Source organism: Protomyctophum bolini, assembly GCF_963924005.1.
Source record: "Protomyctophum bolini genome assembly, chromosome: 12".
In the NCBI taxonomy this organism is placed as follows: domain Eukaryota; kingdom Metazoa; phylum Chordata; class Actinopteri; order Myctophiformes; family Myctophidae; genus Protomyctophum; species Protomyctophum bolini.
In genome coordinates, this window is record NC_137873.1 from 4,655,323 (window position 1) to 4,727,411 (window position 72,089).

General features: G+C 41.4%; 4 protein-coding genes across 4 annotated transcripts; 1 reads left to right on the forward strand and 3 right to left on the reverse strand.

Moving 5' to 3' along the window:
* Nucleotides 1–17,364: 17,364 nt before the first annotated feature.
* Nucleotides 17,365–23,487, reverse strand: and2 (actinodin2). Its single transcript, XM_080778102.1, has 6 exons — nt 23,355–23,487; nt 22,296–22,389; nt 21,193–21,237; nt 20,662–20,834; nt 19,175–20,074; nt 17,365–18,892 (listed from the first exon to the last, which is right to left on the reverse strand). The coding sequence occupies exons 2-6, from the start codon at nt 22,366–22,368 to the stop codon at nt 18,461–18,463; spliced, it is 1,623 nt and encodes a 540-aa protein (XP_080634228.1). The 5' UTR covers nt 22,369–22,389; nt 23,355–23,487; the 3' UTR covers nt 17,365–18,460.
* A 4,247-nt stretch (nt 23,488–27,734) lies between these two features.
* Nucleotides 27,735–32,067, reverse strand: LOC308325216 (COP9 signalosome complex subunit 9-like). The gene is made up of 3 exons (XM_080777662.1): nt 31,876–32,067; nt 30,677–30,749; nt 27,735–28,928 (listed from the first exon to the last, which is right to left on the reverse strand). The coding sequence occupies exons 1-3, from the start codon at nt 31,972–31,974 to the stop codon at nt 28,891–28,893; spliced, it is 210 nt and encodes a 69-aa protein (XP_080633788.1). The 5' UTR covers nt 31,975–32,067; the 3' UTR covers nt 27,735–28,890.
* A 1,586-nt stretch (nt 32,068–33,653) lies between these two features.
* LOC308325418 (uncharacterized protein) lies at nt 33,654–44,673 on the reverse strand (the record flags this gene model as incomplete). The annotated part of the gene is made up of 10 exons (XM_080777907.1): nt 33,654–34,055; nt 34,273–34,358; nt 34,440–34,561; nt 34,878–35,014; nt 35,650–35,731; nt 36,748–36,830; nt 43,366–43,587; nt 43,839–43,924; nt 44,067–44,188; nt 44,554–44,673. The coding sequence occupies 10 exons, from the start codon at nt 44,671–44,673 to the stop codon at nt 33,796–33,798; spliced, it is 1,320 nt and encodes a 439-aa protein (XP_080634033.1). The 3' UTR covers nt 33,654–33,795.
* Nucleotides 44,674–65,629: 20,956 nt separating this feature from the next.
* Nucleotides 65,630–70,116, forward strand: samd7 (sterile alpha motif domain containing 7; the record flags this gene model as incomplete). The annotated part of the gene is made up of 8 exons (XM_080777532.1): nt 65,630–65,732; nt 66,540–66,669; nt 66,985–67,094; nt 67,422–67,503; nt 68,516–69,198; nt 69,302–69,417; nt 69,607–69,717; nt 69,877–70,116. 8 exons carry the CDS (start codon nt 65,630–65,632, stop codon nt 70,114–70,116), a joined length of 1,575 nt encoding a protein of 524 aa, XP_080633658.1.
* Nucleotides 70,117–72,089: the final 1,973 nt, after the last annotated feature.

A 72,089-nucleotide genomic window follows, 5' to 3' on the forward strand; every position in this document is an offset into this window, starting at 1 on the left:
AAAATAGCAGACCTACAAGCTCGTAGCGCGCCACTCGGTGGCGCGCTACGAGCTTGTAGATCTGCTATTTTTCAATAGCTAAAGCATAACATGATGCTAACACCAAAACGGGTTCCCGGTCAGAATGGGTTAATGACACTAATGTTTCAGAGTGTGCTATCGGTTCATATTAAATTTGTACATGTGACCTGGTCAAGGTCACATGTTTGAATCGGCAGTCAAATAAAACGATCAACTGTCAACTGTTCAGTCAACAAAATTGACACCATAAACGAATGAGATTGTATGTGTGCGATCACTGGCATATTTATGAAGTTTTAATGAAGCTTGCGTAACGGTGGTACACATGACATGTCCCACAGCTTTTTCATAAGCTTTACTTGCAAATAAGACCTGTGCAATCGACTGTAGTTCACTTAAAATAGAGGGAACATCTATCCTAATTCGAGTTCCTAATATTATTTACTGAATCTTATCTAGTGGAATCCTTGTGCAAACTTTTTTTTTTAACAATATATTTATTGCATTTTTTTTTTGTACAAACAGACAATACAACAAACAAAACAATACACAATACAGACAATACAATTACCCAAAATGAAAAACAAACTAAACAAAACAACAACATACAGTACGTACATAATAATAATAATAATGGCACTCGAATGGCAACAATAACAGAGTCAAACAACAAATAAGACCAAAAACAAATAGCTGCAGAGAACAAGATCAAACAATTTCCCCCATTAAATAAGACAAGTCATTAACCGTGATATACTGAATAAACTTTCCCCATATCCTATCAAACAACTCCTGTTTATTCTTTAAAGTATACGTGATTCTTTCCAGAGGCAGACATAGTGATAACTCCCTAAACCACTGAGCAATACTGGGTTTGCCTATCTTTTTCCACGATAAGGCTATAGCCCTTTTGGCTTGTAGTAAACATAAATCCAGAAATCTTTGTTCGCTACTCTGAATCTTATGGCCAGGTGGGCAAAGACCCAATAGAAACAGTTTTGGGTCAAGCTCAATATCTATCGACAATATCTTCTGAATCTCCCTCCTCACTTCTTCCCAGAATTCTTTCACTCTTGGACATGCCCACAGACAATGGAAAAGTGTACCTTTGTCCCCACCACATCTGATACAAGTATCTGGAATATCTGCAATCCTTGTGCAAACTAGTGTATAAGATATACAGACTAGTGGGGGAAATCTTCAAAATACAAACATTGCAAGAGCAGTAGTCACAATCGAGGCCAATTTTGTTTTTTCTTTAAATTGTGACGAGCGAACAGTGTGCAACCTAACATGCCGAATGCAAAGTGAACAACAGTACACTGCATTTCCCAGACATCTTACATGCAACGTGGCAGTGAGGCGAGTGTATGGAATGTGTTAGGAGGGTGCTAATTTCCGTAAACCTATTCACAGACTGTTTATACTCATTGCCATTCATGGGGTCCCATGTTTGATTGGAGGTAATGATATTCCTCTGGTCTTCCAGAGGTACATGAGGGGAGCGGAGGCCTTGCTCAGCCACAGTCAGCATAAACTATGCCTGTGCTGACTCAAGCACCCTAGTACAAATCCCCTCCCAGGCCTCGCCCGCAGCCTCCCCATGGCCAAGACTTAGGGGTGAGTTGCGTTTGTAACAAAGTCAGCTAAAATCTCCTTCCACGGGACCTGTAGGAATAAATGCCCCCTGAATAACAATAACAGAGTTCAGTTGGTGATCCACTGCTGACTCTCCGTCTTTATCTCTGACTCTACCATCTGTTTTTTTATGTATTATTATTATTATTTTCAGGGGCATTTGCTATGGTGGCAACTGTCATAGCTTGGCTCCCCAGTCAAAATTCACTTTCTCTGTATTGATTATTGTCTCTGCCAGGCCGAAGGCGTGCCAAAGATTATGTATTGGAAACCCTGTCCCTGCATTTTTGTCTCCACCAGCCGAAGGCATATCGGGAGAGTATGGTTTGCACTCCGGCCGTGTGTCCGTCCGTGTGTCCATCCGTCTGTTACCAGCTAATCTCTGGCACCGTTGGCCCGGTCGATACCAAACTGTGCACACAGAAGGGCAAATTTTCCACAAGGGCCTGTTATAGCGCCACCATGAGGCCGATTTTATACTCAATGCACACATTTTATCCTTACATCATGCAAATCAGTGTATACACTATTTTTATAGTCATGTGATCAACACGGACCTGTCCGCTTCCCTATATTCCATCCCCATTGGCTAAGATTGCCTTTGAAAGTTTGCAGGATTGGGCCGTTTTGAACAAAACGTCAAATCATGAACGCAGAGTGCAGTTTGAAGGACATTTTGCATGCACATTCCTACTAAGCAGAGGAAGAAATGCCACTTGAAACTTTTCACATCAGCCTCATAACCAGGCAGCCCATTCATGTTTTTAGTTTTTACCTATAACTGCACCAACCTGTGTAAAACATTCTATGCACACTCCCTAGAGGCCAAGGAAAAACCTTTGACCTGCATTTTTTTACTGCTTTTTATAGCGCTACCAGGTGACATTCTTTTATATTATTTTATCCAAATCTCACACTAATCGGTACACATATTCCATCCCTGATTGGTTAAGATTGGCTTCCAAGTTTTCAGGAGTGGCCCGTTTTGTACAAAATGCCGCAAATCATTAACACAGCGCTCGACTGCGATGAAACTGTGCATGCATATTCCCACTAAGCTAAGGAAGAAATGCCACTTGACATTTTACCAAAATGTTCCTATCCTGGTGGAGAACTGTGCCCTGTCTAGTTCATATCTGCTTTTTATAGCGCCACCAGGAGGCCGATTTTTGCAAAACACATTGTTATATAGGATATTACTCCTACAGATAGTCGCATGATCTACACGGATCTGTCAGATTTGTCATATTCCATCCTGATTGGCGAATTCGGAACATTTCTTGCCCACAATAACCTGAGCACTTTTTTTTGTTATGTAATAGACTAGAATTTCATGCCCGCTTCGCGGGAATTAGCAAAATCCAATTCCTCCCCTTCCTTGTTTGTGTCTTCTCCTGCGAGAGCGGAGAGACGGAGAGAACGCTGCAGATTCTGAATTTCTGAGAGCTAGTGACGTGTGAGCCGGGGGCGGGCCTGGTGTGGGCTGAGAGCTGGTGACTCTGATTGGCTTGCCACATCTTTTCCGCACATCTTTTTCCGAACATGTTTTAATTGGCTGGGCCGCACATCTTTTGGCCACGTGACCAACTTTACAATTGTTAAAATAGATAAAAATATAAAATGCAATCACAACAAAATGACTGATTTCAGAATAAAGGTAAAGGTATTGTTTCCCCCACTTGTATTGTCCCTATCTTGATCAAATGGTATTTTCCACCATACATTACCTATAGCTTGTGCTGAATTGATGCCACTGTTTTCATTGTCTCTCTTTATCTATAATTCCTGACCCCCCCATTCTTTCACTCTATTTAGCCTCCTTATTGCCTGCCTCTTCTCTCCCTGTGCTGTAAGGGTGACCAAATACCAGGCTCATCTCCCGATTTACCAGTGGATTATATCTCCGCCAGCAGGGCCGCTGGGCTGCATCAGATCAATGGCAAAGCCTGTCAGTGCAGCTCAGTGTTATTCAAGGTCTGATTGTATCTGAAAGCCCATATGTGCCCATGTGGTTAATGAATTAAAAAAAGGGGGGACAGCCAGTTTGATCCGGTCAGTGGACGTCTATTAATACTTCCCCCCTTTTATGATAAAGGTGAGAAGAGATACCACATAGCTCACCCAATCTGACTATAACGATTTCAGATTTTATGACATGAGGTTTCAGAGCCGAGTCGAGAAGGAAGGAAATAAATCCCAGCTGTGTAACAGCCGCGCACGTTCAGAAAAAGTTTTTTTTCTTTTTCAATAAATAAACCTAAACTGAAAGTAGCTGCGCAACACCTGAGTCTGGGGGTTCGACTTCGAATGCGACCGCGGTGCATCCGGCTTTGTCGAGTGTCTACGAACACAATAGTTCCGTGGGAGGGAAGCCAGGCGGGTGATATTTGTCAATGCACATACTGTACTCCTACAGGCTGGGGCGGTACCTGTCAGGGGGGAGTGCTGGGCGGGAGGAGTAGGACGAAGGCTCTATCTATGGCCTCCCGGTGGGGCCTCCTCACGCAGGTGAGCCAGTAGGATACAACAGCTGTGACAATAAACAGACGTGTGTGGGGAGGAAGCAATTGGCATAACGACTAAATTGCAAAATCGTTTTCTTTTACTGAAATTAGGATGGCTCACAAATTAAGTACAGCCTTCCAGATGTACAAATTGTACATGTTACTATAGTTACATCAGTTACATGAACCGAGCTCTGTTCAATGTTAGATCTCTAGCATTCAAATCATATTTAATTAACGATCTTATGGTTAATTTTAAGCTTGATTTTATACACTTAACAGAAACCTGTTTCGGTATATGAATGGCTTTGCGACATTGAAGCATCTCTGCCAGTATAGAGTTTCTATCAGTCGGTGAGACGGGGAAAAAGAATGGTGGAATTTCCACTATCTAGGCTACTCAGAAAATGTTAGCTGTAGAAAGGTCAGCCTGGGCAAGTTCTCATCCTTTGAATATCAAGCTTATAGCTGAACCAACTGTACTTATTATTACAATATACTAGCCTCCGAGGCACATATCACTATTTCTCCCTGAATTCTCCGAGCCTGCTCTCATTATCACTGAATATGACAGAATATTTTTTTATGGAAAATTCAACATTCACATAACAGTGCTGACTCTAAGCCTATGCTATTCATGAATCCACTTGCCTTTAACGCCTAGAGAACATATTCAACATAATACTGTAAGTCAGGGGTTCTCAACGTTTTTGGCTGGGGACCCCCGGAAATGTTTTGGCCATGTCTCGCAACCCCCGCCCCCCTCCCCGCACCCCAATACAAATCGACCGCTACAATAACCTTAAAGGTAGAGTAAGTGATTTCACTTAATTCAAATATCACTTATTTTTTTGTTTTGTTGTGATAATCCTCTCTACTATAGAGTGTGCTGACCATATAAGGAGTTCCTCCCTGTCCCCAGTTAACCCCTGGGGGTCAAAAAACCTTAGGTTTCGTTTTTGACTCTCTATCCTGATTGGACGAAGGCTTAGGTCCCACAGCCAAAAACGAAACCTAAGGTTATTTGAGTGAAATCACTTACTCTACCTTTAATAATAGAGAAAATAAATCATGAATAAATACTGAAACCAGATATAATCATTAACCCATTTTGGGGCGGAAAACCCTTTTGTTGTTGGCATTATGCTGTGCTTTAGCTATTGAAAAATAGCAGATCTACAAGCTCATAGCGCGCCACCGAGTGGCGCACTACGAGCTTGTAGGTCTGAACGACTGACATATAGAAACATAGATTTTTCAGACCCCCAGGTTGAGAACCGCTGCTGTAAATGAAGCCACGATCGTCTAGCCTGATCGTCCTCCCCGTGGAGGAAACGTCAGTGAATCCTCGCTATGAGTCTGGCCGCGCCAGGCTAACGATCGTCAGCATGACAATATCCTGCATACTGTAGAGTGGTACAGACGGCTCAAAGTATCAGTGGATGTGAGCTTATACCTCCATCCAGGATAATATACTGGTCGTCGTGTCCCTGGCAGCCACCCACTGTTTCAGCTGCTGCTGTCTGGGAAGCGGTCAAACTCAGAACCTTGCAGGATTATAGTTATGAGCCAATCTTCCGTTTCCTGCCTTGATGCTGTTCCTTCTACGCCCTTTAACTGAGTCTTCTATAATATTTCATGTCTATAAATAGTGTTATTGCTGTATTATCCCTTGAAACAGGAACTTTGCCTATAGTGCCTTCATATCTTCTGTTGTGAAACCTCTTAATTCATAAGCAAGATACTTAAATTTGTTGTTTTCAACCAAATAAAACATATTTGAAATTAGAACAATCTTCTGGACAAATGTAAGGTTTCAGAGCTAATCTTGTGTGGGTCTTCGTCAGGTATGACGAAGACCCACACGGGTCGAAACGTTGTAGGCCTACCAATAAAGAATTGTCCTGGGAGCAGTGAAACAGTGTGCGGACAATGCCGGACATCCCTTCCTTTTCATTGTACGTATATTTTTTGACCAGCACCTGTAGAATTTCTGAGCCAATCTGGAGATGTGCGTGCTTCCTGTTGGATCCTACTTCAGAGCTAATCCTAGTACAGAAACTGCTCTCACTATTTAGTGATATATGGGCTGGGTTGGCCTCTCAGAGACCCCTTTTCCACCGGTTGGGAACCGGTTCAGTTCAGAACTAGTTGTTAGTCCATGAGCGAGAGCCAGACTTCCAAAATTGGAACGTTAATTATTGATTATGAATGAGTGTGCAAAACCATACCTATATTAAATTGTTTACAGGAGCAATATAAGAAAGGTGTTCTAAATTGGTACCGAACATACAGTAAACAAAATTATTTCATTAGACAACATGTGCCCGAGAAATATATAGCTGCTTTGGGACTTTGCTGTTTTCGCTGTTCCTGCCAGGTTTTGGATGTCATTAGAGCCAGAGGACATAATATTAGATTCCATAACTATGCTGACAATACACAACATAGTGTACCTGTAAAACCAGAACAAAGCAGGTGTTAGGCTCCCTGAATGACCTGTCCGTCTACTCTGCACTCAATAAATGGATGAGTAATAACTTTCTAAAACTGAATGAGGATAAGACAGAAATCATTATTAGTTGGCCCCAAAGTAAAAAAGGATGAGCTCTTTAATTTAAAGAAAAACTTGGCAACCTGTCTCTGGCACTGGCTGTTCTTTTGGATAGAAACTCTGGCTTTAACTCTGACTGGCACAATAGAACCTTCACATATATTTGTTACAGATAACTGATGAAAGACTTACAATTCACACTCAAATTTTCATCGATGGTACACTCACTGTTGATAGACTACACCCAGATCTGTTGAAGCCTGTTATGATCAGTACTTTATTTTGGATTTTTTACAAACACATAAAACAGAGAACTTAAAATACAAACACAAACAACAACAGCAGAGAACGTATTCATGGACAGGTAAGATAGATAAGATAAACAAATAGAAAGAAAAAAAAAAGGAAAAATCAAAATCAAATTAAAATGTGAAAATAGTTTACATTGTTTACACGACCAAACGCAGCATCATCAACCGTATCATAATGTGTAGTAATACAATAAAAATAATAATCAAGAGGGCTGTTGAAGCCTGTTGACATTGTACATACAGTATATTCATTCTTATATTCACTGTTTATAGTCCGTATTGATTTTTTGAGTGGCGCAACCACTCCAAGGAACAGCAATGTCCGTGTTCACCTATGTCCGCCTATGTGATGTTAACCCACCCATGCACCTATGTGACTGTGAGCAGAGCACCAGTATGACTATTAGTACCAGTAGGGGCACTGTTGTGCCAGAAACAGAGAGAGAGATAGTGCTGCACTGTTGCCTGCTAATGAGAGAGAGAGAGAGAGAGAGGAGTTTGTTTCTGAGTTTGTTTGAGTTTCTGAGTTTGTTTGCTGGAAAACAAATTCATGTTTTTATTTCATTAAGTAGGTCGACTACTGCAATGCACATTTTATGGGTGTTCATATCATAACCCATTAGACCTGAGTCCGATTCTAAAAACGCCTTCTAAAACCTTTTTTTTCCTGAAAACCTTCAAATTCTTATTTAAAAAAGGGGAGATCCGGGCACTCAGTGTTAAAATACCATGTTTCGACCTGTAATGGTCTTCATCAGGGCTTCAAATTATTATTCAAAAATTAAAGAAATAAAAATAATAATTATGTTGCTACAATTATAACAACAACTAATGAGACACAGAGGTAGCTCCCGGATTGAAAGGTATCTATTTTAACATTTGTTAAGTTGGTCACGTGCCAAAAGCGGTGGACAGAAACTGGTCTACAGAAACTGCTGTTGCCCCACAGGGGCAGAAACAAGGCCTTTTACCCAGGCTACTTACACACACTACAACTCGCTTACAATTCGCAAACCTGGCAACACTGCTCTGTGTTCTCATAGGCCCACCAGGCCCGCCCCCACACTACCTTTCACACTCTCACAATCAGCCATCTTGCTTTTTAGGGCTCTCGCAGGATAACAGACAGAAGGAAGGGGAGAAATTATTGGCTCACTATTTTGCTTATCACTTCTAAATCCCTGTATTTACAAAATAAAACACTCAGCGAATCCCTTAGTTAAATCAACATTGTTCATTGTCACTACTTGGATTGTGCCGAAATATTTACATTACACGTATAGCTTTTGCTATTTTCGCCTGCCAGCCAATGCCGACTACACACGCCTGCACACACACACACACACACACACACACACACAGGAATGGCTATACGGCGGCGAGACAGCAGTGCAGAGTTATAATTTTCAGTTTCATTAAATAACTGTCTTTCTCAGCGTGCGCACGTGCGCACACAACATTATTCAAGTGAAATGCGTAACGCCAATATTGGGCTCAACTACGTTCACTTAATGGGGCCAGTCCTTCACAGTGACACACGCGTTAGATGAACCACGCGACCGGGATGGTTTCTACCCCTCAATGTCGTGCATTTGCTGCGCCCTTCTAATGCTGCGCCACGCCTACTCTATACTGGTCCATGCGACTCGAACAGCGTCAGCAGCAGGCTAGCAGCAGCTCCGAGCCTCCGTCAGAAAGGCTGCCCACACCACTGCACAGCCCCACACCCAAATGAATCGAATGAATGAATAAGGCGCTTATATCGCTTTTGCTCAGTGGATGGGACATTTACATTAAAAGCAATCGGATGGACGCGTGGATAACGGCATGGTTGTGTGCAATCGGGAAAGCTTCCATAATCCATATAGCTTCCATGCTAGCTGCTTCAGACACAGGGGAGGGGAGGGAGAAATAGTGCGAAATAGCGCTTATGCAACAATTACCCTTAAAACAAACACCTCAACTCGATGTCATTGTGAATAAGAATTTCGAGCGAAAAAAAGTGTGCGTGTGTGTGTGTGTGTGTGTGTGTGGGGGGGGGGGGTGTGTGTGTCGCGTCGCCCTCCAGCTGCAATTGCGAGTGTGCGCTGTGTGCAGGGCACACTACTGAGTTTAAAAACACAGCTGAAACATGAAGTGGAGTCTGTCCAACGACGTCGAGTCTGTGGGGGCTATATGAAGAATTAAATAGCCCCTTTTAGCCCCCATGAGGATTTTCGTGGACATTTTATATTAACATTACAGATTTTCTGGGAATTATTGACACTCTGTGACTCTGTCACAGACTGCATACTAGCGTATTTACACATGCTCTGGAATTCCGCCGGCTGTTCAGAGGTGTTAAAAGTACTCAAATGCTAATCGGGTTTCTTTTGTTTTCACCTAGCCAGGTATTATATGCCTACAGTACAGTGCCCATAGGCGGCGGGTGTGTAAGGCAGCAACACTGACACTTTCAGCGGAGTGACTCGAGAAAAGACCCATATCGTCCAAAATAGGCTAATCAGTCGTTGTCTGTGTATAGGCTAATTCATTGGTAAAAGTATGCTAAATAACTCAATTTTAGACCATTTGGGAAATAAATAAATCCGCGGCGGAAAGTACAATGTGCATGCACACAATATGTAAATAAATAAATGTATTTTCTTGCATAAACACAAAGAGCTGTTTCCATAACTGCACAAATTATTGCACATAACATGAGTAGCTGTTATAATAACATAATAACATAACATGAGTAGCTCTTTGCCTGCCTGCCTGTCTGTCTGTCCATGAGTAGTTATTTGTCTGTCTGTCAATGAGTAGCTGTCTTACTGTCTGCCTGTCTATGAGTAGCTGTCTGCCTGCCTGTCTATGAGTAGCTGTCTGCCTGCCTGCCTGTCTGTCCAATTGTCCATGAGTAGCTGTCTGTCTGCCTGTCTGAGTAGCTGTCTGCCTGCCTGCCTAATTGTCCATGAGTAGCTGTCTGTCTGCCTGTCTATGAGTAGCTGTCTGCCTGCCTGCCTGCCTAATTGTCCATGAGTAGCTGTCTGTCTGCCTGTCTATGAGTAGCTGTCTGCCTTCCTGCCTGTCCAATTGTCCATGAGTAGCTGTCTGTCTGTCTATGAGTAGCTGTCTGCCTGCCTGCCTGTCCAATTGTCCATGAGTAGCTGTCTGTCTGTCTATGAGTAGCTGTCTGCCTTCCTGCCTGTCCAATTGTCCATGAGTAGCTGTCTGTCTGTCTATGAGTAGCTGTCTGCCTTCATGCCTGCCTGTCCAATTGTCCATGAGTAGCTGTCTGTCTGCCTGTCTATGAGTAGCTGTCTGCCTGCCTGCCTGTCCAATTCTCCATGAGTAGCTGTCTGTCTGCCTGTCTATGAGTAGCTGTCTGCCTGCCTGCCTGTCCAATTCTCCATGAGTAGCTGTCTGTCTGCCTGTCTATGAGTAGCTGTCTGCCTGCCTGTCCAATTCTCCATGAGTAGCTGTCTGTCTGCCTGTCTATGAGTAGCTGTCTGACTGCCTGCCTGTCCAATTATCCATGAGTAGCTGTCTGTCTGCCTGTCTATGAGTAGCTGTCTGCCTGCCTGCCAGCCAGCAAGTTGGTTAACAGAAAATAAATTGTTATGGCTGAGTAAAATAAAATACAATAAACACAATTTGCCTGAAAATAGATTACCCAGCTATGACCTTTTTCATGAAAAAAATGTAGTAGTGATATGGCTGACTGAGTAAAATAAAACAATCTACCTGAAAATAGATAGCTATAAGTGAAGAACTATTAATGGCAGCTGGGTTTCATCATTCAAATAAAATAGAATTCTGTCCGTTTAGCAATAAAATTATGTCAGGGAATAGGGATACACAGTATATGTCTTTCATTTGCATTGCATCTCCCCCCCCCCCCCCCCCCCCCCCCCGCCCCAAACTTTTATTTTCGTTCGAGTAATAGTACAACTCTAATAGTATTACTTATAATAATGTAATTAAAGATAACTTCATTCAGATTTATTTATTTTTATTTCATTTTCCAGATTTTTTTTCTTCTTTTTTTTAGATTTTCATTGGTGGGCCAGTCATAATGGTCCCGCGGGCCTGATGTGGCCCGCGGGCCTGAGGTTGAGTATCACTGCTGTAGCCTACCCAAAGTACCAGTGAAAACATCAACTTATTTTTTTCCACCGCTGTGGGGGGGGGGCCTGCGGGGAGGCGGGGCTGCGGGTAGCCCCCATGAGGATCATCAGAACTATTCGGTTCTGAGTCTGTCAACTCCCGCAATTTCCTTCTTCCCATATTGCGCTGCAACGACACTAGGATTGAGCCCCCCGAAGGGGGGCGAAATTCTAGTAACAACATATAAGTTGCAACAGGTCTAGGAAGTCCACTGAAATGTTTCAGTGGAAATTATTCAGAACTCTGCTGCTAGACTGCTGACAAAAACAAAAAAAGAAAGAACACATCACTCCAGTCTTTAGGCTAAACTGGCTCCCTGTGTCTTCCAGAGTCCATTTTAAAGTCCTTCTACTTGTTTATAAAGCTCTCAACGGGTAAGGGCTGGCCTACATCACAGACTCCCTGTTGTTTTAAGTGCCTTCAGGAGCCCTTAGATCCTCTACTGCAGGCTGGCTGTATGCATCATACATAACACTATAATACCGCCCAGAGAAATTGGAGATGCAGCTTTCTTCCATTATGCTCCCACCTTACCTAAAGAGATTAGAGGCAGGCTCTGTTGAAATATTAAACGACAACATACGTTTCTTTTTTTTACCTAGACTTTCTATAGCATAATTCTTGCCAATTTTCATTTCATTCAATTTTATTTAATTAGGCCACTTTCTTTATGTGACTTCTCTTAAGGTTAACCGTGGAAACACTCACTGGTTCAATACTAGGCTGGAAAATAGAACTGAACTGGTTCAACCTCGGTGGAAAAGGGGGTACCGGTATACAGAATTATTCGGTTCTCAGAAACCATTGGTCAGATTTTTTGTGACACATGACGCCAAGTTTGAGGGCATTTGGTTGGGCGGTGCTTGAGTTATGCCCCAGGACACACAAACTATAGGAGCAGGTGATGGCAGCGGAGACAAAAACAAAACCGAGTAACCGACCCAAAGCAGCAGTGATACAAACCATTTAATCACATGGACCTTCCCTAGCTCTGGTCCATAGCTCTAATGCAGCACATTTAGAGCTATGTTACCAATGACTTCCTGGGCTCGCATAAATGCAGACCAGCCTCTCGTCTTTAGCGTAAATAGAAATATAGTTTTTGCTACTCACCAATACAAAGGCGGGTTGTGTCATTAGAAAGCCTACTTTCCTTAGTGGAAGCACTCTGACCCCCCCCCCACCACACGTATAAATGCACTTTTTGGCCAGAAAGGGTTTTTTTTCCCACTGGAATAAAAATATATTCTATGTAGGTTTTCTCTTGACAATATCGGTAGAGGGCGCAGTGGAGTAACTAAAATTATATATTTTTTTCCCCGGTGGAAAACAAATCCCTTTTTGGCCAAAAAAATCCTTTTATACGTGTGGTGGGGGGCTCAGAGTGCTTCCACTAAGGCTTTCTAATGACACAACCCGCCTAGAGGCCTTAACAGACGTATATAAGCACCAGAGAACACCACCTCTAATAAGATGCAATAGAAAAGTTCTAGCTACTGTACACTTAAAAGGAAGTTGAACGCATTAAATGCTCGTTTGATGCCGAGACTTGGCCATTCTTAAATTAGATTTTAGTTTAGCTCCTTCAGACCTTTCACTTTTTGGATAGAATCTTAAGAAAAGGGCAAGCAGACTAAGTTGTGGAAACCATGTGCCGTTTCTGAAAATGCAATGGGATGGCTTGGATTCGTGACCTCATCTCGTTGCTACAGAATGAGCGTATACGGTGCACCCACCTCACTAGCCAACACACAAGAGGAGGTTGAATGGGCTGAAACCAGCGCTCCCAAAAACAACAGGTTTGGAAATCTGTTGGGAATTGATTACATGAAACAGTCACCCGTGCACCCAGTCCTAATGTTTGTAAACAAATAATTGGTCTATTGGCGAGTAGCAAAAAACGTTATTTTTATTTACGCTAAAGACGAGAAGCTGTTCTGCATTTATATGCGAGCCCCGGAAGTCATCGGTAACATAGCTCTAAATGCAACGGCATTAGAGCTATGGACCAGAGCTAACCCATCCCTAACATTCCTATTCTAGGGGTGAACATTAGCTGAAGATAGAAGATCTACAGGCTCATGATACAATGCTTTTTGACATGTGAGCTTTTAGATGGGCTAGCCAAAAACAGCCCTGGGGGACCCGAGTCAACTCAGTTTTAGTATACCAAGTATATATAGGGAGGGAGTTCATTTAACTCTCCTCTCGGTTAGATTTAAATTAACACTAATTTTGCTGTGAATCACTGCACATCACATCATTTTCAGATATTGTTCCACATTGCCAGGGACATGCATTTCACGCATCTCCATGCATCTGCCTAACGACGACAGCTCTCAAGACATATAGTGTTTTCAAAATATAATGACCCCTAAAGACTCTTGGATAGAACAACCCCCTACACCGCTGTGTTATAGTGGGCCTTTATTGTCTCTCATATAAGAAGCAATAGGGCCAATCGTGGCAGTGAAAATGAAAGCCCATTCCTCATGTTGCTACTTTAGACTCTATCAGTGCACTGGCAGAGAGCAGTGGCGAGTATTTAGTTGACTAAAGGACATCTTCAGGCTGACAGGCCAGCAAACACCACTCTGACCCAGGCAGCACAGATTTCATTTTCTGGCCCACTTCAATTTTGGTGTGGTGCCGCTGAAAAATGTGTTTCACTGGGAGTTATTAATCAGTGATATCGCTTAGTCTTGTAAGCCTGGCTGTGCGGAGGATACAACCAGGATAATTCAGTGGTGACCAAGGTTGTAAATCAGGGTGACGTCAAAGTTGATTTTATTGAAACAAAACACTGATAGCCTAATGCTTTTTAAACCATTAAACCCGGGAAGGCATCTGTGTAATTTTAGATTTTAACTCCTTTAGCCATATTTTATACTTTGGTTATTAAAGAATAGCAGATATACAAGCTCATAGCACGTCACTTTGTGCCACTACAAGCTTGTAGATCTGCGGACATTTTTGAGAGTGTGTGTGTGTGTGTGTGTGTGTGTGTGTGTGTGTGTGTGTGTGTGTGTGTGTGCAACCATTTTTTATTCAAATCATTGCTTCTGTTAGTCCCTGGAACAAAATATTTTGAGATGTCCTCGGCCAAATACATTGGGGGTCCTGACTTCTTGTCATGACAAAACACTGTCTGTGTCTGTCCATCAAAGCATCTCTGTCCGTCAATCAGACATGAGATCAGTTTGTAGGAGCATTTGAGGCAGCAGACTGATAATCATTAGTAATTAACATGGAACAGGCGACTGTGGTAAATCAGATGACTAAATGCGTTCCGCCAGGAGACACTGAAAGGCGCTTATCAGTACATCATAATGTTAAAAATCCACAGCAATTATTCTTCACAGAGGCGTGAAATTGATTCCAAACATTCTCTCTTCTCCTCTTCACAGTATTTGATCTCTGTTCTTCCGAGACGACCTTTGATAAAATTCTATTTCAAACATTTCATTCTTGCTTTTCACCTATCTCTGTCCTGAATGCTTGGATCTTTTGTCTTTTCAATTTGTTCGGATAGTTTTTCAAATAAAAATAAACAGCCTTGAAGAGTTTGGCTTTGTTACTTTCAATTAGTCATTCTTGGCTTGCTAAAACAGCATGTGACTCGACCGTAAATGAATCAACTTGCTTTGAAAATAATTTGATGTTATTCATGCTGTTGTTAGTGTTGTACTCCACGTACCACCTCTCCAAACCTCCCAGCAGTGCTGAGCAGCCACGTGAAACTTCCAATGACATTAAAGGGTCTTTGACATTCGGGTAGTTGGGGAGACACACTTTTATTTACGTATACAGTGCTGACAGCACAGCTATCCACACAACAGACATATCTAGAAGAGTTCTGTTTAGAGCTCTGAGAGACTGGTGCCACCCTGTGGAAACAGCCCGTTACAACATGATTATGCAGTGAGAACTGTGAGTCCTAGTTACTCATACAACACACCTACCTGTCAAGAGGGATGCCATGCAGTTACGGTTGTCTCGCAGTTTTTCAGCTTCCACAATGCGTTGCGTCATGCTGTAGTTACAGTACATCACCCGATGAACCCCCTTGAAGCTGATACCCAGTCACATAATGACTGGGTTCGAAATGAATGTAAACTTTGTCTAAAATAGTTGCAGCAGCAGACAGTTTGTGACTCCTATATAAAGCCGGAGAACTCAGCCGAAGCCAATGCTTTACAAAACACCTACAATTAGGAGCATACTTCCATGGGGCTTCCACAAGTAGCACGTTGTGTTCAGGTAGTCATTACTGGGCTGGACTGTGAATTACCTGCCTTTATAACTGTCAGTAGCAGCTGCAGTCAGGGCAGTTGTTCTCTCCTGCTGGAGGCGACTAGTGTGCTAGAGTTGGTGACAGTTTGAAATGCAGGACAGGGGACTCGTAGCCCGCAGCAGTTGCAGGTGGAGAGTTATTTTCCTAAAATGGCCTTCAACCATTTTAGGAGGGGGGGGGGGGGGGCATTATATTTATGATTATCCCAGAGTTTATTATCTAATGTCTCTGGGAAAATAGATGATGAAGAATATAAAATGTTATCAGTTCGTGTTGAATTGCCCTGTTGGAGACCCTTTTCAATTGTATTCAACTGGTGGACACATGAGCCCATATCATCGGTATAGAGTAGACCACCAAAACTTTGCTCAATAACAACTTTGACAGTCTCTATCGTGGGTTTTTGGAATCTTTTCAGATTTTCGTCACCCATGGGTAGAGATACAATGTTCCACACTCAAGTCTGTCAGTAGTTTTCAAACACATAGCATGAAAACTACTGGCTAGATTGACATGGAATATGCTGTGCACCTTCATGTCTCCCCCCAAAGGATCCCATGGCCTTTCCATAGCACCAAAGATATCTATTGCACGGATTTCCATGATTTTGGTGACCCAGTGACCTTTGCTAGTATACTAGAGTCTAGTATAATGCTTAGGCCAAACAGATAAGGGACAACTTCTGATATGTAAATACTAGTCCATATCTTAACAACATATTATGTATAATAATTATATGGAAATTACTTAAAATTATAAGTTTTGAACAGACGACATTACGAGTCGAGGAAGCTGCTAGATGTATTGCCAGTACTTTTGAGTACAATATTGGCCTCTAATTTTTTTTTTAATACACATTGTAAATATCTAGCATTCAAAACCACATATACGTGCAATGCTCTCTAGAGAAGGAGAGAGCACTTTTCCTATTGTAAAAGGTTACATTAAATATATATCGACGATATAAGTTACCTTGTATTTGTTAATAGGGAGTTTAGGTGAGTTTACTATGAGGATGGACGTCCCTCAGCATCGCATCACAGGGGCAGATTTCACAGTTCAAACACGCTTTTCCAACATTTATAAAACATATTTAATGTTTATCAGAAATTAAGTAGGCCTACTGTTTTTTCCCCAACATTATTATCTATCCAGCATTTAAAAATTATCTGTTGCCCTGCTTTTAATGTTCTCAGCCATGGATGGACCCTACTGATTTTGGTGACCTTTCCTTTAGCACCACCTGTAGGCCACATTTTCCATGTTCCATGTTCCATGGTCCAAGTTAACTCAAAGCCGAATGGGGGTCAAATGCAATGAAACCGGCAGAGTGTGTTCCTGCTCTCTGGAACATGAACCTAACTTTTTGAGTGGTTGATTCCATGGTGCCGTGTCATTAGTCAGAAGGTTCATTGTTCCGGAATTACTATCCCTATCTCTAACCCTAAACCTAAACCTAACCGCAAGCACGGGAGCAAACCTAAACCTAACCGCAAGCACGGGAGCAGTGCATGTTCGGACTAACGGGACTTCGAATCTATGGGTAGTTCCCACTCCATGACCTTTCCTCTAGTGCCGTCCTTCATGTATTATGAAGCACCTATGACCTTAACCCATTAGACCTGAGTTAAAAACATTCACTTTGAAAGAATATATATTCAAAGATTTGTGCCACATTTTTACGATTTTTCTAAAATAGCAGACCTACAAGCTCGTAGCGCGGCACTCAGTGCCACGCTATGAGCTTGTAGATCTGCTATTTTTCAATAGCTAAATTATAACATAATGTATGTAACACCAAAAGGGGTTCCCGCTCAAAATGGGTTAATGTGTGGCGTTATTACTGGTTCATTGTTTTGAAATGAAAATGGAGGACATTTTCAAGTATTTTTTATTTTGTATTTTATAAAAATTTAAACAGTGAGTAGGCTACGTGTTTTGAGCTTCAAAGTTACAGAAACGTTTGGAGAACGACATTAAATAGACAAGAGAGAGGAAAGAGAGAGAGAGAGAATAACTTCATAACCCAAAAGGAAATAGACAATGTACAACAGCATGGAATACTTGCATATTGACACAAACTCACACTAACCCTACATATCTACCACACGTCTATACAGAGACTCTTTTCTACAAACATACATGTAGTATTTAACCACTTGAACCCCAGCATCCATATTCTGGGGGGAACATTAGCCAAAGAATAGCAGTTCTACAAGCTTTTTGCGATGTCGCGTTGCGATGCATTTGTGGGCTTGTAGATCAACAATTTTTGGGGAAGACTGAAGAGTATACCAGCATAACAAGTACAGTTGTAACCCAGGTCCATTTCACTAACACTAGAGGCTTTAAGCGGTTAATGCACATACCGGTATTTCACATAGAGTTTAAAGACCTTAAAGGGAACTGCTGTTCAATTGTCTCCTTATACAGCAGACCATAATGGCACACGCTCCGGGCCAATCGGACTCGCTGTTTCAGAAATGTTATTTATTTTCCATCCCTATGGTGGGTCCAGAGGTGGGTTTCTGGAGTCCATGGAGAAAGGAGGCCTCCCACCCGGTGTGTGGGTGGGGCGCAGATTACACAGTACAGATTCTGGTGTCATGTGATTGGTGGATTTGCGGGAGTCCGTGATGGAAGCGAGGACATGGGGGAGCGAGCTCCTTGTCCTCCAGTCATGTTATGATCTATGTCTACTGGTTCTCAACGTACGGTCCGGGGACCACCAGGGGTCCAAATGGACCCTTTTACAGGTCTGTAACTCAGAGAGGGTGTACGAATGGAACAAGGGTCCATCGGGTTCCATTTGTGAACTCTCAGAGTTAAATTAAAAATGAGAATTTAACAGTATAGATCATTTGTATAGGCCACACTCTCAGAGTTACAGACCCGTATAAGGTTCCATTCAGACCCCTGTCAGGCCCCGGACCAGTCCATTAAAAACCAATGATCTGTTAACAGGAAGCTGTTCTGACATTGCGCATACTTAATGCCTGCTCTGGTGCATGTAGCCCCTGAGGAAGTCGTCGAAGCGCGGACGGACGTACTGGACAGGCTCATCAGCGGCGGCCGGTTCATCGGCGGCTGGCTCGTCGGCGGCTGCCGGCGCGGACTCTGCGCGACGCAGGCGGCAGTTGTAGTCGAACTCAGGGTCACAGTGAGGGTCATCGGGAAAAATGATCCCGTCTGTGCCGGCGGGCTTCGCTGGGGCCTCGACGGCGGATGGCTTACCTCCACAGCTGAAGTCAAACGGATGGCAGGCGGGCACGGCCGGCGCAGCTGGAGCTGGAGCTTTGACGGCGGCCTTGGGGGGGGCTTTGGGGCCCTCGGCCTTGACGGGGGTGCAGTCCTTATCATAGTGCACAAAGCAGTCGTGGCCGTCCTTGGTCTTGCCGGCGACACCGAGGTTGTAGCGTACCTGGTTGGTTGATTGATTGATTTGAATTGGGGTGAGGGGGGGGTTTGGCATTAAAACAAAGAAAGATACTTTGATGCAAAAAAGAAGGTTGCACCCAGGAGATAATAATACATGCAAAATATTATGCAACACCCATTTCATTTCACTATGTTATTTAATACACTGGATGAAGATGCAATAGACAATTTAATACACACCAATTCAAAGAATCAATTATGCTATAGGCTATTTAAAACTATTGACTATTTTGTCTTTTAGAGTAGCCAGACTTCAGATTCAGACCTGGTGCTCAGGCAGCTGTGGTGGAGGAGGGGGCTTGCGCAGGGCAGCCGCGGCATATAGTATGCAGAAGGGGTTGACGCGAGGATCGCAGAACAGAGGAGCGGGTGCCGCCGGTTCCGCTGGAGGCGCTGGAGGCGCTGGTGCGACCTTTATTGGGTACTCCAGCACAGGCTTGGTGAGGCTAGACAGCTTGGTGGCAGTCAGGGGGTTGCAGCCCTCATCAAAAAGTGGGTTGCAATGCTGCTCTTTCGGGGCATCTTCAGCGGCCAGGGGGGCAGGGGCCGCCACGTGGTAGAAGCCGCTTTGACCCTTCTGGACTAGGATGGGCTTACAGTAGGGGTCCTTGGGGTCGCAGGTTAAGGCGGAGTAGGACGGGGCCGGTCCGGGGGCAGGGCGGTAGCCATAGGCGGCCCTCAGGTGGTACTGCAGACACTCGACGTCTTTGGGCTGGCAAATCCTCAGCAGCTCAGTCTTCTGCTCGGCGCTCAGGAAGGACTCCAGAACGGGGGCGTAGTAGTAGTAGCCAGTGGCGGTCTTCATGGGCATGGGCAGAAACGGGGTGAAGATGGGTACCGGTCGGTCTTCTGGCTCGGGCTCGGGCTCAGGGGCTGGGGGTGGGGGTGGAGGTGGAGGCGGAGGTACCGCCTTGGGAGCGAGGGGGTAGAGGCAGTAGGGGTCAATGTAAGGGTTGCAGTATCTTACGGTGGCAGCCTTGATGGGGGCGGGCATCACCACCGCCGCCTTGACCTTGCTAGTGGACTCTGAGATGCACTCGGGGTCGTCGGAGTTGGCACAGGTCTTGTAGACCTCGCTGAGGTGGGCGAGGTAAGGAGAGGAGAGCCCCTCGGCCTTGTGATTGTTCTGCATCCAGGACATGTACAGACGATCCAGGTCCTCAATCTGAGAGAAAGAGAGAAACTACAAGATCAGAGATCCTACAGAGATCCTACAGTATTATTAATATAAGTAAGACAAGCTTAGTTTAGCATTGTCTTAGAATATGTAAAAATTTCGGATCTGCTCTAGTGTTTTGCATCTGCTCTAGTGGAATATGTTACATTGAATGAAGCATTGTGATTACAATGCTAAAAGAAAGGACTTAACAGTTAACAGTATGCCCTATAACAGTAATACAATTTGTGCCCTGGCTGTATTATTGAGTGGAACCCAAACATTCTTTTATATCTCTGTTGGGGAGAAACCACCTAATGTTCATTTTTCAGGAAATGAAAATGAAAAATTTAAAACAATGCAATACTGCCTCATTAAAGTTGGTATTGTGACTTATACAGTATTTTCAATTACTTCCATATGAGGGGAGAGCTGGTGGAGTTGGTTGCTTTAGCAGACAGTTTGAGGATCCATTGGAGTTAAGAGGTTTTGTCCAAAGCACTCTTTAATACTTTAAAAAAAATGAGTTAGGTGGTTTAATCCCGACAGTGACGATGTATTAAAGTAATCGTATAGCTATAATATATGCCACTCACTCCTTCCTGGTTGTGGGTATCCATGAAGTATTTGTACCAGCCCCAGAAGTCGGGAAGACGTTTGAGGTGGGGGATGGAGAGCATAGGGAAGGGCATAGGGAGGTTGAGGTTCCTTCTGTTACGAACCAGTGTCTGCAGGTCACCAATGGCCTCGGCTTTCACATCACTAGATACTGCAGAGAACGACCACAAAACGTCACATGAAATTATCTCTGTACATTTGTACAGTACAACTGTTATACAGTACAGTACATATGCGTGCACATACTGTACAGTACACAGTAAAATCACGAGTGTTATGTTTTTAACCATATTTATGAACCCCTATAGACCCCTGAGGTTTAAGTTGTTAAATGGCATGTGTATCCACATCTATGTAGCATCTATGTCTTTGTAGATCGGAAAGGTTGAATGTATGTTTAGAATGAGCAAACGCAACAGTCTTTGACCTTTCCCCTAAACCACATTTGACTTTCTGTAATATAAGTATTAAGTGCCAACGTGCCAAGTCCCCCACGGGACACCCCTCACCTTCTGCCTCCTCCTGCCGTCCCACCGGAATGGCCCCCAGAAAGTCTGTAAAACAGAAAACGCCAACGGCATAGACATGAGCTGACAAGGACCAGATGTCTGTTTGCAGCTTTCTCCCTTTTCTTGGAGGAAAATGCTGACCTGCTAATAAGCCCCTGCAAGAGCATGGCAGGCAGGCGCTGGGGTCTGTCCCCCCCCCCCCCCCCCCCCCCCTCCCAGCATCCTGCAGATTGACACCCGCCTCCAGCCCGACGCCCCCCCCCCACCCTCAACAACCCCTGGTTGGGTGTAGGCTTTGAACCAGGTTGTTGGGAGCCTGCATGCCTGTTTTTATATGGCTGTCAGAGGGAAACTAATAGAAGTTAACCTGTAAAACTACAAAGAGCATGGGCAATACACACAAGAGTATGGCAAGAATGCTTAATGTACACACATGCACGCACGCACACACACACACACACACACACACACACACACACACACACACACACACACACACACACACACACACAACACGCAGACATGAACCAATTATTGTTGCATGTTAAAATGTTTAGGGGGGGGACATGTTCTGTGAACATCCCCTTTTCCATATGTTGAGTTAAATGCGATACCAACAGGGGTTTCCTTCTGAAGTTTATGACCACCGAGGAAACGGCCATGTCAGCTGATTGTACACCGTAAAATCCTTCTGTGTTCGTTTTATCCATTTGTGACTCTGAGAGTGTACAAATGCCCTTACGGGGGTGTACATGTGGTTACATTTGCACACTCTCAGTGAATGAACACAAGGATTTTACTGGTGCAGTGGAGACTAGTGGTCCCTCACAGTTATTAATGAGGAAAAGGCAGGCTCCCCGAGGACGAGGAAAGATTCTGATCTACTTGAGCACTGTCTTCACCTCGAGCTAACATGTCACCTAGCTGTTTTAAACAAGATAAGAGGTAATCATGGCTCTTTTGTCATTCTGTGCCATAGATTAGGTCCCAGTGCCACTTATTAAAACATTAAGGGGAACAGCATAATGTTGCCTGCAGTGGGGCTTGGTAATGATAACGGCATCAAAGCTTCAAATCAGGTAAATTCCATTAAAGTCTCTCACCTGGTAATAAAACAATAGCTAGCAGAATTCCAGTGTGGACCAGGGAAAACGACAGTCTTCCAGCGCATGCCATATCTTCTGTTTTGTGTGCTTCCTGGGGCCAAAAGCAAAAGAGTAATATGCGGTATTAGGGGAAATGTTTTCTTGTTGATATAGGTTCCCAAGCTGTGTTCACTTGGCTTTTGCTGGATATTTTAAAAAACGAATTGGTTAACGTTAATGAATATGCAAAAACTGTGACAACAGCCTAGGTACAATTAGAACAAAGTTTACTTGTTGGGCTGATGCTGAGATGGCAGAGAATTGAGGACATACAGACCCGCTTTTCACCGGTTGGTTCCAAATGGGAACCGGTTCAGTTATTTTTGGAGCCAGAGCTCCAAAATTGATGGGAAAAACTAGACCTATATTAAATTGTTTATAGGATCAATACAAGTAAATTAATACATGATAGCCCTTACACAGTAGTAGCTTTTTCATATTTTCTATTATTTTGCATATTTTCCTACTTAATGCCTCATTTGCATAGTTAATGTAATACAGTAAATCATTGTCTTTGTGTAAGTAATCAATTGGGGAAGTGTCATGGTGATAACAATCTAATATAGGTATGGTTTTGCCCACTCAATTCATAATTAACATTCCAAATTTGGAGTTCTGGCTCATGGGACTAAAAAGAACCAAAGAACCAAAAAGAACATTTGGAACCAACCGGTGGAAAAGGGGCCACAGTAATCAAAACAATTAACAGCTTTTTTATATAACTATAAAAACCAGTGGATTTCTCCAAATATAATCCAGTTGCAGCCTTGCAGGTAGTTGCTGTTTACAGCTAAACGTCAGCAACAACAGCAGCTTTCAACTCCTTCTCAGCTTGGGCTGTAAATTAATCACCGCTAGCACAGTGATTTAGCACATAGTCCTAAACAAATCCTCTGTGATTTTAAAATCACTCGACTCAATCCAATCCAGTTGGAAGAAGTCAAGGTCACCTAATAACTGTAAAAGGGGGAAAAAGGTGGTATTATAAATCCATCCTACTATCCAATCCTACTATACCTGTAAGGGTGCAGAAGTATTGACCTCCTGGGTTCACCTCAAGAGAGTAGGGACACCACACCTCTGGGAGCCAGTGGCAGCGAGTCACCGCGCTGTAGTTGTCTGAGCTGTGTCGACCCTATACCTCTCTGCCTCCCTGTATGGGACGGATGGGCAGAGAAACATTTTTAAGGAGCCCTTGTGATCATTAAAAACAAAAAGGCATGTCGTATGGCTCCGGCATGCTGTTTGGCGCTGCGGGATTGGCTCCTGCGCCGATGATCGACCGACCAATGGGGGGGTCCTGTAATTAGGAGAGGTGAGCGGCAGAGAGCCTGTTGTTGATGCAGGAAGAGTAAACAGAGTGCCATTTATGCGTACGGTTTGTTTCTTTGCATGTTTGCAATTTGGGGTAAATGTTGAGAGGTGGCAATAGCCACTGCTTGTTGTGAAATGTCTATAATATCACACACTGTGGGTGTGGACTGACTTTAAACTGTTCAATTCCACAAAGTAATTTACTTGGTAGTACCTGTGGCTGTGGCTATTTTATAGCTGTTTAACACAATTCAAGCAATTCGGCTGAAATGTATATGGATAGAGTGGTGGATTATACATAGATCCCATAATAGGACAGTCAATCTGTCTAATGGATCATGTTAAATTCAGGGGTTGAATATTGGGGTACCAATAACACCTATGAAAACACATAAGGTAAAATTTTCTAATTTGAATTATGCTTTAAATAGCAACTAGGGGTTATTCATGATTCTGAACCCATTCCAAGCATTAGTTTAGCACGAAAAACACTCTTTGGGCTACAAACGGCCATAGCCACTATATACTATAGCTATGGCCGTTAAAAAAGAAAGTAAAAATAGTAAAGTAAATGACCCCCTCATACCTTTTGTACTTTGACTTTTTTGTATTAAAGACTTTTCTACACTGTGGTATTGCTAATATTAAAGTAGTGATGATAGCTAATAATTAGAATGCACACCCCCCTCCCCCCTCCCCCAAAAGGAGCAGGTCAATGGTACAACATAAATGAATGAAAAAATAAAATAGAATATGTGATACAAAAATTAAGACTGCAACATCAACACGATGTGACACCTGCACATACACACAATGTTTTGTTTTGCTTTTTGTATCCCATGTTGTCCTCTACAATATAAAGTGTGAAGTCCTCTACCTGCCATCACCCATACAGTACAAGTACAGTCTGTATTTTAAACCCTGTAGGGTAGGCTGTTCACTACCTTACTCTCTTGTCGTCATTTCAGAGCTAACAGCTGTACTTAATTACTGCACTTCAGTGCTGCTGCTGCTGCTCGTTAGATGCACTTTTGGTTGCATCTGTTTTTCTGCAGTGTTACTGCTCTATATAAAGTGTTTGGAGAAAATGTGTGATTTGTCACTATAATAAAATGTCATTGAGATTAAATTAAATGCATTCAAAGTGGATGTGGTCATTATGTATCATTATGAGGCGCATCAAGCCCAACCCATTTTACAATGTCATAAATATATATACATAAACATTAGTGAGAAAACGAGCAGATTTTTTTCCCTCAAAAAGCATAGTTTTCCTGAAAACATTTGGGTTTCCATCCCACTGCCTTGTTACATGTAGGCAGCTGGAGTCATCAGGGAGGCAGGCCTCATGGAGGCCCCTAATGAAGGCATGCAGCTGTCGTTAATGCTGTATAAGGTATGGTCATTAGCACTATGCTGCCAGCTCCACTGTTGTGTACACAAGGTCCTTGTGCCACGTTGCTCCCACAGGCTGAGCCATATACTTTAGCAAGCTAACAAGCTGAACGTATAAATACAACTATACACACAATACAAGTTTTGTGTTTTACTATATACTTTGTGTGCACTCATTTCCCAATACAATGTGTGTGTCCTACTTGATCATACTACAGCAACAAAAGCATCAAAAGTAGCAGATGCAAAGCTCGAAACACAGCACAAAGCGACACGTTTTGAACTGCTACTTTTAATGCTTTTGAATTTGAATCCTGAAATGTAACAGTTTTGGACATAATGAGGTTTCCAACCGACAGAGACGATATATACAAAGTTAAAGTTGTCTGTGTCCAAATTATGCCCAAATATGGAGAGCCCCAACATCATCATTCCAGATGCGGTATACAATGGTTGACGTCAGTACTAATTGCCATTGTTAGGCAACAGTATGTCTGTGGCATCAGACCAGCGCTCGATCAGCGAGAGAGAGGGACAGGAACAGGGGAAGGGAGGAAGGAAAAGGAAGATAAGTTATTTGTGACGTCAGACCAGAGCTTGATCAAGGTTCAAGGTTGTCTTTATTTGTCTCCCATAAGAGAAATTTGTCTTGGAGACAGAGTCACAGGCACAGCTGCATACAAATAACATATTCAATGAAATATATATTCAATGATTAAACTAATAACTAACTAACTAACTAAACACCAAAAGGGGTTCCCGCACAAAATGGGTTTTAATAAAGAGAAAATGCATTATCCCTTGATAAAGTGCAACTAGTCAAAAAGTGAATCTAGTCAGCTATGGTTGCTGCCATTTAGCAATCTCTGATTGAGCATTTTGATTGACAGAGGAACAAATGAGTGTTTAAATCTATTATACACACACCGTGGAGTTCTATATCTCCTACCGGATGGCATTAGCTCGTACTCTCTGTTCAGTACATGCAAAGGGTCAGATAAAATATTCCGAGCTTATCTTATTACTGCTTGCTCAAAAATGTCCTGGGGAGTGATGATCAGCACGAGGGATAGCGAGAGGGGGAGGGGGAGGGAGCCTATTTTACAACAAAATGCTGGGTACCAAAACCTTTACATGCTGACAGATAAATTGTATATATCAGTGTTTATATATATATATATATATATATATATATATATATATATATATATATATATATTGTACATGATAAGTGTTTCACTGACATGACTTTTGACAACTTAGCCTCAACCTACCACCATCCCTGCAATTTACACATTTCCGAATTGCTGGGCCTGTCACTGGAGAAGACAAGTGCCTCTCTTCCTCATGTTGACATATGTAGGTCAAACACAACAGTAGAAATGTGGGGAAAGGGACACGCCTGATAATGTCGAAGTGAAATTTCTTGTAAGAACCCATAAAGCGGTTATATGCTACTTGTGAAAGAATAGCTCATTTAAAAAAAACAGATGCTCATGAAAAAATGATGATGCCTGACAACAACTTTTATGTAAGGACTTTCTTAACCATGGTCAATTACTGGTCCTCTTAAGTTGTACTTCAAGTGCATGAAGACAAGAGGAGTAATAATGTTTGTAACAAAACAGAGTGCATGTTTACCACAGAAACCAAAAAGTGTAAAGGGAATATGTGAAGGACATGCTTTCCCTCAAACTGAATTTACATATTTCCTATGATCTGAGACAGCTCTGTGTATAGTTATGGGAATTAGAACATTTCTCTCAAAGGCTAGATGACTGCCAAAATTCTCATATTATTGTCAAAATGTATAGTTCCCTTGATATTGTGATTTTAACTTGGCTATTCTAACAAGCAATGAAGCAACACAGAGGAAGGATAGTTTTCAGGGGATGGCCTATTTAGTATAGTATTGTGCTGGATCATTTGCATAAAGTAATTGGTTGCTAAAATACAATTACAAGTCTCTCTTTTATTATAATGTAGCGTGTGTGTGTGTGTGTGTGTGCGCACATGTGTGAACTCCCCATTGCAATTAGAACTGCAAACTCACTCCCAATCTTCTGCCGTAGTCTGAAAACTCACCTCTCAGACTTAGCCCGTTAGCACCGCCAAAAGCACTTGTCCTAGCCTTGACGACCTTTCAGGCGCATGCAAAGGCTTAAATATGTCATTTAGATAGCATAATTATGTAGACATCGCATTCTATAGTGTTTACTTAGTTTTATTGTAGATATTCTACCTAACATCCCGACGGATGTTATAGGTTCTTAGTTTACAGTGTGCTAAATGCCTGAATTGTAAAGCATGTGTGCCATGTTTCCTTTTGTAAATCCTTTCCCAGTCACCCTCGGCACTTCAACAGATTCTCTCATGTCTAGATTTGGGTGTGCGATATTTTTATTCAGTAACTGGGGTCTCCCGGTCTCATGCTCTTTAATAAAGAGAGAATGCATTTTCAGGTCGCGATACCAATTTAATCAGGAGTGAGAACTACAGACTACAGGATAAACAAGTGAAATTGGAAGTGAAGACACAAAGAAATGAGCAGACACAATTAGAATTGGAACACAATACAATTTAAGCTGATGAAGTGATACTCTCCTGATTGGATGAAATTGGCAACCCAACACACACACACACACACCTTTTTTAACTAAACAAAAATATCATAATCTATCAACCTCAATTGTTTGTGTTTGTCATGATTCTTCCAAAGCATGAAGCACAACCAGGTTCACCCTAAACACTGATCAATCACTATGCATTAGTTTATTTGACAGTTGACACATCTGCATATTATCTGGAACACAGGCATATCAAATATAATACCACACACTTAACATCTTCGCTCACAGAGGGAATTTGTTATTTTTCTGTCATCACCTATGTAGGACATGCATCTGCAAAACACAAGTGATAAGTGTTATCACTATACATACTGTAGTGTACTGTACTGTATAGCCTATAGTCTCTGCCGGTTAGAAACTTTCCTGTACGTCCAAAACCATTACTTTTCAGGAAACGTAAATGAGAAATGTAGATATGATTTACAAATTCTTGTTAATATTTTATCACTTTAACTTTCAACAATTAGCAAATCTACAAGCTCTCAACGCGTTGCATAGTGACTCCTTTTTTTGTGAAACTGGTATGATGAAGGGCATTCATTAAAAGAATATGGAGATACAATTTTTGCAATGATATAATAACACACACTTAACGGCCTCACTCACTGGGAATTATATTTTTCCTTTTTCTGTCATCACCTATAGCACATCTACAAAAAAAAGTGATACTGTAAGTGTTCAATATTCATCATGTGTATAAACTGTACAATGTCAAGGGACAGAGTTGAGTTCATGTCAGATAATTGAACATCAAACAGTACATACACATTTGAGTATTACATGTGTGTACTATGTGTAATTACAAATACTGGAGAGTGATTCTTGCCGACCGCGATTCATCACATGCCATCTGCAGTATGTCTAAGGGCGACAGCATATGTTGGAGGCTCTCTCCCATCATATGCATACATATATAATTATGTTTGAAAGGTGCACACCTCTAACAGGTGTTCTTTAACGCCAAGAAACCTACAATCCAGCATGGAGGTGGCTGCACCGTAGGTGCTCATCATTTTAGCATAGTGCATATGGAGGAATTCTTGGGATCTGAAGAATGTCACAACATCTGGATCTTCTGGAGACTTTTTTGAGAATGTTTTAAAACCCTGAAACTAGGACACCAATGAAAAGGAAATTGTATGTCATTAAGACATGTGAATGGCTAGCTTTGTCTCGCAAAAGAAAACAAAGATGTGCTCATCTCTCTCTCTGTATCACAGGAGGTCATCGTCATCGAACAGGTCTTCAAAATCTGCGGATGGTAAATAAAACGAACAAACATCTGTTATCATTAGACAGAAGTTATTTAATACAGCATGACCACGGTGGTCATATTTTAAAAAGTTTTGCAAGGGAGGCATTTTCTCATAAAGCAGCCTAATAGGTCGGTGTGTTAAAAGGGGGCGAGGGGTGATAAAAGTAAAAGGTCTGGGAACACACTTTCTGCGCTGTCCATGTGTCCTTCCTGTGGGCCTGGACGTTTGTGGGGTCAGAGGCGAATGGCCGAACTGTACCGACATGCATGGAAAAAATGACTTGAAAAGAAGTCTGGCCATCTGCACGGTCCTGGACTATTTGGGTTTGCATAATGTATGAACTATTAGTAGTAATTAAAGGCTTATAAGTATCATTCTATCACCAGTAAAATGGGCATATAAATAACACTTAAAATTCTGGCCTAGCCTTCAGCACTTGTACTGGCCGGGTAAGCTCGTATAGCACGAGTTTCTTTTTTTTTTATAGATATAAATAGGCATGAGTACAGTACTATCTATCTCCAGTAATACTGGCATTTAGTACAGGTCTGCAAAACAAATCAGAGGCGACAATCACTACTCGCAGAGAAAAACAATATTTTGAGCCAAATTAAAGACAAAAAACATTGACTACATTACATGACTGGAATTTGAGAACGACACAACAGCATGTGACATGTTCCAAGTTTTTATTGGGAGACACTCTGCAGGGACCTTTTCTGTTTTTAAGAGCCTCTTTTGAAGACATTATTAAATTCCATTTCTGGCATCTCCTTTTCTTCTCAGGGGTTAGGACAAAATACTGAAGTGAGCTGAAGTGAGTGAGTCATATTGAACACAAGTGTTACATTCTCAATGTGATGGCTTTAGAAACTGACTACCACTTTCAAGGTCTGTCTTTCTATCTATCTGTCGTCACTATCAATCTATGTGTCATTGCACGACAACATGCATCTTTATAATACAAAAACAACTTTTTAAATGGCCTTATACAAGGCAGATCCTGCCTGCAGTGCAGAGGAGGTTAACATTGAACCTGTGTGGCGTATGCTGAGAAGTCGCTACCGTTTGATGTAGCTTCGCCTCAGGGCAAAGATCACACTTGATTATAAAACTCGGTTAGTAGAGGGAAAAGGAAAAAAAGAGGGGGTAGGGGCAGTTGGTGAAAAAAAGACTAGTAAAGTATTTTCCTGCTGTTACTGAGCCCACAGTGTTTAGACACCCAGGAGTGAAAAGAAGGCATGTGCTAATAGATTCAATCTGACTTGACTGACAACTTCTCATTTAAGATGTTGAAAATGTGTTTAACATTCATAATCACTTCCAGTGGCCTATCTGAAATCTAATTCAGCTTTACATTTGCATCCATCAGTATCCACTAGTGCAGTGATTCTCAAAGTGGAGTCCCCTTGGTCGGTTCCGGGGGTCCCCAGCGAAATTGGTTGATTGCTATTTTAGCCGATCTACAAGCTCAGCTTACAACGGGTCTGCTATCGTGAACTTTTGACAAATGTAACATTTAAACAACACAAATCTTGTATTATGTACATACATTGTGTACATTAATACATATTCATTTAGGGGTCCATTAAAAAACTGTACAGGTAAGGCTATAAATTACTATAATAAAAAGGTAACATTACTGAGGACATAAATTGAGACCTCAATGTTTTAATTTGAGTTTGTTAGTAACAAGTTGATAAAGTTAATAGCAAGCTACAGTTGCAGGATGACATTGCTTTACCATTGAAGAAGTCTGAATGAACGGCTTTTTCATTTGCAGCTAAGTCCATCAGCAATCCACTGCTTCCCCCCGCCTGACAGAACACAAAAATGCAATGCAGAATGAAGAACAAGTTAAACTAATCATCTAGATAAGATAAGCCATTATTGATCCCCTTCAACTATAGCCTTGGACAAGACTTATTTCAGACAGCACTTACATCAGTAACATTGGAGAGGTACAGGACAGGTTAAGAGTAAAGTCAAGAACACAAAAGACAAATCAAAATAAAATATTAAACTAAATATAGCTTAGATAAATATACTCTCATAGCCCGGCTAGAATGACTGTGATGTCATGATACTTTTCATGAATACCATTATACCCAGAACACTCACCCATCCTCCCACTCGTAATTAATCACACCTGTACTCTCCCTGTGCATTTGCGTTCAGTACTCATTTCAGAAATTATTTCTGGGAGTCGGGACCGTGACCGTCTGTAATGTATGATGTATCTCGTGAAAAACAGTCACAGAGTGGATATATTGTATACATGTTTTCTGTCACAATGTTAACTTTAAAATCTATACTATAGAGGACAAATAGCCGGCTCTGCATGGTCGCAGTAATTAATTGAGTAACACGCTGCGCGCCCCACACGACGACACAGGAGGGCAGTGGAGATCTATGGCTGGCTATTATGGAATACATGATGCAAGTATGAATGTATTTTTATCACAGCCATTCTGGGTCTAGCTCTGATCCATATCCCACCCTAATGCCCTTTGCTGCCGCATTAGAACTATATGGACCAGAGCTATTCATTTCTGGGCTCTAATTATACACAGGCCGCCGCCTACGTGTCATTTTGACACAGACACAGCTGCAGGCTGTCAAGTCTGTTTAAAGAATAATGTGTTTAATAATGTTTGCTAGCCCTGAAACATGACTGTCATCATAATCGAGCGTCATGAGTCATGACCCACGGCTAAATGTTTGCCAACAACACTTCGTCGTCAGACACAGACAACTTAGCTCTGGTCCACATAGCCTTCGAAGCAGTAGAAGGCTTAGCCCCGCAAGCAGAACCCAAATGTAGTAAAGTTTCTGACACTTTGATTACGTAAAGCGACAATCAAATTTCATAAAAGCTTTATGTAGGGTTCCGAGAGGGGCTATAGAAGGCTATGGACCAGAGCTACAGACAACTAAACTAACCTCGTCCAGATCCACGTAAGGTCCTGCTCCTTCGGGGAACATTTCATCAACTGCTGGCTTCATCATTCCGGTCGAGTTGGACTGATCCTTTAGTGGCATAGATTAATAAAATCTCTGTCTGTTCGGTTATTATCACTAAATTAATTTGAAGTCTTCAATGCTGCTGGCAAAACACAGAGAGGGGGGAGCCAACGTTTAATAACGGTGCTACATGAAAATAATCCCGGTAAGAAATCGAAGTTTCGGTGTACAGTTCCACTTGCTGTGCTGATGATAAGACACAATTTTCTGTTTGGTTTTACATAAATTACATAATACTTTTAGTATGTTTTTGACCGTAAGAGTCATTACATTTAATTAAATGAAATGTGAATATTCACATCCCAGGCCATCAACAAAATTGTAAAATACAATTATTTATATTCTTATTTTAAAAATAATGTACTTTCTTCCTGTAGGCCCAATACAAAATATGAATGTATGCTTGTTTTTATGTAGATTTGAACAATTTCAACCAATAATAACCTTGTATTGTGACAATATCAATCTAAAGGAAGGTATTTGCATTAAAGTAAATGTATAGTCATTATGTAGAATAGCTACTCAAAAGAATATGATTATATTACTGAAATATAATTATCGATCTGTGTTTTTTATGGAGGGCAGTTACATCCAAGACAAGGTTGAAGGGTTCCCACATCATGTTTTGTGTGTGTGTGTGTGTGTGTGTGTGTGTGTGTGTGTGTGTGTGTGTGTGTGTGTGTGTGTGTGTGTGTGTGTGTGTGTGTGTGTGTGTGTGTGTGTGTGTGTGTGCGTGCGTGTGCATGTGTGCGTGTGTGTCACTTTATATACTGCTGGGCTTGTGAATTTCCCTCAGTCTTATTGATATTTTACTGTATTCAGTAAAATAGGTATTACGATAAATGTGGGGGGGGAAATGATGTAATATAGATTTGAATACCGGTAGACTGATATAATAATTATAACTTTGCTGATTTATATTTTTCTGAATCTAAAATGTGATTTAATATGCTAAATAAAGTACCGTAAAAAGTACAATATGTCCCTCTGAAATGTAGTAAAGTAAACATGTGAAGTACCACAAAGTTCTACTCAATACAATAGCCCACTTCAGTACTTTGGAATATGAGCCTCTTCTAAAGATTTTAAGCGTTTCTCGGTAGAAGTGGAAAGAAAGACTATTCCAGAAGCAATGGCTGAAGGAGTGCAGACAAGTAAATTATGAAGTTCAAGGCTCTGCAACATTACCAAATGATATTAACACTGATATTATTTTTGCAACCACCTCCATTTATGCAGCACCATCAGAGCAGATGGCTGCCCTGCAAAAACTGTTAAACAACTATTCACTTTTCTTAAAGTCCATTGCATGGACTTGGATTTTTGTTTCTAGGCTCATATTTTCTTGTGATCAGGACATTTATTGCAAATGTATGGGGCTGAGTCACTCTTTAAAATGGTCTGTAAAATGGTTTGTAATAGTTGGCTACACAGTACAGTACACAGTGAGTACAGTAGGCCTCTATAGTAAAATAGCTTGATCATTACCAACCCCTGATTTGTTTTGAGGTTTCCTCAGCAGTGAAAGTAACCAGTATTTAAATCAATTAAGCTCACATGGTATGGATTTTGCTGATTTTATTTACTAATACGGGGCAGTGTATTTTCAATTTGAGACAAATTACTCAACCCTAATAAGATTACATAATATACTGTAACTTAATATCTGTAATATTGACAGCTGTTATAATGAAAAAATAATGCTTTAATAACTAATACAATATAATAATACTAATACAGTTAGTCAAACGTAATTAAAAAACATGACAGAAAATATTTCCCCAAATAATCCCTGTCAACAGTGCCATCTTGTGTCATCTTTCCAGTGCTGCCCTTCGCTCACATAGCTCTGTCCCATGGGGAAGGAGGCCTACTTTCACAGCCTTGCTGCTTGCTGGAAACCATTCTGCTCACGTCAATGTTGTTCTTGACGAATACGTCTTTGGCTTCCTCGACGGAGGCACCCGGTAGGGTTCGTGTTCTGCTCAGGATCCACGCAAAGTCGACGTGGAAAAGCCTCAAGACATCTGTGCAGGAGTACACCAGGGCTGTGTTGACATAATCTGTAGCCAGGATCCAGTAGGGAGAGTAGGGTAGCACTGTTCGATACACATGTAAACACAGGTGAACATAGGATTTGTGAAGACATAACGATAACCAACACACACAGACATACAGTACCCAAACATACACGATGATCCTCATCAAAAAGCACATAACATGAAGATGAAGTCCTTTTGTGTTTTGCGTCATGTAAAGCCTGATTTTTACTTATCTGTACAACGATATCAATATTTAGGCATCTGTCATGCTCACCATAGGAGTAGCTGATTCCCAGCTTGGCAGGATTCTTCAGGTCCTCCGTTACTCCAATGCCTTCAATTCGTCGACACTCTCCCTTTCTGTCATATTGTATATTAAAATGTCACATCGGTTTAAAAGAATACTCAAGTGTAAAAAAGTGATTATAGTATTTTACTCACAATATTTCAGAGCTGACCACTCGAATGGTGCTATCTGCCTTCATGGTGAAATTGGTCTCAATGCACCTTCCCTTCTCAAACTGGGCTGGAAGTTTTGCAACTTCAAACCATCTCCCCATAAACTACAAGAGCAATACAAAAGCATTCAGAGAATATCATTATGCTTTATGATGCTAATGCTAATGAACCAAATCAAATCCACCTCCATTACCTTTAATAATCAATGTAATGTTCCATCTAACCATTCAACAATGAATATTATAATGACAAACCAATACGATCTACAAATTATCGGAATGGTTTGATTGTGTTTAGCCTACAGTATGTATTTCTAAGTTGCAAGACACCGTTGGAAGAATGTTTGTTGGTTTGCAATTATGATTCAAGTTGGAAAAGGTCCACAAAATTAATCAACGTAATGACGTAACTCAGGGGTACCTGTTTAATGTTGAAGGTAGCTTGAACAGATGGCTCTGGGCATGGGCCCCAGTGTGGCGTCTGGGCACGGATGAGGGGGAGGAGGAGTGGAAGTAATAGAGCAAATGACGGACTCATAGTCACAGGGCTTTGGTCTGCTGGAAAGGATTAAAACCCACAGGACACAAAACAATCACCAAACTGTAAAGCTAAACCATTTTCAGCTGTATTAAGTGAAAATGTGAAACTGTTGTCACCGAAGAATGATTTATACATAGTCATACAAGGGTGTATAAATTATTCTTCAGCGACAAAAGTGTCATATTTTCACTTATTGCAGTTGAAATTTGTATTTTTGTTGAGTGAAACTTCACAAGAATGTGATACTGTTGCATAAATCAGGCTTGAGCTAAACAAGCAGTTGTCTTTCCAAAACATTTACCAGTGAGAATTGCAGGAAAATAGAACATGGATTAGGTATTTGTTTGTGGTAGCAGTAGCAACTGGAGATTATCAAAGATGTGCCATCTTGTGCCATCTTTACTAACCAATAAATAGAATAGACCAAATAAATAAGAATGTTTCAGAGTGGCAGTTCTACTGGCTTTCTAGAAGAGCTGTTTCAAAGTTCACACGGTGCCTCTGCTAATAAGTGAAACATAGTATACTATGTTATGTTATACTGTAACTAACACGCTGTCAATTTTGACAAATAAAGCTTTCCTGATTATATCCAGTCATTGGACCATTTTACCATAAATCTCTACATACATCAACAAAAAGTACACCTTACCGATGTGGAGCGATGGTAAAGATGTGGTGTATTCCTTGAGAAACACTTGAATATTTAACAGAGCAGTTCTCTCTGCAAGGTTCTACTTCCCTGTGTCATCAATTGCCGCCTTTGTATAGAGCTGGCCTTATTTAGGACATGAAGTAAAGCATTAGCAAATTGGAGTCATGGGCCACATACCAGTAGAAACGTCATAAAACAAAAAACAAAACAACAAAAGTCCCTTCTCTTAGATGCACAGTCCTTATGATTTCTGATGTGTTCGCTGGGCACGGTTCCAGAAAATGTTTGTCTACAAAAGTTATTATTTAAATTGCTACAAATTGCAGAATCCTGATTGAAAGTGAATGTTTAGAGCCAAGATCTGTTGGACTGTCTACTCTCCGGTGAACAAATGAGTTGACCAAAACAGAAACATTTTGTCAACTGTCACATAGGTTCCTGCTTCGTTTAGAAAGAATTGACCACAAGATTGACCACTTTTTCTTTGTTATTAAATATTGATAGCAATGGTCATTCCACCTCCCATACACACATGGAGGAATCTGTGATTTCTATGAGTTCACTACTAGGGCACTAGTTCTTAATGTGGGGTCTGGGGACCCCTAGAGGTTATTGAGGGGGTTCCAGGGGTTCCCAACTAAATGTTTGAGTTGACTCCATATACAGTACAAATGTACAAAAGGAAAAATGGACACTTACGGGGCCATGTGAACTTAATGCATATATATGGGTTTCCTAGCCAACAGGGAAACCATGGCAACAACCTCACTGGCTATTGTCCAGGGGAGCGTATATTCAATTCAAATTAAATTAAGTGCTAAAGGAAAAGCACTTAAACTTTTTGCCCATGTGCAAGTTGATGCAGGTTTAAATTATAAGCTATGGGGCGCCCGTTGGCCTTGTGGTCCAGGCGCATCCCACATATAATAATAATAATAATAATAATAATAATAATAATAGCTATGATATGTCGGGTGTGAAAAGTGTGGGAAAGCACATATTAGTGTTTGAACTAATTAGTGCTTAACCCGAGTACAGTACAGTATGTGAACACATTTGACGAAAAACATTTCTGAATGCTATATTTGCAATTACGACTGTGCAGTAACTTTTCTCAGTCTGGTACGTCAGACAGTCCACCACCTTGAACTTCACGCTGATGATGTGTGTGGGAGCCACTGGAGCAGCACGGACATTTAAAGCCTTTTATTAGAGTGGCTGGATGGTAACCGCAAGGTTACCACCATACCACCTAATTGCTCCTGATGTGCTGGTTGGTGCCTTGCATGGTTTCCACCGCCATCGGTGTATGAATGTGTGTGAATGGGTGAATGTAATGCACAATCTATGTAAAGCACACCATTTACCATTTAGTATACAGAACGACTAACCTATGCGGTCTTCATCAGAGTCATGACTTTGATTTAGTTTTTTGTCTTTGTTTTGTATTGCTGCTCCGGCCGACACCTTTCCCCAAAAGGATCACAATGGAAACAAGCCTGCCCGCTTTCTTGTATTCCTTTTGAATTCATTTTCAATAAACTAATCAATCAATGTTTCCAGCGAAAACATCAAAGCCTTATTGAATATGAGGCACGCAAGCTACATGTCATGTACTGTAAATCATTTGAAGGTCCTGACTGGAGTTTGCTAGTCAGTATAGCTATAGAGAGAGATGCTCTTAGAACAAAGGAAAACGGCACCAGAAAATATATCGTTGCTGTCTGGAAGAACCCACCTAACTTGCAAAAACTTTTTTTTTGCAATAATTAGTGCTATTGAACACCCTTTACGTCTGTGTGTTGAACCAATATAAAAGAATATTGAACCAGTATTAAAACCCTCTTCGACAAAAACCTCCTATTAACTCCACTTGAGCTTTTTTCTTTCCAGTTTTTTCTTTTTCATTTTAGGTGGTTTGGTGGTTTCTTAGGTGGTTTGTTCCAGACAGGCATTTAATTCATAAAAATACATACTACTGTATGAACAGTGTTCATTGAACACTGTTCTAAATTATTATTTAACAAAACCTAAAACAGCGGATACAGCTGAGATGGACAAGCAGAGTACTACTACAAACAGCCTTTAATCTAGGCTGTGTACACACTGGGGTCATGGGGGTCACGCATAGGTTAAGTCATGTGAACATGTGTGCACTGTGCAGGATATGTTGTGTGTGTTTATGAACACATCGCTTGGGAATAGTGCCTGCTGTTGAGGGACATAATGGTCATATTGGAATACAGTGATAGAATTAGCATGCCAACTACTGTGCCGTAAGGATTGCTGGATTGGTTCTTTGAGAGATTATGAAAATGAATTACAGTTGGAGTGAATTTGAATAAAGAATAAGAATAAAATGTGATTATCCAAACAATGATATCATTATAATGGATATTGCTATATATTGTATATCACCTTTGGTTTCTGCCCCTGTATTTCAATTATATTTCTGCCCATTTGTCTTTGTGAATGGGTGGAGGGGCTTAAAAGGTTAGGTTCTTTAACATTACTGATATTGTTTAACTCTCCCATTGCAGTTTAATATAGAGTAAGCAGCTTGCTTGAGTAATGCTTTAAATGTCCATTCTTGGAATAATAGAGGCAAGAGTAAAACAACCTGGATGATATACCATTAACAATGAACACATATAATAGAGAATGTGGGTGATTGTATTATATCTTAAATAATCTACAACCAACAAGATCAGGGACTTGGTGTAGTGAGAGTAAAGAGTCTGAATGAATGTGTCATATACTGTAGTAATTGTGGTCATATTTATCATAGTCATACATTTTCTATCAGTCTATTTTAGCTAGCCTTGAAGTGTATCAATTAAGTAAAAACTTGTTAAATCATTTACAGCATTCATCAGAGAAACTCATTTATCACAATTGTTTTGTGAATTCCAACTACCGGTACTTAGCTAGAATAATGAGGCCCATTCTACACTTTCAAATAGAGCCATGCATAGACCACTCTCAAAGAGCAATACAGATGGATGCCTATTCGAAAACTGGTCCCAGTAAAAGTCAAAGCTTACCTAAAATCCTCTTAGCAGACCTTGCATTGAACTGTACTTTCCTGTGCTCTTTTTTTGCAAATGGTTAAAAGTATTCAATGAATCAAACAGTCACACAATGAAGAATACCGGTAAGCGGTAAGTAAGATTTATTTTCAACAAATCTCAACTGAGGTGAACGTGTGGCTAGCCAGAGTATTTCCGTCACATGCAGTAGGCTACTGTATAGCGTGAGTGGTTATCCTTTAACAACAATCCACATGTGGTCAAACTGGCCTGAGAAGGGCTGGGCGCCTGGCGTAGCTGTCTGGGAACCTATAGGCTGGTAATCCAGTTTGACAGCGGGATCAAGTCCCAATCCCAATGACCTTTGCTGCTTGGGAACTATACAGTAAGTGGACATTTATGGTTCTGTAACTTTCAGAGTGCACTTCGAACCTTTACAGATCAATTTGGTTCCATTATTACACTCTTTTGTTTAACTTTTCATTTTCATGTTTTCATTTTTCATTTCATTTAAAACTATTTGATTGTCCAATATGAATAAATCTGTGCCTACTGTATTTTGCAACCTCAACTTAGACCTAGCTTACTGAGAATATGGAGTGAAAGTAAATTGTGAAAACAAAACAAACAAACAAAAAAACGATATATATAATATTCCACATGCAAATCTTTTATGTTTGTCACAAGCATTGTTACAGAGCTAAATAATAACCTGATTGATCCAATAACCTTTAATCTGTGGCATTGTTTGAATAACACCATTTTAATTTGGAACAGGTGCCAACTCTCACACCAACATTATGTCAACGAGGAGGAGGGAAGGGAAGCAATCAGTGACGTCATCTGCAAACCCCTATACTTACGTATATATAAAATACAGTGAACCGAAACCAGACCAGTTCTCCTGAACACATACAGGTAAAGGCTCCAACTATCTCTCTTATTTTTACGTTTCTCTCACTCTCTCTCTCTCTCTCTCTCTCTCTCTCTCTCTCTCTCTCTCTCTATCTTATATTCCTTAACATTTTCAAGCTAACATTATCTTGAAAAAATATTCAAGCTAACCAATAATGGATAGCTAACTAAATGTTATCTTCACTGAGCAAGTATGAATATAAATCCTCTCTTTCCTCAGCTATTATTCTTTGTCTGAAATAATTATCGACATCGTGAATTATGCTCCGTTCACAAGCCTTCACAAGCACAAACCTCTGATATTCTCTGCAGGTTCTGTGAGAAGATGAAGGCCATCCAGGTGATTTCTGTGACTCTGCTGTGCGTTCTGGCAGCCAACGCTCAGGTCCTCAAGCCTGGCAAATGCCCCCAGCCTGCTGTTCAGCAGAACTTTGATCCCACCAGGGTGAATATGAAAATACTGTATTACATATCTGCCCTTGGTTTTCATGTTTGCTACTATCTGATATCTTCTACGGAGCAACACAAACATTTCTTTACTAATTCAAATGTACATGCATGAATACTGTAAAATACATTTTGATTGATTGAACAGGCTACTTTATTAGCAGTTTGCAGAAAAAAGCACAGGAAAGTACAGTTCAATACCAGGTCTGCTAAGAGGATTTAAACCAAAGAAAGCGTATGGCTTGTTTCCATTGGGGTCCTTTTGTACTAGCTGCAATCTCTAGGTTTCATGTACTATCCGGGGCTTGAACCTCCGACTCCGTATCCCGCATGGGAGAGTACAAGTTTATCCAGGGGAGATATCCGAGATATTCCTGAAGTACAGTATGAGCTACAGGCAGTACTCCTTATCAACCAATAGGTGGCCAACAGGGTCTACATTTCTCAAATGAAGAGGGAGACAACCTCCAACTACTTTTGGATTGTAGCTTTAATAATCTCATCTACCAAAACACGCTGTAGCTAATGTCACTTATTTTTGAAGTTTCCTATACTGTACCTGACCTTCTGTGTTGTGTGCTATGCCCAGTACATGGGTAAGTGGTACTGACCTTCTGTGTTGTGTTTCTATGCCCAGTACATGCAAGTGGTACTGACCTTCTGTGTTGTGTTTCTATGCCCAGTACATGGATAAGTGGTACTGACCTTCTGTGTTGTGTTTCTATGCCCAGTACATGGGTAAGTGGTACGAGATCCAGAAGCTGAACAACATCTTCCAGCGGGGAGAGTGTGGCACAGCCGAGTACCATCTGAAAGGCCCCAACGTCGTTGGCGTGCTCAACAGTGAGCTGATGTGAGTACTGTAACATCTACTGTACAGTTAGAACAATATGGCCCTATACCTTAATTCAACTCTGAGAGTGTAATTTGTACAATTGTACACTCTTTGAGCCACAAATTGAAACACACAAATTACTGACCTTCATGTGAAACACGTGACCATCTGTCATGTTTGCAGTTACAGTAGGCCTATTTCTGACATTTACAAAGGCAATATTAATTAGGTTTTATTTGGCTCAGATAAAGCTTGAGACTTGAGACTAAGTGGTGTAAAATACACTTTCTGGGATATTCTTAACCTATCATCACTCGAGTCAACATGCAAAAATGGCCTCAACAGCATAAATTTTGCATAAATAGTGAGTACTGTCCATGTTCAGCCTCCACAGTGGAAAAGGTCCTCAAATAAATCACTTCCAGTAATATTATTTGTAATAAGTATGAATAAAAAAAGGGGCTTTTAAAGGAGTCAAATGTCCAAGCCACTTTGTTTTACATGGTCTTGATCTTTTCTTTCCCTCTTATATGTTTTTAACATCTCTACCGCTCCTCTCAGTGCTGATGGAACCATTAGCACTGCCACTGGAACTGCCAAGGTTGTTGACCCATCTGAGCCTGCCAAGCTGGAGGTCTCCTTCTTTGAAAGTAAGGACCTCAAATGCGTCACGCACCACAATCTGTATAACATTTTCAATTTACAGCAACTATTTTGCTGTCAAATATTATCAGTGCAGATAGTGTGGAACATTTTTAACCTCACTGTCACTATTTTGGGCATTATGGGCGAATATTCTCAATATTTTTCTAAATCATTCAATGTTTTTTCATAAACATTTTTTCAAAAAATATTAAATAACTATATCTACAAGCTCACAAAACGTGGGTTAATCATAGAAAATGTCAATCCCCTATGCTGCATTTGCATTTGCACGCTACTCTTGAGTCCAGAGATCAGTCCATGACTATCACCCATCTCCTCCAGACTCCCCCACTGGTCCCTACTGGGTGCTTTCCAGCGACTACAATCACTCCCTGGTGTACGGCTGCAGGGACTATGGGGCCTTCTACTCTGAGTACACCTGGATCCTCTACAGAGAGCCTGTCATGCCCGAGGAGACCCTTGAGGAGCTGCACAGCATCCTGACTTCCTTCGGAGGCAGCGTGGACAAGCTGCTCGCCACAAACCACGATGAGGTTTACTGTCGCCCCATGTTCGAGTAAACAACACACACACACACACACACACACACACACACACACACACACACACACACACACACACACACACATACTCGCACAGAGAGAGAGGGAGAGAGAGAGACTCCTGATTCAGCCTACAGGCCTCTGAGATACAGAATGACTCGGATTCTGGCCTGCTGCAGAGTGTTGCATGCCTTAGTTATGAGTCTGCCTGTGACGTCCTTGTCTGTGAAATCTAGACAATGCAATAAACCTGTAGAAAATAAATGCATGTGTCATGTTCTCCTTTATCTAGTGAGTCTAAGATTTTGTGGTGTCTATGTCTAATACAATATACAATACATTTGCAGCTCATTTTACCAGTACAAAAATAAAAATACGTTTTTAAATGCAGGCACTGTTCCTTTCACAGGAGACTCATTTAACATAACATTTACTAAAGTACTAAAAGGGAAAATCATTGGACATAATTTGGGTTTCACATATTTTTCAATCTATCTTTAGGGCCAGGCTTAGAAAGATAGCAATAATTATAAGCAGGGATGGATCCTTTGACCACTGTTGAAACCAGTCATGTCTAAAAAAAACAATGTTTTTGAACAACACAATACTGCCTCATCAAAGTTGGTACGGTGACTTTATATTATTACTTTACCCAAATAGAGCTCAAGTGGAATTAGGTTTTAAGGTTTTTTAGGTTTTTTAATGTGGAGATAGGTATTTTTTTCTGTCTGTCTGACTGACTGAGTTGAAAAAACAACTGGAGTTAGGTCAGGTGGTTTGACCGACAGTTTTGTGGATCCAATGGAGTTAGGAGGATTAGTTAGAACAGGAGCGCTTTTTAATACTTTACATTGGTTCATGCCATTGAAATTCACATGAGCAAGCATGCAACAAGACTAAAGACTTGCACTAATATTAAATGTTTGATGATTTAATCAGAACAAGACAATAAAAAGTAAATGTAATACTTTTAAGCTTTATTTATCTTGGCACCATTTGCTCTTTTATAGTACAAAACACAATGGGCACTACAAAAGTTCTCACTGGAACCTACTAGTCTAATACTGTATACCGGTATGTGATATTGAGCAATGGCACATTTATAACAAAAGCTGTTCTTTGTCACAGTTCTTCGTCATTCAATTTCCTCACCCAGATTCTGTCAGCTGGGGGTTTGAATTGGCAACAAGATGTTACAAGGTCTACCCTCAAACTTCTAGGGTCTCTCTAGACTATTGACCCTCGTTCTCCAAGTGTGTTTACTGTTTCTTGCTCTGACAGTAAGCCTCATCTTGGTTGGTGACGGACATCTTGTCCACACTGACTCCAAAGGAAGTCAGGAGGCTGTGCAGATCTTCAATAGTCTCCTCAGGCAGTGTAGTTTCCCTGCTCATCATCCAGGTAAATTCGACATGGAACAGGCCAAAGTCATTGCAGCTGTATATAAGAGAGTGAGAGTCATAGTCGGTGGACAGCACCCAGTACGGAGATGGGGGTTTGTCTGTAGGAGAGGGGAGAGCATAAACAGCATAGTTTGAATATAGACTCATTTAACCACAAATTAAAAGCATGTTGTGGTATATTCCTCTTAGAAAAGGACGCTTTGTTCACTGTTTTGTACAATACATTTCTGCATTTCGGTATTATTGAAAATACAATACACAACAGGAAACTAGACATTGGGATTTGGAAAACATAAACCATCTAAACACCTTACCAAATATGGTTGTGATGTATTAAGATTATCCTTACACTGAAAGAAGGTTACTTCTAGTTTGGCAGGTTCAGCAGGGTCTGGTTTGGCTGTGCCAGATATCGAGCTAGCGGTTCCATCGGCACTGAATAAACAATAATAATTAAAGGTAAAAGGAAAAGACAAAGACAAATTAACAGCATGTTATAATGCTAAGTTCCCCTTTAGGAGAACCTGAATGTGCTTTGTGTCTTCCCTTTCCGGGGTCCTGAACAATATCTACTCACAGCAGTTCTGCATTGACGACTCCAACAACTCCAGGGCTCTGCAGGCTATAGGTGGCAGTGCAGCACTGACCCTTCTGGAATATGTTAGGCAACTTCTGGATCTCAAACCACTTGCCAAGATACTGCAGAGGTCATATAACAATAACACAGCCATAACATTACACAGCCATCTTGAAATGTTCACTGATTAGAATGGCTCCAGAAGTCTTTGCTCTATACTAAAGAGAAAATGGCATGTGAATTGCAGCAAAAGCAATAACTAGGCAAACATGGCCCGGACGGCTAGGGTAGTGGTCCGGGCACCAAGCTGCTGATGCCTGCCAGCGTGTTGCGCAAATCCTGATCTCGAAAACCTTTGCTTTGCTTAGGCGTTATCACCCCTCATCCTTTCTCTCCCCATTTCCTGTCCGCCTACTGTCCTTTCAATAAAGGCATAAAAGCCCAAACATGTATCTTAAAAAAGGAAACAGAGAATCTCCATATTCACCCTGGCTGTATCAAAGTTCTGCTGAACAGCAGGCTGGGGGCATTTTCCAGGCTTGAAGACCTGAGCGTTGGCTGCCAGAATACACAGCAGAGTCAGAAGAATCACCTGGGTGGGCTTCATCCTATCAGCAGGGCCTGTAGACAACAACGTAGATGAGTTAATCTGTTTATTTTTGTTACACACTTCTATATGATCTGAGTGAATAATACAGCAGAGTATCACAAATCCTACATTTTAGAGAATTTCATACAAAGACTATGGTAAATGGTGCATTTATATAGCACCTTCATCCAAGGCGCTTCACATAGATTGTGCATTACATTCACCCATTCACACACACATTCACACACCGATGGCGGAGGAAAGCATGCAAGGCACCAACCTGCACATCGGGAGCAATTAGGGGTTCAGTGTCTTGCTCATAGGGACACTTCGACACTAACTCTGGGGGAGCCTGGGTTCGAACTGGGAACCTTGCAGACGGTTCCCATCCAGCCACCCCTTAGTCACCACTATTGACATAAAATAGAGAAAAACACACAGGGAGAAGGAGAAATAATCAGTTGTACCTGTAATCAGTGTTGCCTGGCAGGTTTCAGTGATGTTCAGCGTTTTTGGACGTTCTGCACCTTTATAGACCCCTGCTTCTGTTGCATCACATTTGACCCCATGCATGTCCTTGTTTACATATGGCCCATGATGGAGGAGTGGAATGTGCATGGGAACTGGCACCTGTTCAAATGATTGTTTTCTGGTGTTATTCAAACAGTTACATCATATTCACATTCATGTCTCGTTTTATGCCAAGAAATAATAGCTTACGTTAACTTCTAAAAAAAAATAGGTGGTAGTAGTAGTGGCATGCAGTATAACAATCTAGGCCAGTGATTTGCAAATCCCAGAATCAACCACTTAAAGGTGTGTAGTGTAGGCCTAAGTGATATTCTTTTTTGGTCAAAAAGCTCTTTAATAAATACAGTAAATAAAATATATTTTCAGGGTTGCAATGTTTCTGCCAATCAGGAGGAGATAGTACTGTGTGTGTGTGTGTGTGTGTGTGTGTGTGTGTGTGTGTGTGTGAGAGTGTGAGTGTGTGTGTGTGTGTGTGTGTGTGTGTGTGTGTGTGTGTGTATGAGACGCAACATGGCCTGTTGTAGCGCCACCATGAGGCTGATTTGAAAACTGTCAAGTGGCACACACACACACACACACACACACACACACACACACACACACATGACGTTTATACTTTGTATACATAATATGTCTACCAAGTATAAGTAGTATAAACATGGAACATAATATGTTCCATCCATGGTACTTTCAACTTGAATAGATTTGGGAATTGATTGGAATTACAGGAAGGATCGGAGAATTCTTATTAGAGTATGAATCATATAAATTATTTCTGCAGTACACTCTGACTCGCCCACTATGGCCACATTCCCTGTAAAGGCATTTCAGCTGCAATGCCAAAATGCCCTGTTATTGTAAGTGGGGCGCTATTGTGTGAGTTTGTCTGCCATCATTTGCCTGTGTTTGGTTACATTCCTGCAGCTCCAGCTGAACTTTAACTGACTGCCGGGACCCAGAAAAGGGAGAAAGATGACATAGGAGCTAATTTTAATGCTCATAAATTATATAGTAGTAGTAGGAATTATGTATTCTTTCATATGTGTAAACTCATGAGTCATGACATCTCAGCTGGTTGCCTGAATTACTAGCTTTCACACACATGTAGGTCACAGTGAAATGTTTACATTTAAACATTTGAAGATTAAATCATGCACACAACAAACCATCTTTTCTGTAAAGGTCATGCATGCTATCCATTCTGCATGTCCTGCTGCCATGTACATAGGCTACACTGTAATTGCTCCAAATTCCTTCAGAACAGTACAACCTGGTGTAGTGAACGGACTAGTATCTTATTGTTTTGTTGTCTTTATTTTTAGCACAAATGTTATGTTCTCTGGTGGTACATATGTTATGCAGTGATCATTTTGCAACAGAGACACAGTGAGCTTTTCCTACAGGCATGGTGGCAAACTGTTGTTTAGCTTGTTTGAGTCTTGCAGTGTGATGATGGACCTGTGAGGTACATTTGCATTACATTTAAAAACACAACAACTCTATTCATGTCTTGGTATGAATGAGTCTTTTGCACGTTCCACTTACACTAGATTGCTCCAAATGAAGGAACAGCAGAGTCAAAACCATAGAGCTCTCTAAGGTCAGAACTCAGGAATGGAGCATTATTGCCGCAAATAACTACACTTCCCAGAGTTCAGCTGCACAATCAATGACTGAAAACATATACCGGTAGTCAAAACACCAGAGAGAAGCTTCAAGATCTACTTGCCGGTTCAATCCAAAGACGCCAATGGTCAGTGACAGTGAAATTGTTTTTTATTTACATGCTTGTGGCTTGAAATGCTGCTGAATGTGTTCATAGTTTTAACTGCTAGAGTTTTAAGTTGGTTTGCAGAATTTCTTTCTCTCACTCTCTCTCTGTCTCTCTGTGTTGTGTGAGTGTGTGTGTGTGTGTGTGTGTGTGTGTGGGGGGGGGGGGGGGGGGGCACGTGTGTTCATACTTCAAACACACTTGGCAGTGTTTGAAATTTTATTTCATTTCAAGTTTAAAATAAATGACAATAGGACAATGTTAGAAATGTTTAAATGATTTAAGAATTTAAAAGGCTAGAGGTAACCTCGCATCACCTGACTTTCAGGTTAGGGTTAAAGGCGCAAGTTGGCACTTCGAGTGCAGTGAGTTTATTTGTCATCACTCTCACTTGTTTAATCTTCGCGTGCGCGCGCGCGCGTGTGTGTGTCATCTTCTGTGTGTGTCATCTTCTGTGTGTCTCATTAGTCATTATACGCAAACACATACACTTAACACTGCTGCAACAGATTTCTCGACTGGGCTAAGCCCCCGATTAATGTTTCAAAATCCTAACAACGTCACAGCCTGAGCCGTTGACAGCGGATATCATTTTGATTGGTGAATGTCATCTGGGCCACATTGACTCCAATGCCACTCAGGTCGTTGCGCAGCCGCGTAGTAGTGTCCTCACACAGTGTCGGCTCCCTGCTCATGATCCAGGCAAACTCCAAGTGGAACAAGCCTGCTCCAATGCAGCTGTATACCAGAGCGTAAGAGTCATAGTCGGTGGACAGCACCCAGTAGAGAACCTGGGGGAGGTCTGCAGAAGAGATGAATGCACAAGTCAGCAGTGGTGGAAAAAGCACTCACATTCATTTTACATAAAGATGGTGTGCCATGATTTTTGTATTTCTTCCAGTTTCTCATGTTTTTATGAGGTGACAGTACTTCATTAGACCCCTTGGTGTGGTTATTATGTGCAATGATGTCTTCCCTTTGTATTTATGTTTTTTCCTGGAGGATGAAACCTTGACAGTAAAATGTGCCATGAAAGAAATTGTGATATGGTGACATCACAATAACATCCCCTCCCCTAACCCCTCCCCCTTTGTCATACAACAAGAGCTGTGGGTTCAGTTCAGGTAGCTCACCATCCACCAGGCAAACCAGGCATATTGAATGAACTGGTGGGCATGTCCACATAAAACATTTTACCAAATACCTCCTTAAATAATAATAATACCTGATGATCATGTTTTAGGGTGGAAAGAAATCATGGCACTCCGTCTTTAACTTACTTTAGGGTGAGGCATAGTTGTACCTGGGTTTAGTTTAGGAATAGGGTTAGGTTTTGGCATAATTTTACTGAGGGTAAGGTTAGGTATAAGGTTAGGTTTAACCGTTTAGGCATAGTTTACTGATTACGTTTAGGAATACCAGGCAGAGCAGTTACGCCGGCTGTACACCTTAGGTGACTGTGTTTTGAGGTGAGCGTTTTGGTATTCCATGAGAACACTGTACTGCATCTATGTCTCTCTAATTCCAGATGCCACTCTACTGTATCTATAAAGTGTTCATATGAAATTTACAGATATGTATTGTCAGGTTTATTGATGCAATGCCAATGATGTTTATTGATTGATGTTTGTTTGATTTATGTATTGTATGTTTTTTGTTAGAGTCTTCACGTTGAGACAACAAATAAAATGACTCATCAGTCGATCCTCACCTTCATGTCCAGCTGGGTTCATCACAGAGACTTCCATCTTAGCAGGCTCAGAATGGTTTAGGGGTCTGGCTGTGACAGAGATTGTTTTAATGCTTCCATTGGCATTGCTGAGAGAGAGGAAACGGTGTGTGTGTGTGTGTGTGTGTGTGTGTGTGTGGGGGGGGGGTGCAGAGAGAACGAGAGAATAAAAAAGACAGTTGTTTTATTCATCAGATTGCTTCCTTAACTACTTAAACCCGCAGCCTACTTCGTGATGCAATGAATAGCGAAAATAGCTTTAATGTTTAAATGTTAGCCAAGAAAATGAAAAATGCAAGGTTAGTTCAGTCATATAACATGCTGCGCTTATGTGGTTGCATACGGTTGCTTCTTATTAAACCACAGTACTACACATGACCCATACGTCATAGGCTGACATGGCAATAAGCTGACTGCCTCCCCAGCACCATGCACCAGTGGGTTCTGCTATTATAGTTATATTCCCCATGGGGGGTTGTTATTGTATCTCCCTGCTTGAAAATGTAGCAGAGCATGAATGCCAGGATAAAATATAGCCTAATATGCACACATTCTCATTCTATAATAAAATATATTCGTACTTTACTTTAATTTCAGGGAAGTTCTTGTGAAATTCTTTGGAAAATATTGAAATCTTTAGACATTTTGGGGAAATTACATGCTCAAAATAGGGATGCCATGCATGGTTGTAGTAGGGTGGGTGGACCCTGCTGATCTTCTTTTTATTTATTTAGCAGGGGCTAGGCCATCCCTAGAATGTCTGTGATGTTACATCCATGAATCACAGCCATAGATCACTCCTATAGGCACACGGTTACCAATTGACCAGGGAAACACAAATGTTTGGGGCACACAATTGGCAGGTGCATTGTGATAGGTGCTTGGTAATTAATCACACCACCTGCCAATTGAGTGCCCCAAACATTTGTGTTTCCCTGGTCAGTTGGTGATGACGTTTGTGATGATCAGAGGAAGTTTTGAGTCCAGCTGTCATGCCGGGCCCCTCAGCTCGGCCCCGGAGTGAATGTCGTCCGAATGAACCTCGTGGAAAAGTGGAGATATTTGACTAAACACACGTTTTCAGCCAGAACTTTCACATGGATATGAAACTAGAGAACAATATCTGACTCCAAGTCTTAGGAATTATTTTTGGGTGAGTAGATATGCAGCGCGGAGCAGATTAATGCCGCCGTTCTGCCGCTGCTAACCGTGCGCCTATAGGAGTGATCTGTGATTCGTGGAATATATGAAATATATGTAACATCACAGACATTCTAGGGCTAGAACAGAACTGTTGGGCCAGAGTTTGCTATAGAGCAAATTGTCATAGTCATCCCATGATTTCTTGTTCGTGTTTATGAAGTGATTTAGAGGATTCACTTTATTAAGTTCTGAGTGGATTTACACACTGACTGCTATACATAAATTTGACATGCATGTGAGGGATTGACACTTTGGGCTGTATTTTGCGTGTCTTAAGTACCAGGTCTTATTCCCTAACTTGAGTAAACTAAAGACCTGGAGGCGTGATCAATGCCATTTGGCTATTCTGAGTGGCCAAAGAGCATTGATCACGCCTCCAGGTCTTTAGTTTACTCAAGTTAGGGAATAAGACCTGGTACTTAAGACACGCAAAATACAGCCCTTTGAATGCTATACACAAGTTTAATGTGTTTTGCTTTGTGTCATGGATTGACAAGCTGACTGCTACACAAGTTTAATTTACCTTTTATAACCAATATTAACAGAATTTTTCAACAATGATGACTATGAAGTAACAATGATGACTATGAACGAAGTTTAAAAAATCATAAGTTATGAAAGAATATTATGTGAATATATATATATACTGTAAATCAAAACAATTATAACTTGCACGCTTCAATTTAGTCTAACAACAACGGCCATCTACTTACAGCATCTCCCCCTGGACGAGAACAACTTCAGGGCTCTGCAACGTCTGCATGCTGAAGTTGGCAGCACTGCACCCACCCATCAGGAACATATTGGACAGACTCTGGATTTCATACCACTTACCCAGGAACTATAGAGGTAATGGAGATTATGTAAGGCCATATGGTACACTTGAAAAATATGACACAGTGGTGGGCACTTTGTTATCAACGAGGTACAGTAGATTATCAACACCAAGGCTATGAGAAATCAGCATATAATATGTTTGAATAAACCTTGTAGAACAATAACAAAAAATACATCGCATGGATGTATATTTTAGTTATTGTTGCATTGCTGTTATTTACAAACTGCTCCAGTGAACCTATCTCAACAATAGACTGCACCAACTAGTACCAAAAGCTAATTAAAACATTTGGGGGACATTTTCAAAAAGGATTTCAGTATTCACCTTGGAAAGATCAAAGTTCTTCTGAACTGCGGGATTGGGGCATTTTCCAAACTTGAAACCCCGAACGCTGCTGGCTGCCAGAAGGCACAGCACTGTCATAGTGATGAGAAGAACGGCCTTCATCTTTCCTCAAGAGTCTGTGGAGAATAATTTACACAGACTTCAAGTGTGCTGCAGGTTTGTTATTCAGCACAATTAGCATCATGAATATGATAAGTGGCATACTGTCGGGTGAAGTGACAGTCAGTGGTGGAAAGTACATTTTACTTAAGTACTGTACTTGAGTACAATTTTACACGAGTATTTCCAGTTTCCAGTACTTCTACTTCTACTCGACTACATTTAATTTTTAGAGGCAAATATTGTACTTTTACTCCACTACAAATATAATTGCGATGCATTATGAGCTTGTAGATGAGACATTATGCACAATTAGTACTTTCACTTGTGGTACTTTAAATTTTAAAAAATTGATACCGATTTGTACTTTTACTGAAGTACATTACCACTTTGTTACACTTTGTCTATATTGCAGTATTTATACTTTTACTTATGTAAAAAAAAAAGTGAGTACTTTTTCCACCACTGGGTAACGGTAGGCGTGACTGTACTTACTTGTACGCAGTCTGTAGAGAGGTAATTCTGGATCAGTCAGGATGTTGAGGCAGATGGAGTATTTCCAAGTTAAAAGTTTGAGCTTGAGTTTGAGTACTTTAAACACATATGTCCGTAATCATGTTGTTCTCTCTCCCGAAAGAGAGATCAGACCAAATTTATACACCCGTACAGTAGAGTAGACAGAGATGAACCTTATGTTATCATAATCACAAGCTGTACTCTTAGCAATAAATGTCACATAGTACGTGGTCAAGTGGTATCTTGAGGATAGAATATACAGATTGTCGGAAAGATATATATATATATTTTGTACTGCACTGTTTGTACTGCCACTGTTTGTACTTCCACTGTTTGCTTGCCTTATCCAAGTACCTTCATTTATAATATATAGATAGAGGACGCTAAGTCATCATATTTATATAATAATTAAATAATGAAATTTCATAAACATAGGATTGACTCTGGGATAAATTAATCGTTTATTCGGAAGGTGCTTCCTTATTTCCTTCACAGGTCTTACCAATTATATTAATTTATAATCCATTTAGTGTAGCACAGTGGTTCTCAGTACACTGTACAAATGGAATTAATTGGTAAGACCTGTAAAGGAAGTAATTAAGGAAGAGGTATTTACCAGGTTGAACGTGTATTTCAACAGTAATTAATACTGGGAATGATGAATTGAGACCAGATTGTTACTATAATTAGATGACAGATCTGTGAGCATGCTCACACACTGTCCCATGGCATTTATAGCCAGACCTGTCTCCTGAGGTTAAACCTGCTCTTATCCCATTGCCTCTCTGAGACTCCATAATGCTGGGTGCAAACAAGCCGGGTAGAAATCCCTTCTAAAAAGCTTATACACCCAGCAGATTCTTAAATTATAGCGGTTTACATGTCCAAATAATCTGTTCACTTAAATCCTAAATCCTCAAATGGTGATTTCTTACTCATCTCTTTTTCTGGTGGAACCCTGCAGTGGCAATATGTTGTCTGACCACGCAGGCTGATTCTGTCATTTTTATATTATATTATATTATATTATATTATATTATATTATATTATATTATATTATATTATATTATATTATATTATATTATATTATATTATATTATATTATATTATATTATATTATATTATATTGCATTTGGAAAAAAGAGTCCTGAGTTGCAGTGTGTGTAATTAAGACGGTTGTTTTATTAAGCAACATGCCTATTGTCAACCTGCACATTAGACTAGTAAGCATCGCAGCTGCAGCTAATAAAATAAGACCAAGACAGATAGACTTGAAAGATAGAGGTGTGTCCAGACTCCAGACTCAGAGCCATGGGTGTGGCAGACAGTACTGAGATTTATTTTTGGGCTTTTATGCCTTTATTGACAGGACAGTCGACTGACAGGAAATGGGGAGAGAGGTGGGGAGTGACACGCAGCGAAGGTCGTCGGGATTGTGACTCGAACCCTCGACACGCTGCTGCATTATAGCATAAGGGTGCCCGGACCACCATGCCGGCGGCCCGCGCCGCACTGTACTGTCCCATAATTAATTTGTATACATACTCATTATTCATTTGATAAGATGTTGCTTATCATGATGCAGCAGCTGCCACAGATTTACCCTGCTGTACTACTTACTAATATTTAACCTGGACTGATAAACAAACTACAAAATCAGCCTAGTGTTTCATACCATTTAGCCATCTGTGGGTGCAGAAATGAACCTCATCCCGACCCTATACTTTAGAGACAACAATGCACAAAGGATGCATCTTACAACAATGAGCATGCAGGTATTGTCAAAGAATTGTGAAGCAATCAGGATGTTGAAGCAAACAGAAGCTTATTAGATGAGCTCACAGGAGAAGTACATTAAGCATGGTGGTCAAGTAGTTGTCTGCCAGAAGCAGGGATCAAGACATACTTAAACAGTAAACACAAAGATAAGAGATGAGCTTGTGTCACAGAGCCAAGCTGTACTCAAAACACTATACAGGCCAGCATGTCATGGTGTCTTTATTCTACTATATTCAGATTGTCAAACTATATGCCCACGGTAAACTGGGTGAACAACATGCTCATGTAAAAAAAAACTTTATTTAACCAGTAAAAACACATTGAGTAGGCTACTGTCTGTCCCTCTATAAAAAATATAAAATAAAGGCGAAAGCCACATAAAAACACATTGAGACTGCGTCTCTTTTTAAAGTGGGAACTGGCCAAGCGGCAGAACACATAATTACACTTTCAACGCTACATTGTACATGTACAAGTTATACAACAGTCAAATAATAAATCCATGAAAAATACCTCCAGAAGCCTATACAATATATACAACAATACATCAAGTAACGATACAACAATACCCACAGTACACTAACAATAACCTTAAGTACATTTATGGACAGGAACCAAAAGAACAATAAATATATGGGCATATGCAAAGGCTAGTACACATCCGAACATGTGCAGGTGTTGGATTGTACAGTTAAGATGATCCTTTTGAAACTTCTCAAGGGAACTTGCAAGGCCAATTTTAATCTGGCTTGCCGGTCATTCCACGACCAGGGGCCAAAGAAAGTAAGACACTTTACCCCCCCTCAGATTTAAAGGCTGGTACTACAAGGTAGTACACACCATAGCCAGACATTTGATCTGAGGTTTAGACCATTTTTTTACCAAATTAAATTTGGAGGAAATGTAAGGGGGGAAATCTCCAAGAATGGCTTTGTAAATGAAAATATACCAATGATGCAGCCTGCGCGAAGTCAAAGAGAACCAACCACCTGCAGCATACAACGAACAATGATGTGTTCTGAAAGGAGATTTAGTTATGAATCTCAGTGCAGTACAGGAGCAAGCAAACCTATAAATGGTATCACCATAGTCCAAGAAAGAGGCCAGTGACCAGATCAATGTTTGCCATTGCCATAAGATAATGTCATTACACCGACTAAGCGCCCATGTGATAATAAGATAGTTAGGCTTTGACTAACCAACTAATTAGTCCACATGACTGTGCACATCCCCTTATAGGTCTACAGTTCTCAGTACAGTTATATGCTCTTTGTAAGTGTTCACCAACATGCAGGATTCAGTGCAAATGTAAGTATCAGTGCGTTCATTCATACTAGTATAACTAATAATGTACCCATCTTGAGGATCCTGCATGTTCCAGAGAACAACGATCTGGTACCACCCACTTTTAAAACAATATAGGTAAATTCTTCTACTGCACTGCCACCCAATTGTGGAATGCCCTGGCCCCTTCCCTAAAACAATGCAAATCACTGGCGTCCTTTAAAACAAGCCTGAAGTGACTATACCCCCACCTCTTTATCCACCAACCTGTACCTGTTATTTTTTAGAGTGATTTGAAATTTGTTATTTTTTTATTAATTGAATACCCAGGACCTGAATGGTGTGTGTGTGTGTGTGTGTGTGTGTGTGTGTGTGTGTGTGTGTGTGTGTGTGTGTGTGTGTGTGTGTGTGTGTGTGTGTGTGTGTGTGTGTGTGTGTGTGTGTGTGTGTGTGTGTGTGTGTGTGTGTGTGTGTGTGTGTGTGTGTGTGTGTGTGTGTGTGTGTGTGTGTGTGTGTGTGTGTGTGTGTGTGTGTGTGTGTGTGTGTGTGTGTGTGTGTGTGTGTGCGTGCGTGCGTGCGTGCGTGCGTGCGTGCGTGCGTGCGTGCGTGCGTGCGTGCGTGCGTGCGTGCGTGCGTGCGTGCGTGCGTGCGTGCGCGTGCGTGCACATGAAGCCCATCAGTGTTCTGAGCCCTGAGCCTGCTTAGCCTTGCAGCAGATCCAGATTCAGGAGGAGGCAGACAGAAACCCGTCCTCATCAAGACATACTTAAACAGTAAACACAAAGATAAGAGATGAGCTTGTGTCACAGAGCCAAGCTGTACTCAAAACACTATACAGGCCAGCATGTCATGGTGTCTTTATTCTACTATATTCAGATTGTCAAACTATATGCCCACGGTAAACTGGGTGAACAACATGCTCATGTAAAAAAAAACTTTATTTAACCAGTAAAAACACATTGAGTAGGCTACTGTCTGTCCCTCTATAAAAAATATAAAATAAAGGCGAAAGCCACATAAAAACACATTGAGACTGCGTCTCTTTTTAAAGTGGGAACTGGCCAAGCGGCAGAACACATAATTACACTTTCAACGCTACATTGTACATGTACAAGTTATACAACAGTCAAATAATAAATCCATGAAAAATACCTCCAGAAGCCTATACAATATATACAACAATACATCAAGTAACGATACAACAATACCCACAGTACACTAACAATAACCTTAAGTACATTTATGGACAGGAACCAAAAGAACAATAAATATATGGGCATATGCAAAGGCTAGTACACATCCGAACATGTGCAGGTGTTGGATTGTACAGTTAAGATGATCCTTTTGAAACTTCTCAAGGGAACTTGCAAGGCCAATTTTAATCTGGCTTGCCGGTCATTCCACGACCAGGGGCCAAAGAAAGTAAGACACTTTACCCCCCCTCAGATTTAAAGGCTGGTACTACAAGGTAGTACACACCATAGCCAGACATTTGATCTGAGGTTTAGACCATTTTTTTACCAAATTAAATTTGGAGGAAATGTAAGGGGGGAAATCTCCAAGAATGGCTTTGTAAATGAAAATATACCAATGATGCAGCCTGCGCGAAGTCAAAGAGAACCAACCACCTGCAGCATACAACGAACAATGATGTGTTCTGAAAGGAGATTTAGTTATGAATCTCAGTGCAGTACAGGAGCAAGCAAACCTATAAATGGTATCACCATAGTCCAAGAAAGAGGCCAGTGACCAGATCAATGTTTGCCATTGCCATAAGATAATGTCATTACACCGACTAAGCGCCCATGTGATAATAAGATAGTTAGGCTTTGACTAACCAACTAATTAGTCCACATGACTGTGCACATCCCCTTATAGGTCTACAGTTCTCAGTACAGTTATATGCTCTTTGTAAGTGTTCACCAACATGCAGGATTCAGTGCAAATGTAAGTATCAGTGCGTTCATTCATACTAGTATAACTAATAATGTACCCATCTTGAGGATCCTGCATGTTCCAGAGAACAACGATCTGGTACCACCCACTTTTAAAACAATATAGGTAAATTCTTCTACTGCACTGCCACCCAATTGTGGAATGCCCTGGCCCCTTCCCTAAAACAATGCAAATCACTGGCGTCCTTTAAAACAAGCCTGAAGTGACTATACCCCCACCTCTTTATCCACCAACCTGTACCTGTTATTTTTTAGAGTGATTTGAAATTTGTTATTTTTTTATTAATTGAATACCCAGGACCTGAATGGTGTGTGTGTGTGTGTGTGTGTGTGTGTGTGTGTGTGTGTGTGTGTGTGTGTGTGTGTGTGTGTGTGTGTGTGTGTGTGTGTGTGTGTGTGTGTGTGTGTGTGTGTGTGTGTGTGTGTGTGTGTGTGTGTGTGTGTGTGTGTGTGTGTGTGTGTGTGTGTGTGTGTGTGTGTGTGTGTGTGTGTGTGCGTGCGTGCGTGCGTGCGTGCGTGCGTGCGTGCGTGCGCGTGCGTGCACATGAAGCCCATCAGTGTTCTGAGCCCTGAGCCTGCTTAGCCTTGCAGCAGATCCAGATTCAGGAGGAGGCAGACAGAAACCCGTCCTCCTGCTCAGCTGTTTAGCACAAACACACCCACAGGACCACCAATTGTGCACACCTTGCTGTTAACTAATACCCTTTATCCTTCAAAAAAACCATCAAGGAAGTGCATGCAGGCCTGCATGGGCTGTGTAAGCGACTGATGTGCAGAACAAACTGTCAGCTTAAGAGGTCTGAGAGGATGATCAGGCCAACGCATCGAGACAGATTTCTAACAAATTACCACCAAGCATGTTTCGGCCAACCCCTTAAGGCAGTGAAGCCTCAAACAATAACAAGTTTTCTTCTACAACTAGCACCATGGTGGAGGATCTTCTCTGCATTGGCAATTGGCAAGGTGTGGAGGGGACAAGGGGTTGGTTGCAACTTGCAACTGTGTGGGGGGCATCCATCTTGCCATCGTCAAAAGGAAGCTATAAGCGTTTAGGTGTCTTAACAACGGCCTAAAGTGCTAACAAGGGATTAGTGAGGTAAACGTTGAAAGAGGTTTAGCAGTCTACGCTTAGGGCCAGTCCTGGAGCCAGTAATTACACATTGGTTGTGAGGTGAGGCGGGCAGTTGGACGGCAGATCACACCGTGATGTCAGGAAAGGGAGGGCTTACTGCAAGAGATTAGGCCAGCTAATGGAGATGAAATGAATCAGTGTTTAAAAGGTATTTTTTAGTTAAGGCAGTTAGCTATAGCACCAGCGCCAATCACTTGGGAGTCAGTCAAGGAGGAAGAAACTCATTGAAAAGCCCCAGAGAGAGTAGCTCTGTGAAATTTGATTTTGTTTGTTTAGTTTGGTCTTTCATCTGCATTGGGACAACTAATTTTTAAAGCCCCTTCTTCCAGATAGGAACTTGAAGGTGAGTCAATTACGCATCCTTCATCCTTCTGTCCCTCTGCATCCCTCACATATTATGGCAAGCCGTTTTAACATTCAATAGCTAGACTGGATATGTATTCCAGATATCTGTCATTCAGTTCTTCCTAGTCAAAACTAACATTTCAGATATCCACAATGTAGAGAGAAGACTTCCGCACACCCGGCAGGCAATTTGGAGCAGGTGCGATGATGACAGAGAGTATACAATGTGAAAGAAGGGACATCCGCACACTGCCACTTGCTAGTTCAGAGCAATTTTATTGAGCAACGTTTCGGTCTTGCGACCTTCCTCAGGCTTGGTATCCACAATGAAATTCTTCCTATCCAAAATTGCCATTTCAGATATCCATAATGCCATTCTTCCTAGGAGAAATGACGTCACTTTTATGACAAGCCATTTGAACTTTTAATAGAACCACCCTCCTATATGTAATATATGTTTTAGATATCCAAAGCCAAGTTTCTCCTATAGTCAAAACTGGATCTGCTGCAAGAATTGCATTGTAGATATACGAAATGGTAGTTTCTCCTAGTAAGAATTGTATTGATTGTATTGTAGATATCTGAAATGGTAGTTTCTCCTAGTAAGAATTCAATTGTAGATATCCAGAATGTGGATTTTAGATATCCAGAATGCAATTATGGATATCTGAAACTAACAGCCCAATACAAAAGTGATGTCATTTCTCCTAGGAAGAATGAGGTTATAGATATCTCAAATGACAGTTGTGGATAGGAGGAATGTCATTGTGGATATCTGAAATGTTAGTTTTGACTAGGAAGAACTGAATTACAGATATCTGGAATACATATCCAGTCTAGCTATTAAATGTTAAAACGGCTTGCATGTGTATTAGTTTCAGAGATCCATAACGGCGTTCTGGATATCTAAAATCAACATTCTGGATATCTACAATTGAATTCTTACTAGGAGAAACTGCCATTTCAGATATCTACAATACAATCATACTAGGAGAAACTACAATTTAATATATCTACAATACAATTCTTACTAGGAGAAACTGCCATTTCAGATATCCAAAATAAAAAGAAACATTCCAGACATCCATAACTACATTTTGTATATCCAAAAATACATTGTGACTAGTAAAAATCTAATTATGGATATCCACAATTCATATTATGACTAGTACAAAATGTAATTGATTAACCTATATAGCCTATATATGATACCTATTTTAGCCTATATAATATAGGTTGCTACAAATATTCAATCTGGTTTATTCGATTAATGGAGTGACTGAAATCTGTGCAATCAAATCAAATAACGTTAATATTTTGAAAATAACGGGGATAATATGGTATTGCATTCATATGTTTTCAGGGGATTAGCATGTCTAGACAATGCTTCTGTCTTGTCTGATATGACCTCCTTGAGGCTCTACTAAACGGTCAGCAATTTTCCCCTTTAATTCATCTTGTAATGAGATTAGCAAGTGGCAACAACTAATCCAAGCCAAATAATCCCTGTACTTGGCCACTGCAGTAAATTACCCATAATTGCTGTGGACACATGAGCTGCTATAGACTCAATACTGATGATAATTATGTTGAACTGGTTTTGGTTTTTTTTTCTCCCAAAATTCACAAAGAACCGTTTCATTCAAATATAATGTTGTAATGCCTCAGAAGTTTTGTCATTATAAACACACATTTCCAAAGTGGTCCATGTCTTATACCTCTGCTCGACTTTTACAATGGAGTCATGTTTACAGTATGCAAAAAATTTAGCTGAATGAACAATGTTGCTTTGTTGATGGGTTTAGAATGGCTTGCTGTGTAGGCTAATACTCCAGCCTTGGCTTGCAACATTATACTCCTCATTATACGCCTCTCACCTTGCAGGGATTACCAACTGTGTAGAGTTTATACTTCAATTGAACGTGTGACTCGTGTGCCTGAACTTCTCACCTCATCTCTAAGGGAGATGCCAGCCAACTCATTTCGGCCACTTGTATTCGCAACCTTATTCTTTCGGTCATGACCCACACTTCATGACCATAGGTGAGAGTAGGAACGAAGATTGCTCGGTAGACAGAGAGCTTTTCCTTCTGGCTCAACTCTCTTTTCGTCACAACAGTGCGGTACAGCGACTGCAATACCGCCCCTGACGCTCCGATTCTCCGTCCTCCCCTCACTCGTGAACAAGACCCTGAGATACTTGAACTCCTTCACCTGGGGTAATGCCTCATTCCCTACCCGGACTGCACAATCCACTGGTTTCCTGCTGAGAACCATGGCCTCAGATTTGGAGACACTGATCTCGGCGTACACTCGGCTGCGAACCGGTCCAGTGAGAGCTGAAGGTCTTGGACCGATGGTGCCATCAGGACCACATCATCTGCAAAAAGCAGTGATGCAACCCTCAGCTCACCAAGCCGAATACCCTCTCCGCCAAGACTACTACTATGCATGTAACAGTTTATAGAAAAACATACAAAACACAAAATACAATATACATCCAATAAAAAACTGTCCAAATGTACATGTTAGACAGGCATTTGTGACAGTTTTAAATACAGGCTTTTAAGCCAATGTCTTTTAAGGCTAGAGGAGTGCAACTTTTGACAGGGTTATTTATACTAACGATGATGCTATTCACAGACTCATCCAAGCGACGCATGAATCTATGCAAGTATTGACTCTTGCACTGCACCACTTGCACTGATTAATATTGATGACATCACGTGATGTTACGGCATGGCCATATATGGGGCGTGACCAACTAACTGACGGGAAATGCACAATTTCATATTAAATGCGACCTGCAGTCGCAATAATGAAGGACCAAAGATGTGTTCGATTTGAGCAATGTAATATAAGAGAAGTAGGGCGTCCACTGGCTAACTGATATGATTTGTTTCCAAGCTTTGACATTTGGCTATTATTTATCTTTAAATGCATATACTTTAATTACCCGGAATATCTAACAATATCTACGTCCCTATCAGCTCACCATACAACCTGAGGCACACAGACCATCTTTAGTTTACAGTCCCCACCAACATCAGAAAAGTAGTTGGTCGGCGTGCTTTTAAATTTAAAGCTCCTGTCGACTGGAACAATCTCCCCAGTTCCCTCAGATCCATTAACTCCTTCAATATAAGTGTCTATCAATACTCATCTCCAAACACCATGCTCCTGTTTCTAAATCACTAAATGCATCTGATTGCTCTGATTGTTCTCTCTTTCCTTACATCATGCGGCAAATTTACTATTTACTACTTACTATCTATTTACTATTTTCAAGTGCATGTTTGTACTCGGTCACGGTGTATTGACAATGTTGTTAATGCATTCGCATGTCTGTTATGATGCTCGGCCTGTTGTTCTTCCCGTGTATGTTCATCATCTTGTATACTTGTATCATTACTATATTGACTCATTGATACAGTGTTGCGGGTGAATAGGTGGGACGGGAGCGGCTAGTTTTAGGAGAGCTTTGTTGTTTGTTTTGTCCTCGATTATGTATGAATGTACTTGTATTGTCTTGTATTTGCTGTATGTTGCTGGACCCCCTCGAAAACGAGATGATACATCTCAAGGGGATATCCTTTTCTCAATAAAGGTTCATATATATTTCTTAGTAACTTAGTAACTCTTACTGTAATCCAAAAAATATTTTGGTGAACGGACTGTCAGTATACTGTCAGACATTGGTCTGTTAACATCTCTTGTCAGACCTGACCTATCACCCCTCTCATGATTTGAATGACAGTTCACCCCAGCGCATTCAATATGAGCCTTGCGTGGATATTCTATGAATATTTCTACAAAACAAAAAATGTCACTACTGTCATAGGTTAGAAGATGACCATGTCATGTGTTCGAATCCTCCATCATATGCACCGATCTGGTGTCACGGATAGTTTTGTAAGATTGGCTCTAGTTATATAATCATGTTTTTAAGTGGGGCAATATGACCTACTAGAATACTAGTTGATGTGTGTTTGCGTGTCAGAATGTTAGGGATATCATTAGAACATTAAACACAGAGGTCAGAATGCACCTGGGAATTACAAGGCCACAGACATTACAACACATTTATTATATCCTCCTATTTGCTGACACTGGCTATCATGACATTGAGAGGGAAGGAGACGTAGAGTCAGTGAGTGTACAGGCTGTACCCCCCCAAGGTGTTTTTAGGACATCTCTGGGGCTAATGGAGGCTAATAGGCTTAGCACTCAGGGCGTATTGTCCAGGATGCTTACAGGCAAGGTTTGCTGGGGGTAAAACTCTAAATGCCAGGATTACCTCCAACACATCCCTTTAAAGTGCTGTATAGCCAGGACTTATCTAATAGGATCGTGGGGGTAGCAGGGGCCCTGTGGGGGACTTGTGGGTGGTTGGGTATGTGTTCACCAGGCTAACAGGCGGGCTCCACAAGAAGGTCACTTAGGTCCGCAGATGTTGCTAGCAGACTGCTGCAGACTAACAGGGGATTACAGACTTCAGATTAGATGGGATTCTAAGTGAACATGATGGACTTTTGGTAATGCACACAGCACCTTGGGGACATATGAATGAGGGAGGGGACAGTCCGAAGAATTAATCCAAGTAAGCATTGGTATCACATCAGGCGCTTATGCAAGCACATAATACTTAACATTAATTTTGTAAACAGTGGTTGCCTTTAAAGACCCAATGGCAGTGCACAAATAAAGTTATTGTATTCATTATGCCAAGTCATTCCTCCCCATACACACTGTTCGGTGAGTTGTCACTGCTGTTGTATCCTACTGGCTCACCTGTCAGTGAGGAGCCTCCACAAGGGAGGACCTCCTAGAGTCTTCGTCGTCCTACTCATCCCACCCAACACTCCCTTTTGACGGGTGCTGCCCCAGCCCGTAGGTAGGAGTATGTGTAGAGACAAATATCACCCTCCTGCTTCCCTCTCCCGAACACGAACCAATTGTGTGACACTCGACAAAGCCGGATGCACATGCGGTGGGTTCGAGGTTTGAACCCCTAGACTCTGCGGTGGTGGTGCGGATACTTTATATACCACTGCACGAATGTGAGCCGATGAGAATCGTAGCATCCTCAATTCTGACACCTCTGGCTCTGCCTCCTGTCTTATTAGTGCCACCATTTCCAAGCCATATATACAGAGTGACTGAATCTCGTTATCTTATACATCTTCCCTCTCAGCCTTTCGGCTGCCATGTTAAGTGGTCAGATGGGTGGGCCACATGCATTTTCAGAGCGCTTTTATTTTATGGTCAATCAATTATGTTCCGGCTTGGATTAATGGAACTAACGTAGCATATGTACATAGTTCGTATTTATTGTTATCACAAAGAAAACAACATTTTTCAAGGTTTTAAAGAAAATAAAAAGATTCCATAACTTCAAAATATTATCATTAAAATCTTAGTTTTTTGGAAATTATTTTGGGGGCCCATTTGCAATACCCTCGCGGCCCACCAAGTGTCTGTCTATGTGACTTTAATATTTCTCGATTCATAAGCATTGTTTCACTGGACTTGGATTAGCAGAGTTGGATTATGCTGTCATTTACAGTATCATATATGCTAATGGGATTTCTGCAGTGTAGAGGGCTAATTGGAGGTGTCTAAGTCGATTGTGTGCTTATGAATACACATCACATACTGTTCTTGGCTTAGACAAGAACTTCTTGGCTTAGCCAATACGTGTGTGTGTGTGTGTGTGTGTGTGTGTGTGTGTGTGTGTGTGTGTGTGTGTGTGTGTGTGTGTGTGTGTGTGTGTGTGCGTGTGCGCGTGTGTAATATTGGCCAGCTTACTGTCCTCAGAGTTCTGCTTTTCTGAGGACAAACAAGTGTTTTTCTGCCAATTCTTCTTAATCACCGTCAACACATTTCATGGCCTTCTACATTGAATGTACTGCTGTTGCTGTTATGCCACTCGAATAAGCAGATTTACACAGATCACTGGAGGATGACCCCATTTTTTATCCTATTTAATATTACCATTTATAAGTTTACACCTGCACAGTAAAGATGGCAGTAAAGATTAATTATAAAAAGTTTTAGTTCACATTTCATACACAGAGGCAATTCAAAGTGCGTCACATAAAACAGATACAAATATTTTAAGAAAAGAAAATATAATGATTTGCCTGCTCCCTGTCTGCTCCCTGCTGTGTAACTCTGGCACCACTATTCTAAACTAGAAAAGTGCACTCTCCGCCAGGCCGATCGAGTTGCCTACTCAAAAAATTACACTGATTTTAGGCTTCATATAAAATCAAGATGAGAACCAACTTTCAGTCTTTCTGCTTTTGAACCAAGGACAATTATATCAGCTATCCTTATTGAAATTTGTCTGAAACTATTTGAAGTTCACAAGTTAAATTGTTGTATTATATATACCTTATAAACTCTCTACCAGGTATATTTTATGTGTTGTATAGTTGCCAATTGCAGAAGAATTCATGCTACTCTTTTCTTATTATCAGTATTCAATTCTGTCTGTAAAAATGCCCAGTAGTATGGAGCTTGCAGTAAGCCTGTTGGCAGTTATAAATGAGAATTGTGATAAATAAATGGACATATACAGGTTTAATGTTTTAATGTTTTTTCAATGTTTTTTTTTAACGCCATGAAGGGGACATTTACGTCATATTGTCTCTTTTTTTATTGTTAATGGCATTTAAGGTTTGTGTTGGCACCGTTTGTTTTACATCACCTAATCAACATGAGTTAGACTTTAATATATTAGCGCCCCTCACTTCACACGTGTGTGATTTTTATTTTATAGGGAGAATATTCAAAGATTAAATCTCCAAATGATACCTGCCTAAATTGAAACACATCTGACGATGAGGCATAAATTAGGCATTATAGACCCTGTGGGCTTCAGTTCCATTTTTTATTCTTTCTTTTCTATGTTTTTGAAGGCAAACTCTAGATGCCTATAATATTCTATACCTATCAGGAATATTTAATGTACGCCACTGAAAGGTGTGTACTTATGCAGTGTGCACTGACAGTCCCATACTGCACTCTAGTGGTAGTAAATGGAATATTTTTTGTGTTTTTGTCTTGAAGATTTGCAACTCATTATATATTTCACTGCTATAGGGAGGGAAAGATGACTGACTGACTGACTGACTGACTGACTGACTGACTGACTGACTAACTGGGGGCTGACTGTAGCCATCATCTCCAGTTTCAAAAATGTTTCAAATATCATCCATTAGATATGCTAAATCCAGTCACATACTGTATGCTGAGCCAGCATGTTTTTAAATAGGCTCTATGTTTTATGTTGCACTGCCAGTAACTGAGGGGAAACGGTTCATGTTCTTTTGTATGCAAGTGCATAGGAAAATGACAAATAAAGTGATTCTGATTCTGACTGAGCCAGCATATCAGTATTTAACTTTTTTCTTTTCTTTTCTTATTTCATATAGGTCCTGTCATGACCCCACGGGAACAGCTGAGGAAGATGACAGCGCTTGGAGAACAGGGATCACTGGATGAGAAGCACTGGTACCGTCTGGTGAACGGTATGTCAGCCGGAGGTGAGGAATGGAGGGGATTCACCATTACATATTTGGCTACAGTAACCTTAATAAATAATAATGTTGTTTTTTATCTGGGGACCCCCCAAAATAATATGTTCCGGGCCACTCGTCGAGGGCGGGACTGTGATGCTCTTTATCCAACTTTATTCCATTTTAGAATAAATCTGTTGAGAAAATAGGCTCGATCTCTCAATTGTTACAAAAAGAAAATAACTTGGAAGTCTTATAATGATATCTTTATTTACCTTTGAAACATTGTGCAAAGATTAGTTATATATACAGTGGTAAGTTAATACAAATAAGTCTTATCTGACTTATCAGAATTTATCAGGGTTAAACACATTAACTCGCCATCCATCCAGGCCTCTGTGTTACGTTAAAAGAGTACTATACCAAATATTTGCAGATATTATTTGACACAGGTGATAAGTGTCAGTTAGTAATTTGTAACTAAATGATTTCTGTGTAGGGAATGAGACATTATACCAAAGGTGAAGGAGTTCAAGTATCTCAGGGTCTTGTTCAGGAGTGAGGGGAGGACGGAGAAGGAGATCCGCCAGAGAATCTGAGAAGCAGGGGCGGTATTGCAGTAGCTGTACCGCACTGTTGTGACGAAAAGAGAGCTGAGCCAAAGGCAAAGCTCTCCGTCTACCGAGCAATCTTCATTCCTACACGTGTGTCCTACAAGCGGCAGAATGTGTCCATACACCTAAAAACCCACCCTTTCACAGGGAATAAGATACTGTGTTTAATTCCAACTGTACATTGACAATACGCTGTGTAATGGATGGTGTTGTTTTCCAGAGCTGAGGCAGAGACAAGAGATGATGATGAGAAACCAGATGGCCATGGCTCCTCAGATCCTGGCCCAGGGACAACAACGACTACAGGGGGTCCCCACGCAGTTTGAACCCCGCTTCATGGACAGGTCTGCATTCATCTCCATCCTCAAATATGAACCAGAATGCATTTTTCCAGGGAAAGAAAGCTCCTTGTGAATTGCTTCAGGTATAGTTACCAAGGATTATGCTAGGCAGAGTATCAGCTCTATATAGGGCCTATATAGAGCTGATTAGCCTATATTAGGCTAATGATGATGCCAGTAACAGATTATGAGTCAACTCAATAGCTAGTCATACAAGGTAGAGTCATACATAAAGACACGTTTCCAATGGGTTTTTTTTTTACGTTTTGAGAATTTGCCCCAAATTGGGACACCAGAATAAATAAGGCTATAACATCTCTTTAGGGACCCCAATGAGATGGTATCTTCTGAGGCCAGACAGATGCACATGGGGGCCCACCTGGGTCCACCCATGCCCCAACATGGTATCCCTGGGAGAGGCTTCCCCGGAGCAGGTAGGCACCAATCAGAGGAACCACTGCACGCTCACATCCTGAGAGAACTGCCTGGTTGTCTCAGAGGAGAGCATGATAATAACTATCACTCCAAAACATTGATAAAGTGGGGAACTCAAACACATACGAACTGTGTCACAATCATTTCTATAATCATCACTCTCTCTCTCTCTCAAACACACGCACGCACACGCACACGCGCACACACACACACACACACACACACACACACACACACACACACACACACACACACACACACACACACACACACACACACACACACATCATTTCTCCATCTGACCATTTCTACTGTCTCTCTTCCAGCTGGCTATGGTTTCTTGCCTTCTGAGCCTATGGAAACAGTTGCCCGGCGACAGGAGCTCATTCACAAGCAGAATATAGCCAGGTACTGTACTAAAATAAATCAGTGGACTGTCACGCAGCTGAACTGTTGTTTCACATCAGTGATGTAGCAAGGACTGCTTGAATACACAGCTGAATACATCTGAATATATCAGAGAGATGTCTGCATTGTCCCCAGTGTTCATTCAGTGCCCTCACTTTCATCCTGGACTGTGGCATCATTGTGGCTTTGCAGTCTAATGCCAAGATGGCAATCCAATCCAACGTAAAACATTTGGACACGGTTTCAGCCCTGTCCAACCTCATTGACTTCCATTATAAAATTAAATATGTATGTATAAAACGTATGTGAAAGAAATGTGTGAGAGAACAGTGCCCGTTGGGGAGTGATCAATTAAGGCTAATAAAGGGTGAGGTTGCACATCATTGTGATGTCAGAACATCATTGTGATGTCAGAACAGAACATCATTGTGATGTCAGAACATAATTGTGATGTGAGAACATCATTGCGATGTGAGAACAGGCCAGCTCCATATATGGAGATTTAGGGGTGATCTGGATTTAGGCCCTGTCCAGAGCCTGGGCAGAGGCTTTTGTGCTGGTTCTGGACAACCGTGCAGGGTCCGACGGACTCGACACCGGGCACTGCGCTCCCTGTGGTGGTGTGGAACGCGTGTGTCAAATTTGAAGTCGGTGGGGCGAACGGCTCTTGAGCTACGTGTCGTGGATTTGCAGACATACAGAGATGTGGCACATTTATACGTAATCGTGCATTTTTATAGTGCCAAAGCGCTTCACATAGATTCATAAGTTAATTCGTCCAGAAATGGCCCGTATTATATAACAGTTTTTAATGCACCAACCTCTGTTTGGGGATGACCATGGCCATGAGACACCATCAAAGAGGCACTCCAACGCAACGCTTTACTTCTCTCAAGTGTCGAGAGTTATCCAAAGAACACCAATGCTATATATCCTCATTATCTATTATGTCGTGTCCATTAACTGCATGTGATTGTGGTTCACATCTCAGACTTTTTGTTTTTGTGCACAGAATGGAGATGAATGCCATTCTCCATCAGAAGGAGCTGGAGAACGCCCACCAGAAGGGCCTGATGGGGATGGAGAGCCAGATGTACCAGCAGGCCAACGCCATGGCCTTCCGGGGGCGCCAGCGGATGCCCGACGGACACGACGTCTTCGTCCACCGCCCCACCCTGGAGGATCTGCACAACAGCAGTCTCCTCATGTCCGCCAGCCCCTACCCGCAGATCAGCACGCTGCACAGGGAGAGGGGCCGCAGGGCCGGCAGGAGAGTGGCCTCTCACAAGAGCGCAATAGAGGCCCACGTGTCCAACCTGAAGGGCCCGTCGGAGGACAAGGGTGTGGAACAGAGTCCCGGGGGCGCCTCGGGGGAGGAGAAGGAGGCCGAAGGGGTGAAGGGGGACATGGGAGACGAGTCGGCTAGCTGCAAGATGCTTCACCAGGCCAAGATGGAGTCCGAGCTCGCCGCAGGAAACAGGAAGAACTACAAGGACGGGGAGCCGGGGCTGCGTAAAGTGTGCGTCAGCGGTCAAGATGGCTGCTCGGATGTGGCCGGCAGCGGCGGTGGTGACAAAGACATGCCGAGCCAGTGCTCTGCTTTCCAGGACAAGTTCATGTATCCCTCCTCAGGAGGGCCTCTCACAGGCATGCCTTACATGTTACCAGTGCCAGGGAATGGCATTCTACCACCTGGTGCGTTCAAAAGACAATAGGGCTTGCTGCAAATACACATATTTTAAAATCGGTTATTTAGTAAAAATGTGCATTGAATCGTTTACCTTTTGTTTTTGAACAGGCACACCCAATCTGTTCCTGAATGGGGAGGACGTCTCAGAGGACGTCAGGAAGTGGACAGTGGAAGATGTTTACAACTTTGTCAACAGTATACCCACCTGCTCTGAATATGCTCAGGTATGCCCCGCAAATGTGTCTAGACAACGGTGTCGAGAGAAGAACTTAGCCAATTTCAATTAAATTGGAACATTTCAGTGCACTGTATACCGTTGTGTGATGGAGTATAAATTAAGCTCATGTCGTGAGTTATAGTTTTGTTTTTGTTTTTTGTTTTCTGCTCTTGCTGATGGCGGTGACTGTACTCAGACATTCAAGGACCATATGATAGACGGAGAGACACTTCCCCTCCTCTCAGAGGAGCATCTACTGGATACCTTGGGACTCAAGCTGGGGCCTGCACTAAAGCTACGGTCACAGGTATGAAAACACAGACAGACAGACAGACAGACAGACAGACAGACAGACAGACAGACAGACAGACAGACAGACAGACAGACAGACAGACAGACAGTCAAGTCAGTCTTTGCTGTCTATACAGGCCTGTATCATCTTTTTTCCTCGCTCTGTCTTTTCAAGGTGTCGAGGCGCATGGGCAATATGTTCTACATGATGAACATACCGCTGCCCAATCCCGGCCTACAGGCGACCCCTGAGAAGCCGGGGGAACGCTCCTCTGAGACCGGCTCGCCTGTCAACTGTAACAGCGAAGAGACGATGGGGAGTCCCAGAGACGCTGATGTTCTCAAATCTACAGAGCACCTCCATGACACAGATAACAACAACTCCCCTCCAGATGCCAGCAGTGAAACGGCCTGAGCTACGTGAAGCTATCTGTGCTGGCCTAGGTTTCCCATCTTTGCTCACTGCACCTGCGATGGAGCAAAAATGAAAACAATGCAGATCAGTCTCCAAACACCATTTTGTTGAGATACTAATAATTGGTGTTGTTTAAATAGTTTGCTGTTTTTTTGTTTTGTTTTTTCCTCATACAGGAATGTATTGTTTGAGCTTTGATATAAGGACTACTATAGGCCTAGTATTGTATGTGACAGCATATACATACTGTATTTCGAGGCTGTAAAATGTTGAAATGTATATAAAACAATGGCAAAATCCGTTTTTGAGAAATCTCTGCAAAGACTTGTTTTTCATCAAAGAGACTTTTTACAAGAACAAGCGTGGAATTTAGAAAATAATTCTATTTGGGTAAATTACCCTTTGAAGCTGCTAAGTGTCTCTTTGCTGCATGTGTAGTGCATGATGTGTACAGTGTTTAATTTCAACAAAGGATAAGTATTTTTGTATGACAGTTATGTTTGAGAAAATAATGTTTGATATGTTTTCTACTTATCAAAGATGAACAAGCTTGAAAGAAACATTTGTAAGTTTGTTAATGTTGTGGGTTTTAAATAAATACTTTTTCTATTAACGGGAAGTGTTTGTTTTAGACACTTTTATGAGTCTGGACTATGTGGGTATGTACACCACCACTAGAGTCTGGACATTACACTCCAGTCACACGCACACGCCAAGGTTTCTGTTTTATAGTTTTGCATTTTTCATATAGTTTTTATTTTGATTTCGGTTTTACTTTTTGTTTTTTGATTAGTTGAAACAGATTTGCTAGTTTAGTTTTTAGTTTTTTTTTTAAAGGCTTAGTTGTGGTAGTTTCAGATTTTACTGTGGCCACAAAAGATCATGGGATATACTGAATGTGATGGGGGTACAGGGGGATGCCAATCATGCCATACTGTGTGTCGTAGGCTCAATATGTCAGTTTGTCACCTCCCCCTTCACATTCAATAGATCCCGTGATCTTTTGTTGTGGCCAGATGTAATTTCCTGGGGTCTAGTATAGGACTATACTAAATAATAATAAAGAATAGGATTCGTGTCCACCACAGTGCAGAACAGACTACAGTACAGACTAGTACAGTACAACACAGTACGAGTATGAGGAGTACAGTACAGTACAACAGAGTACAGTACAGTAAGAGTACAGTATGATTAGTACAGTACAGCACAGTAGAGTACGAGTAGTACAGTACAGAGTACAATTAAAGCTAATGTCCATAGCTCTAGTGCATTTAGAGCTATGTTACCGATGACTTGGAACATCTTTCCAGAATGGAATTTCAAGTACTGTACTTTTAGGCAGACATAGCAGAATAGTACAACAACAACAACTAATTTCAGTAACAATGGAGGGGGGTGAGCCATTTATTATCCAATATCCATGCATCATTTTCATTTGACCAACAACAACAAACTGGTTCTAAATGTTCTCCTTTGACAAACAACATTGATTCTAAATGTTCTAATATGAGAAATAAGGTAAAATAAACATGAAATAAACATGGGGCGAGATATCCGTGCTTTGGGGCGAGCTGTCCACGGCTTGGGGCGAGCCGTCTTGTTACCGTACAGAGCACCATAGGCCTCTACATTATAATAATGTGTTATAATAATCATGAGTTGCCCATGTCTGTGTACTTGAACTTGAGACACAGTGTACTTTATATGTATTGTGTACTGCCTGAACTGTAGCATACTTTATAGATAGGCTACGAGAGACATATCGACGGCAGCAAGGTCAGCCTTCTGCAGTATAGGCACGTGACGTTATTTTGTCTCATATCTTATTGTCACCGTGTCATCACGTCATTATGATCCAGCACTATATATGTTCCCTGTTTTGTGTAATATACTTTGTAAACCTTTAGCGTGATACTGTCTCGAGTGTCTCGTGTCCCGTTATTTGTTCTCCCGGGCCCGCCGCCGCAGTCGTC

Excerpts from the sequence above, each read along its gene's own strand:
- and2 (XM_080778102.1), bottom strand. The coding sequence starts at position 22,368 with ATGGCATGCGCTGGAAGACTGTCGTTTTCCCTGGTCCACACTGGAATT. Across the intron at positions 20,075-20,661 it reads ATACCCACAACCAGGAAGGA|ATTGAGGACCTGGATCGTCT; the intron begins GTGAGTGGCATA and ends TCTTTCTCTCAG. Across the intron at positions 18,893-19,174 it reads CACAGCTGCCTGAGCACCAG|GTACGCTACAACCTCGGTGT; the intron begins GTCTGAATCTGA and ends TCAACCAACCAG.
- LOC308325216 (XM_080777662.1), bottom strand. The coding sequence starts at position 31,974 with ATGCCACTAAAGGATCAGTCCAACTCGACCGGAATGATGAAGCCAGCA. Across the intron at positions 30,750-31,875 it reads CTTACGTGGATCTGGACGAG|GCGGGGGGAAGCAGTGGATT; the intron begins GTTAGTTTAGTT and ends GTGTTCTGTCAG. Across the intron at positions 28,929-30,676 it reads TCATTCAGACTTCTTCAATG|ATTTTGAAGACCTGTTCGAT; the intron begins GTAAAGCAATGT and ends TACCATCCGCAG.